Source organism: Scardinius erythrophthalmus, assembly GCF_964197995.2.
Source record: "Scardinius erythrophthalmus genome assembly, chromosome: 12".
Lineage (NCBI taxonomy): Eukaryota > Metazoa > Chordata > Actinopteri > Cypriniformes > Leuciscidae > Scardinius > Scardinius erythrophthalmus.
In genome coordinates this window covers 23,573,262-23,644,823 of record NC_138232.1, presented here as the reverse complement: position 1 = coordinate 23,644,823, position 71,562 = coordinate 23,573,262, and the positions used below count along the sequence as shown (strand labels likewise).

Below are 71,562 nucleotides of genomic sequence, written 5' to 3'. Positions count from 1 at the left end.
ACTCCCCCCAAAAGCTGCAAATAAATGCCGGACAGCCACCAGAATGATGTTGATGTTGATGACCCCCCAAAAAACTTGCAGAGTGCAAAGCTTAAGGTATCAGAAGTGGGAAAGGGTTAGTCGCTGGAAGGCTTCTTGTAACATCGGATGGGAGTTGGTTGTCATGACGTTGGATGGTTGTGCCTCTCCGGTAGTAGGCTAGGGATGGTACGTAACGTACTTTTGCAGAAGAGAATGGTATAACCGCTGCAGTGTGATGAAGCAAGTGTGATGAGAATTAGTTCCTGCAGGAGCGGAGGAGATGACACTGCTGCGGCAGTGGATCAAACTTGATTTCGACTTGCTTTCCAATTATCTGATGCAGAAGGATGGAGAATTGAGTACTTGTGGGAACGGAAACACTGCTGCGGCAGTGAAAGCGAGTTGGATGGAGAAACGGAGCTCCTGCGGGAGCTGAAGAAGTTTAACCAGAGGAACAACGAAGCACGGATGCTTCGTTGTTGCAGTGTACTATAATGCTGTTAAAGGACCATTCTTTACCCCACAGGAAAGCTGCTTCCACTAAAGGATACAACTCGAACAGCGCTGAGGATGTTAATGACTGCGGTGAGTCTAACAGCTGGGCGGGCCATGTAAACTTGAACCAACGGCCTTGGTAGAATCCCCCGAAACCGATAAAGGGAGCTGCGTCGGTGAACAGTTGGATATCCACAGAGAGAGAAATCAGATTTTTTATAGAAAAAGGACAGGCCATTCAATTATTTAAGGAAGGTTAGACAGAAACTAAGCTCCTGCGGGAGCCAATGGTCACATCACTGCTGCGGCAGTGGAGAACATTAGCTAGAGAAACTGAGCTCCTGCAGGAGCGTGAGGAGACATCACTGCTGCGGCAGTGAAGTCAATGTTAGCCAGAGAAACTGGACTCCAGTGGGAGCAGAATGGACTGCTGTGACAGTGAAGAAGTTTAACCAGAGGAACAGCAGAGACGGAGCTGCTGTGGGAGCGGAGGAGATTACACTGCTGCGGCAATCTACCAAACTTTCTTTTCAACTTGCTTTTAAATAACGAAAACAATTTGGACATAGAACTGAGCTCCTGCGGGAGTGGAGTAGATGACACTGCTGCGGCAGTGGAGCAAGTTTGGACGGAGTAACGGAACTCCTGCAGGTGCGGAGTGGATGACACTGCAGCGGCAGTGGACCAAACTTGCTTTCAATTTGCTGTTAAATATCCAAACTATTTTGGACAGAGTAAAGGAGGTCCTGCGGGAGCGGAGTAGATGAAGACTTCTGCGGCAGTGGACAAGTATGGATGGAGTAACGGAGCTCCTGAGGGAGTGGAGTAGCTGACACTGCTACAGCAGTTGACCAAACTTGCTTTCAATTTGCTTTTAAATATCCAAACTATTTTGGACGGAGTAACGGAGGTCCTGCGGGAGCGGGGTAGATGATACTGCTGCAGCAGTGGACAAGTTTGGATGGAGTAACGGAGCTCCTGCGGGAGCGGAGTGGATGACACTACTGCAGCAGTGGACAAGTTTGGACAGAGTAACGGAGCTCCTGCGGGAACGGAGGAGATGACACTGCTGCGGCAGTGGCCAAGTTTGGACGGAGTAACAGAGCTCCTGCGGGAGCAGAGTAGAAGACACTGCTGCGGCAGTGGACCAAACTTGCTTTTCAACTTGCTTTTAAATATCCAAAACAATTTGGACATAGAACTGAGCTCCTGCGGGAGTGGAGTAGATGACGCTGCTGCGGCAGTGGAGCAAGTTTGGACGGAGTAACAGAGCTACTGCGGGAGCGGAGTAGATGACACTGCTGCGGCAGTGGACCAAACTTGCTTTCAACTTGCTTTTAAATATCCAAAACAATTTTGGACATAGAACTGAGCTCCTGCGGGAGCGGAGTAGATGACACTGCTGCGGCAGTGGAGCAAGTTTGGATGGAGTAACGGAGCTCCTGCGGGAGCGGAGTAGCTGACACTGCTGTGGCAGTGGACCAAAGCTTGCTTTTAAATATCCAAAACAATTTTGGATATAGAACTGAGCTCCTGCGGGAGCGGAGTAGATGACACTGCTGCGGCAGTGGAGCAAGTTTGGATGGAGTAACGGAGCTCCTGCGGGAGCGGAGTAGCTGACACTGCTGCGGCAGTGGACCAAAGCTTGCTTTTAAATATCCAAAACAATTTTGGATATAGAACTGAGCTCCTGCGGGAGCGGAGTAGATGACACTGCTGTGGCAGTGGAGCAAGTTTGGATGGAGTAACGGAGCTCCTGCGGGAGCGGAGTAGCTGACACTGCTGTGGCAGTGGACCAAAGCTTGCTTTTAAATATCCAAAACAATTTTGGATATAGAACTGAGCTCCTGCGGGAGCGGAGTAGATGACACTGCTGCAGCAGTGGAGCAAGTTTGGACGGAGTAACGAAGCTCCAGAGGGAGCGGAGTAGCTGACACTGCTGCGGCAGTGGACCAAACTTGCTTTCTTAAATATCCAAACTATTTTGGACGGAGTAACGGAGCTGGCTGCGGGAGCAGAGTAGATGACACTGCTGCGGCAGTGGACCAAACTTGCTTTCTTAAATATCCAAACTATTTTGGACGGAGTAACGGAGCTGCCTGTGGGAGCGGAGTAGAAGACACTGCTGCGGAAGTGGAATAAGTTTGGACGGAGTGACGGAACTTCTGCGGGACTGGAGTAGGTTATCTGTAGTAGACTTGGTTGACTTGCTTTTAACTGTCTGATGAGCCAGTTGGGTGGAGAATGGGCTCCTGTTGGAAGAAGAGATGATGCTGCTGTTGTGGTGTTGGAAACAACAGGGAACGTGGCTCCTGCAGGAGTGGTGGTCTGTAGGGTTGGGTGTATGAGAAGTTGTCAAAAGAATTGATGAGGGTTCGTTGGGCTTCTTTCATATGGAAGCGATTTGAGCGGATGTAACTCGAAAGCCTCCGCTGACCAGCGGCCAAGTGCTTGGATCTGCTGCTGAGAGAGGCCTTTTTTGGGCAGCTGTTGCTGCGCCTATGCAAAATGAATGGCTGGAAAAGTGGTCTGCTGGGATGCCTGAATGGAGCAAAATTTGATCTGACTTACTTTGCTTTATGAAGTAGGAGATGGTTTCATTGTCTAGCACTGATAGATCTGTGATTGTGGGGTGGACTTTGGGTTAAAGCTGGAAGTGATGGTGAGTTCTGAGCATCTGAGGAAACTGAAAAAAGCCACTATGAACATTGCGTCCAGTGTGCGGGCAGTGTTGGTGGAGTGGTAGCCTTGGCGGAGGGTGGAGATGCATATAGTAAGTATGTCTAACGTTATTGGTTGTCTGGCATCTGGGCGAGTAGGTTGGATTATGAGGTTAATTGCTCATGGAAAAGATGGGTTTTCATTTGTCTTTGAATGTTGCCAGGGATTCTGCATTCCGGATGAGGGTGGGGAGAGCATCCCTCGTTGATCGACCGTAGGCTTCTGGTAGGGATGTAGGCTTGTAGGAGTGAGTAAAAGTAGGAGGGAGCTGAGCCTGTGATAGATCTGTGAGCAAGCGTCAATGCCTTGAACTTGATGCGAGAGGTAGCCAGTGCAGAGAGATGAACAGAGGAGTGACGTGGGCCCTTTGGGCTCGTTGAAGACAAGACGAGCTGCAGCGTTCTGAATCCTTTGTAGATGTTTAGTTGCACATGATGGAGGTCCAGCTAGAAGAGCATTGCAGTTCTTGATGCTGTTGAGATAGGATATGAATGAAGTGATGGCGAGCAGAGAAATTGGGAAAAGGCAGGTTGTATGGGAAGTGGAAAGACTTATAAAGCTTCCATGCGGTTAAGTAGGATTGTAGGGTGCTGGGTGAAACGGCTTGAAGAATGGAATTAAGAGAGGCGTCAAGAAGTGGTTTCAATGGGTGGTTAATGTGGATATCAGCTCTGAAGTGAGGTACTGAGGTTGGGAATGGGTCCGTGTCTGGTGCCAGCAACCTGAATTTCTGGAAAGCAAAACGTGACCCGGGAACATGTTTTGCAGTTATGATGAACTGATCGCAGGCTGCAATCCAAATGAGGCATCTTAGGAGCGGCCTTGTTGATGCAATGCACGGATGCTTCGTTGTTGCAGTGTACTATAATGCTGTTAAAGGACCATTCTTTACCCCACAGGAAAGCTGCTTCCACTAAAGGATACAACTCGAACAGCGCTGAGGATGTTAATGACTGCGGTGAGTCTAACAGCTGGGCGGGCCATGTAAACTTGAACCAACGGCCTTGGTAGAATCCCCCGAAACCGATAAAGGGAGCTGCGTCGGTGAACAGTTGGATATCCACAGAGAGAGAAATCAGATTTTTTATAGAAAAAGGACAGGCCATTCAATTATTTAAGGAAGGTTAGACAGAAACTAAGCTCCTGCGGGAGCCAATGGTCACATCACTGCTGCGGCAGTGGAGAACATTAGCTAGAGAAACTGAGCTCCTGCAGGAGCGTGAGGAGACATCACTGCTGCGGCAGTGAAGTCAATGTTAGCCAGAGAAACTGGACTCCAGTGGGAGCAGAATGGACTGCTGTGACAGTGAAGAAGTTTAACCAGAGGAACAGCAGAGACGGAGCTGCTGTGGGAGCGGAGGAGATGACACTGCTGTGGCAATGTGAGAAGCAAATGGGATCCTACGGGAACGGTGGGGAAAGGTGGATATGGTGAGCTTGTAGGTTTAGAGTTTTAGGGGGTTTAGAGGTTTAGGGCAGCCTTGCAGGATTATGCACGTCTGAAGTTTAAGTGGCCGAGCGAAGATAGTAATTCGCGTTTAGGACAGTCTAAAATGTCTGAGAAGGTGGATGAAACCAGAAATATCCTTTGCAGTGCAATGCAGCCTGGAAATTAACTGTGTCCAAGTTAATGCCCAGAATTCAATGGATGTGGCTAGACCCATGGTTTATCCTGGGTGACTGGAATCCAAAGCTCACCAGAACCGTGTGGGGCTGAGTGATCGATTGCTAAATTATTTTTATTTTATTTATTTTGAATGAATACATTAGAAGCCTAAATGGTTTATAACCTGATTTGATAACGCATCGATTTGATACTGTAGTTGTTGTTTGATCATCAAACAGCATAGTACAATCTGATTTAGATGATCGTTTGTTCCTTTATCTGTTGCTGGTTCATTTATTTAGTCAAGTTCAAAATAGACTCACTTACGGTAAAAGAAAGAGCTTTCATAGAATTTTGCGCCTTGAATTTATCCAATTGTGTTTTAAAATCACTAAGGACTTCAAACTTTGCAGTGGAAACACACTGCTTGTGTGTATTTTATCTAAAAATTTCTCTTCATTTCTATGGGTCACATTACCTGCCGATTTTGTTCGTTCTGAATCAGATTTTTTCAATGGTGAAGCTGTGGTTTTAAATTACTTTAAATAAAAATACAGCTGTGTTATAACGAAGTTTCGAAGCGATTTCGTAGATAAATTGCAAAACAACGTTAACGATAGGTTCTTAATGATTTTGTGTGCGTCCAATCCAATGGGCGAGCTACTGTTTGTATGTGAGAGTTTAAAGGGGACATATCATGCTAAATGCACTTTTTTAGCCCTTAAATGCAATTTGTTGTATATTTGGAGTGTTTAGAAGTACAGAAAAGATGAAATTATTCTCTTCAGGTGCTTCGTTGATATCTTTATATTCTGTTTTGGTCATATTTTTCAACCTGTTCCGATTTTTCTGTTATCTATGACGTTTCGTGAACTAATACGTCACAGTATTTGCAGCGGAACTGCCAAATAAGGACATTGACTTCCAGCCCAATACTTCGAGCAATCCGCCATTATTATTTCTCGCTGCAATTTTGTAGTCCAAGCTAAAGGATGCAGAAGTTACGAGAGGGTAAGTTAAAATGATCGGTTGTTGGATGTAGTAACCCACACGCTTCATTACACCGTCTAATGTAGATGAACTGCCGCGCTTGTGGCGCATGTTTAACTGAAAGAACGAGCAGAGAGAGAGAGATAGAGACCCGGTCTCGCGCGCGCTCGCACTCTCTCTCGGAGCCCGGCGAAAGTGTAAACAAGACGCTGTCTTGCTCTCTCTCCCTCGCACATATTAATCAAAATAAATCGACACGGTGGTAAAAGGTCGGAAGACCAAAGTTTCATGTATAAATACAGTAACACACCATTGCGATACATCCATATGAAGATGTTGTTCTGCAGGTTCGTCGTCTTCATTTTCATTTCGCTCCGGCTCCAACTCTGGCTCGAACATGTAAGGCTGGCTGGACAAGTCTTCCGTTGTTGACTTTTTGTTAATAACGTGTGAATAAAAAGTTTCTGTGCCGCTAGATAATCCTATCTCTGCTATCAGACTACAAAAATGGCCGAACGGGGTGGAGTTGAACCTCTGCAACCTGGAGAGGGGGCGGGGTATGAAGTGTCTCAATTGTATTTAAAGAGACCGCACCAAAACGAGTTGATCTCAGAAGCACCTAAGAAAAGGGGTAAAAAAGGGGCCCGTGGAGCTATAATAATGAGGAATTCAGACCCAAGCATTGCAGTTCCGTTTTATATAGACCACAAATGTATGATTTATATGTAAAAAGGAACAATTTAAAAGCATGATATGTCTCCTTTAAGCCACAAGGAAGCAGCGCGTTAATGACGTCAAATAATTTAAACAGAAACCGTTTAAAACGTGTATTCCCCCGATCAAAATTAATATCCAGATGGCATAACTGTGCTTGAGACTCGACTGAAGCGATGCGAAATTTAACCAGGGACAAAAATGAGAAGGTTTGAGCTGAGCACTCACGGAGTCAGCCTGCGGGTCTAGAGTGTGAGCTGGCCGGCCGGGACTGAATCTGCGGCGCGGCTTACTGAGGGCCTGCTGCGGCGGCCTGGTCTTGGAGGAAGACCCGTTTGTTCGTGTGAAGAGGGCGGCATTGCCCGAGACGCGAGCGTGGTGCTCGGCGGGCCTTATAGTCCATTTCTCTATTGCAGGAATTATTGAATGGTCCGGTTTAGAGCAATGCGCGGAAGGAGATCGCGGATGTTTCGCCCGTGGTGGTGAGGACCCGTTTGTTTGGCCTGACGCCCGCGAGATAACACCAGAGATTTGCGGCAAAAGATTCCTGAAGGACGAAAGATTCATTGGACGGGAGAGCTCATTTCGGAAATGATAGGAAGGTAGGGCGAGCCCAAATGCTGAAAACTGTCAAGGAAGTTAGGTGAGTTGACAGAGTGAATATATGCTTCCTCTCATGCTGATAGGGTAGACATGGTAATTGTTTGATAAGTTGATTGATTGATTGCTTGCTTGATTATTTGAACGTGCTCCTCCCGAACTTTGTTAATAAAACATCATTTGATGTTTTATTAATGAAGGTTGTCATTTATACCTGTCTATTGTGACACCCCTACTTTAATGTGGTACACGAGTTGCATGGAGTACTTTTGTGGTGCTTGTATAGTGCTTGTTGAATCCTTTCTGAAGCTTGATCTACTGAAAAAAAATGTGCATGATTCACTCAGAAGTTCACAAATAATTGTGTAATAATAATAAATATGAAATTTAAAGTAGAAATACTGAAATAGTATTCTCATGTAAAATGTGCTCCAGTAATTTTTGTTTTATTGTTTAATTGTTTAACTGTTAATCTCCCAAAAAAATAAATAATAATAACAGCAAATGGATTTGGAAAAACATGAGATTTTACATTTTTGAGTAAACTGCATCAGTTTGTTTCTTTTTCTCAGAGAAATACAGAGCATACAATTAATGTCACATAACTAAACACACGCATATTTATGATGTAGGTCTTTGGTTTGCACCTCTGGAATCTTTTTGTATAGAGCCATATGGGGAGCAGCTCTACACCGTTAAGACGGTCGGAAACCAACAACGGACACTTTAGAGTCATTGACTGATTTAATGATGTTTTGAGTCCTGTGATCTGGATGGTAGCGATTGTTCATGTCTTTGTTTGAGATGGGGGTGGGTTATTTATAGAGTCTCAACCAAGTGTGTGGGAGTGTGTGTGAGAGAGGGCAGGGTCATATAGTCCAGGAACACATTAGGACCTCTCCTTCTCTCTCTTTCTGAATTACAGTTAACATCACAGGGGAAATTCTGATATTTATCCCCTCTGGAATAAATAAAGTGTACCTTTCCATTCTGCTGAACACATTTTTGGCAAAATCACTGAAGTTGGAACAGTTCCCTGTCTAAGGTTTGGTGAAATTTAACCCCCCAGGTGGTGAACATTTAGCCATTCAGCAAAATCTGGATGTGTGCTGGATCTTTGTTGATTCAGCACTAGTTGTCCATATCAGATTAGTTTCATTCATAAATAATCATTTGCATTAAAAAATTCACAGTGCCATTTAACACAAATGAAATTTATTATGAATGAAAAACTGGATTCATTGTAAAGAGTGAAAATATGCAGTCATTACCCAAAGTCATTACCTGACCTGACCCAAAGTTAGTTTTGTTGGTGTAACCTAATACAGTCAGGTTGATATATTGATATTTAATCTTTTTTTTAACTTCCAGTTACTGGAGATAGAGAAACAGTTTGGTTCTGATCATTTGGTTTTGTTAAAAATACCTTTCTCATTAATCATGACATTACTCTGTAACCATGTTTTGTTTTTCAAGTACCCAAAAGCAACCACTGTGCATTTCATGTTTAGTCATTTTCCTGAAATATGATAATCCAGCATGTAATTGATAGGAAAATTGCTCGTCTCCAGTCAAGACTTTGCTGATGGATCATTATTTGTGGCAGGCTGCTGATGAGTTTTGACTGAAAGTAAATCTGTTCCTCTTTCTCTCTATCCGGCTCAACTACATTAACATGCAAACAGGCAAATTAGCCTCCCCACAGGAAGTCTTTGAGGGCAGGCGAGAGAGAGCGGGCAGGCCCAAGTTAGGTACTCCAATCAATGGCCTTGTTCCACAGGCAAGAGAGGGAAACAAGGATTTGCATGACAGAGGTGGTGGGCACTGGTGCACGAAGAGGATTACAGTGTGTTAAGATGGAATTGTTCCAAAGACATGAAGTCATATGGCAGGTTCTAAGGTTTACAGTAATATTTTCTTATTTGCTTATGCTGCAGTGACATGTTTGAAATTTAATTTGAAAACCTTTATGTTCTGTCCTTTAAATACACTTTAAACAGTGGTAACATGCAAAGAACAATTTCTATACCTGATCTAACCCTTAAACTTTTTTTTTGTTAGTCTAACCTAATGTATTTAGCTTAATTCAGAAACGTTCAATTATATTCCTCATTTTCAGTTCATTTAGACCGTATTTTTACTTTAGCATTTTTTTTCAGTGTATACGTGACTAAACTGATTCTCACAGACGAAACAACGTGAGTCAGGCTTGAGGGGACTTCAAATCAATGAAATATAATTTCTTCAGGGATTTTCACAGTGTATATTTCATGTAGAATTCTATCACACTAAAAAAACGTTAATGGAATGTCATATCCTGATGCTGATGTACACATGATGTGTTTGATGAAACAGAGACTGCATGTGCATTTGAATGATAAAAAAATAAAAATCACTTTGATGGTGATCCAGATTTGCCTTTTCATTGACTCTAAACAGATTTAAAGTATAGTGCGCAGCCTGAAATATTTGTGGAATACACCATACAATTGACTTAAATCGTGCCATTGTTCTTTTGTTTGAGGGTTACCTGCAGATTATGGGTTGTGCACGACCCCACACACTCTGATGCACACACTTCGCTTCAGAGCTCATTTTGCTCACTTTCTTTCCTCCTGCCTGCAAAGTGCTCAATACAGTATTGACTTGTTCTCCACGGCAACCTGCAAAATTCCACCGACTCCCCTCCACGAGCCTGGCGGTCTGTCTCTCCACCCCTCCCTCTATCGTTCGCTCTGTCTCCATCACTTCTCCCATCCCCCCATCTCCAGCTCCAGGGATGTGGTGACACTCAGTGTGTGTGAGGCTGAAAGAGGGAGTGTGTGTGTGTGTGTGTGTGTGTGTGTGTGTGTGTGTGTGTGTGTGTGTGTGTGTGTGTGTGTGTGTGTGTGTGTGTGTGTGTGTGTGTGTGTGTGTGTGTGTGTGTGTGTGTGTGTGTGTGTGTGTGTGTGCGTGCGTGTGTGCATCATGCATGTGTGTGTTGTGGGGGTGGCTCATTGCATGGGGCTGCAGGCAGTGTGGTTTAAAGAGCCAGTCACTCTAGCAGTCATGATAACAATGACTTCGGCACAGCCATTTCAGTGCGCTGATCCAAAAAGAACACACAACCATCCGAATCTGTCAATCTATTTTTCTCTCGATAAAATAGCTTCAGAAAATCTATAAGAATGCATGTTGTGTGTGGTGCACATAATTGCTTTCAAACATGCACATCATATAGAATTTGCTATCCTGTATTTGACTGCTGTGCAGATATCAACTGGATTTGATCTCAGTAGCATGAGTCTGCCAGAAGAACACAGAGGGGCTGCCTAAGGGATGTGGTAGTGTGAAATGAGTATGTCATTATAAAAGGCTTGTTATGGAGGCGGATGCTGATCACGCTGCTCCGTGTTAATGTGGAAATGTGAGGGTGAGAGTGTCTGAAGCTAATCACCCCCCACTGATGTCTGACTGCCACGCTCGAGGCCACTCCAAACCTTTCTCTCAGTTTCCACCGTAAATTATTATTAATATAAAGCTGCTTTAATCAAATGTACATGTAGAGCAATCAAAAGCAATGTGAATTGAGCTTGTAAATCTGGCTTCTAATTTACAAATTCTAATTATTTAAATATTAGGGGTGTAACAATATATCGTGTCACAATATATGCAATACAAAAATGCAACAATATATATCATGGATAGTGACCATGTTGGTATTGTTTATAGTTCATCCAAAATAAAAAGTACTGTATGAGAGTTTTAGTGTCAGAACTATAATGTAGTAGACTACTATAGTACACTACTATATATAATGTTGAATATAATGTTGAATAATGCAATGGTGGAATGGGTCCTGATAATGCCAAATGTCTTATGTTACCAGTAAAAAATGGCCTACATTATTTTAAATATATCAAGTCAGTGACAGAGTGCAAGCATATTCGTCTAAAATAATTCTGTATTTCAGCTTCAGAATCATGAATATTTTTATTCTCTTGTCACTATTGTCCAGTGCAGCAGCAGAACCAAGTCCAAGCCTAGTCATTTACACCCACAAGGTAATACCAAATTTAGCATTTTAATCAACAGTACATTTTTTGTTAACCTTTTACCATATGTCTTGGACTATCGCAATAATACCGTATCGTGAGTTCAGTATCATGTATCGAATCGTGACGTGGGTATCGTTACACCCCTATTAAATATAGTTAACTACAGTTATGACATGCACTTTCCATACCATTCAGAAATATTAAGGAATATTACTAATGGCAAGCTAATGGGTGTGATTCAGCTATACACAGACTAAATACACTCTCAGGAAAAAGGTGTAACTGGGGATTATTTATCCCTTAAAATAATAATGTACCGTTTATGGAATTAATATGTGCCTTTAAGTTATGAATATGCACAAATTGGGGGCACAAAGCTGTAACTTTTGAAAGGATACCATCCCAGTGTTTTTGTACCTTTTTTCTGAGAGTGTATTAGGCCCACATTAACCTTTACCACCATAGAGTAAGTGTGTCAGAGAGCCACAAGAGAAAAAGAGTATGAGAGAAAGAGTGGAAGAGACAGGAAGCGATTGTATGTGTGCACATAGAATAATTGAGTGTTCCACAGTGAGTCATTCTGGCTGGTCGTCATTGTTCAATAATCATGAACATTACCTTACTATTTATATACTGCTCTCTCAGGACTCTGAGCCAGTCAGTGCCTAACTCATAGGGCTTTGTGAGTCACTGTGACGATGGTCTGTTTTCCCACTCTCATCTGAAAAATGGCAATAAGGCACTTAAGTTATAACCGTAACAGCTGTTGACACTGTGTGTGTTTATGTTTGCAGGTGTGTATTCAATAGAAGAATGTATATTCATTTTTCACTTTAAGGTTGTGGCACAAACAATTTTCATTATAGTATTTTTTTATCGTTTCATTTTTTATTTTATTTTAGATGGGTTACAATCCCAAACCATCCCACATGTATGGGACAAATAGAACAGTAAGAATAAAATCATATTACCAATGTCAAATTGTCAATGTCAACATACAATGTACAGTATATTGTACCATAATACAAGCATCTTATTATATTCCAATATTATTCCAGTAATAGGCAAATGCATAAAATAAACAGGTGGTACAAAAAAGCTGTCACTGGGGTGATACCCTTACAAACGGTACTGATTTGTCATTTAGGTATATGCACACTATAGGTAATACTATGTACATTTAAGGTACTAGTATGCAATCTTTAAGTGTAAATAAGGTACAAAAGTGTACCTTTAAAAACGGCACATTTTCTGAGAATGACATTTTAGTCCTGGTATTCATTCCAGTACAAAGTTTTTTACATTATCTATATTTCTACTACTGCAGAGCCCTTAATGCAATCCAGTTGATCCTTACAGAAGATACAACATGAAAAGGGATGTCTAACAAGCATTGCAAAAAATTATAACTCATGAACCTTACACATGCTTTTTGACAATGGTTAAAGTCATCATTCAGAAGGATGCAATGCAGGATGCAATGCAAGTCCCTGTACAAGTCAAGGTATAAGTCCCTCATCAACTTATTACTCAAAAGGTGCATAGTTACCCAGGGGTCGGCACTAAAGAGGAAAAAGGTGGGACTGAGTTACTAAGTCCTTGGCCCAGAGCCATGGGGAACCACAAAGATCCTCCCGAGGGCAGGACACTGATATTAGCTGAGGGGGCCCCAAAGCAATACACACAGTACAAGGGGCCCAGAAACAAAGGCCCTTCCCAAAATTTGTTGAAAATTTTGAATGAAACTTGCAACACAAAATTATGTAAATGAACTGAAGCTTATAGGATTATGTTTCCCAGATCCCCTCTGTATATTCTTGCTCCAGTCTTCCTGGATATTAACTGAAATGTGTTGTTGACTATTTATTAAATATAAAAGGCACAAACACTTCTAAAACATATAGGTCCTGTACAACAAAGTTTTCATTTGTTTAGTATTAGCTGAGAGATAGATAATGATATATGACTCATGTTAACTTGGAGTTTTTTTAATAGATATGTGTGATTACATATGCATTATCAAATGTTTAAAGTTGTTAATACAAACTGTTTGGATTGGTTATGATGGTACAGTATGAATAATTGTTCAACTTTAATTGTACTAATGAATGTTCAATGATTATTCATGAATTAAACATTGGTTGACAGACTGATGGTGATATCAAATGAATTCTAAAAATTTTCTAAAATGTAATTTTCCCACAGCTTTGATTGTGTTCAACCTGCATGGCTGATTGTTAAACCAAAGTACTATGCATTTTTACCCAAAAAAGTACCTGTAAGGAGGCCAAATGAGTTCCGAACAAATGTTTTAGAGGTTCATCTTACGCGTCTGCTCACTACACTTCTGCTACCCCATCTCTATCTTTAGTTTTTTTCATCAACATTCAAGTCATCAACATTCCATTTGCATTGTTGTGACAGATATTAATAGTCATCCAAGCTGGATGAAACTGTTCAAGTTCAATGCACATACTCCGCTCAGTGCTGAACTTCATAGTCACTGAGGTGTAATATAATTAGTTTTGACAGATGAGTTACAACCAAGGAAATAATTTCAAACTAAGTCTGATGGAGGCTGTTTATTACATGCTCTACTTTTATTTCTTTTTTAAAGATATTTTTGTTGGTTGTACTGTTCTTAAGGAGCAAATAACTGCAAAATCATCTTCTTGTTTCCCCTTGCTTAATGAAGCATGCTAGTGAATATTACTGGGTGTTGAAAATAGGTATAGCTAAGCAGGTATAAGTCCCTCTGACAACTGTGGTCATGTTCTGAGAAGAGAAATTTCCTGACACCCATAACATAGAATTGTAATGGTCAATTAATTCTGAGTGACAGTAAGACAGTAATTTAGTTCAAACCACCAGATTAGATTAGGCATTATTGCCATGAGATATCAGTAAATAAAAAATACCCACTGCGCAATGTGACGTCGTAGTGACGTCATTTTCATGTAATTTTTGGACGTCCAAATTTGGTCCATTGAAGGGGTTGTTTTGTAACGCCAGGCGACGTCTTTTTTCGACGTCTTCCGCACGTCATTTTTCGACGTCTTCCGCACGTCATTTTTCGACGTCTTCCGCACGTCATTTTTCGACGTCCATCCACAAAAGTTTGTTTACAATAAATCGCGCTCAGTGCTCTCAAACAAAACAGCGGTTTCACACACACACACACACACACACACACACACACACACACACACACACACACACACACACACACACACACACACACACACACACACACACACACACACACACACACACACACACACACACACACACACACACACACACACACACACACACACACACACACACACACACACACCTTGCTTTACCTGGGACTCGAACTCGTGATCATCTGCTCCACGTGCCAACGCTCTACTGTTTGAGCTACAGAGAGAGTGATATAATTTATGATTATCGCGTTTAGGCTAAAAATAGGTTCGGCGCTTGGATCACGAGCATCTTGCAGTACATTTAAAATATTTTAAATATAATATTTTAAATATTTTAAAAATTTATTACATTTTAAATATAGCGATTTGGAAACGTGGATGGAGCAGTGAATAGGTTCATTACACAGCAAAATGACACGACAAACTCGCGTTTTGGAAAAGAGCTCTTCATTTGTAAATTAAAAAAATTATAATAATCATGTAAATTTCCTGCACCTGTCATAGACGTCCAAAAAATTACCCAGTTCAGGTCCAATGTTGAACGTAAAAATGACGTCCAAGTTGGGTCATGGTTGGACGTCCAAATAGTGGACCTAGTTTGGACGTCGAAAAAAATCACCCAGTTCAAAGGTCCAATGTTGAACGTCAATATGACGTCCAAGTTGGGTCATGGTTGGACGTCCAAATAGTGGACCTAGTTTGGACGTCGAAAAAAATTACCCAGTTCAAAGGTCCAATGTTGAACGTCAATATGACGTCCAAGTTGGGTCATGGTTGGACGTCCAAATAGTGGACCTAGTTTGGACGTCAAAAAAAATTACCCAGTTCAAAGGTCCAATGTTGAACGTCTATATGACGTCCAAGTTGGGTCATGGTTGGACGTCCAAATAGTGGACCTAGTTTGGACGTCGAAAAAAATTACCCAGTTCAAAGGTCCAATGTTGAACGTCTATATGACGTCCAAGTTGGGTCATGGTTGGACGTCCAAATAGTGGACCTAGTTTGGACGTCGAAAAAAATTACCCAGTTCAAAGGTCCAATGTTGAACGTCTATATGACGTCCAAGTTGGGTCATGGTTGGACGTCCAAATAGTGGACCTAGTTTGGACGTCGAATAGATGTCCAGAATTGGTCATGGACCGACGGACCCAATATAGACATGATCTGCACGTCTATCCGACGTCCAATGTTTAACATAAATAAAGAAACAGGAAAATGCAGGACATAATGCTAAACATGTCCCCCAATTTGGGTCTTTTCGCGTTGTCTAGAATATTTGTTCAGCAGGGCAGTATGTAAAAAAAAAAAAAAAAAAAAAAAAAAAAAATCATGAAAAAGTCGTGGTATGTTTTGATGTTATGAGGCTGCAAGAGCATCAACTCTTTGTTCCAACACCAGCATCAAGGAGACAACGATGGATGCACCCGAAGCTCAGCTTTACCCGCAAACGAAATTGCACCCCTGGGTGCCAGAGAACATTTTCGAGAACATAAGACGGAAATTTTAAATTGGCTTTCAAATACGATGATGACTTTATTAACATGTTTCAAATGGCCAAACACCGGCAATTTTTTTAAAGAGTTTGCATGATATTTTAATGACGAGTTGATGACGAAGACTGCGGTGTCCAGTTATGCATCTCATAAAACCACAGAACAACCAGCCAAACTCGAGTTCAAAACTGTCAGGCTCTAATGTTACCTTTAGGCTTCAACCTTTTTAGTAACTGCGACAAGTAGGTTTCGCATATTCAACGTTATACATTCGAAGGCTAGCAGAAACTTCGTATAGTCATGGATTTAAGATCTATGTGACAATGAATTCTTGAAAACATCCCTTTGATCAAACCCTTGAACCTAGAGAGCTTCTGCTTCTTTTTGCAAGGTCTTTAAGCAATGTTTAATGTTCTCATTTTAAGCGTGACGGACATCTAAACTGTGCGCTGACAGCAGAATAGAACGAAATATTTCGTTGCAATCAAAGTTTCATGCGCACCAGCATTGAAGGATAATCAGAGAGGTAGCCTAATTCTATTGTATAACGATCTTTTCTCCTTTCAGTAGTTACACAGATTCTTACGTAGTTTTTTACAGATTATTCACAGTATTTTTTGTATACAGTAGCTTAGTCAGAAGAGAGAGCATGTGTCAGTTGTTCAGAAATTTAATCTGAAGCCACAGTTGTGTTCTTCTTGGTTTGCGGTGATGTTACTTACAACACTTGTATTTTATTTTGTTAAGTGCAGCCCATCCTAAACTATGTTAGTACTTGAGGCACAGTAGGTTAAAGACTTGAGCCAACTCTTTATTTAACATGATTTAAATTAGCCTAGTAACATGAACATCTCCCATATGAGCACCAGAGATCAGCAGGTTTAAAATGTTAAAATATTGTTCTTTAATGAAACAAGTAGGCTAACTCAAGACTGTCTATTGCTAAAATTAGCTATTGCATTGGTTAAACTTCATTTTACTCTACAGAATCTCCCGTAAAATGACACAAATGGGTTCGTGCGATTAAACTATGTTTGCAATGCTACAATTCCTCTCCTGCACAAGATTCTTTAGAAGATACACTTTTTATCTATCTGAGAAGTCAATTTTAACTGCATAATGTGAGTGAATACATAGGCTACTAATGTTTCATTTAATAGCATATATTCAAGTATTTTCGCTGCTGTTCAGCAGTCATTGCCTTATAAGGAAAGGCAGTCGTGCCTCTCTGCAATAGGCTGAGAATTGCCGCCTGCAGTTAACCCTTATCATGCTGAATTTTTCTGAAGATTTGTACCGTTTTGTGGCCGCAAAGTCACATTATTATGTTTGTATGATTGTGCATATTATTAAGAAAAGAAATGTGTGCAAGTGTATCAGTGCATATTTTGAGTATGGGTGCACATTATTAAGTGAGTATTTCTTAAGTGTGTGTGTGTGTGTGTGTGTGTGTGTGTGTGTGTGTGAGAGAGAGAGAGAGAGAGAGAGAGAGAGAGAGAGAGAGAGAGAGAGAGAGAGAGAGAGAGAGATTTCCCACTTAAGATAGTACGCACAGCCTTTGTGGCACATGCAGTGAATGAGTAGTCATTGCCCAGGGTTTTCACACATTCGTTTGCCACTGCAGTTTTTTTTTCACAGGTCCTACAGCAGCCGTTGGCCGTCAGAAGGCAGATGTCAGATGAAAATGCCTATCAGCTAGTTGAGTGCTAGAGGCTTTGAAGACCAACCACAGTGACCTACATATTGTAGCCTATATTTGCAGTAAACTCTAACGTGCGTTGAATGAGTCTAAACAACTACATTTTGTTGATAATGTAGGCGATTTGTATCCAAACAACTAAATAATTTGTAACCTCTCTTAATGCAATTTTCCCAAACGAAGACAGATCTCGGAACATGAAAATAAACTGTAGGACGAGCCTATAGGCGTGCGCTATACCTATCACGTTTTAAACATGCACCAAATCTAATATCCAAATTAAATTCAGTCAAGTCTTCGTCCTGGTCAAACCAAGACTTGGACACCAAAAAAAATATTATGTTATAATCTAATTTATTATGGTCATGGAAGGTAGGCTATAGGTTTTAGTGTAACATCGGTGATTTTTAGGTGTTTGTTCAACATAACCAAACAAGCAACTCTTCACTTTAGTAGGCTATAGACCTATCTATCATAGAGCAGCTATTCATTTATAATATTATCTTCAAAGTTGTCCCTGCACTGATATAAACTTAAAATGGAGGGTAAATCGCACATAAAAAAAAAAACAAAACAAAAAAAAAAAAAAACATTTCAGATGCTGATAATGATTTAGCCTGTCAGTCACCCGAAACTGCTAAATGACAAATAATGAAGCAATCAAACTTGATTTAAAAAATGGTTTAATTGCCACGATTGTTTCCTACTTTACGTCATGAAGGAAGAATTCTCGCCCCGGACCTGAAGGGCTGCTAACGACTCATTCGTTCGCTAAACCCGCGGCACAGGGCTGACCAGCCTCTACACCGCCCCTCCTGTGTGACGTCAAGCCCATAGCTATTTGCATGAAGTACGTTGTACAGCTCATCTGAGTTAAAACTGAGTCTCACTTGAGAAGCGATCGCGCGCGCACTGAGAAGTATTACAGCGCGCGCTGAAAATGGAGCTGCCCGCCGCGGGTGAGCACGTCTTCGCGGTGGAAAGCATCGAAAAGAAACGCATCAGAAAGGTTTACGGTTTTCTTTTAACACATTCTTTACATTGTTCATGTTGTAAGCGTATTAAACGTGCAAGTAATGTATAGCGAGACTTGTATTTTAAAAGCGAGATCACAAGAGTATGGATTTGTTTCTGAAACTCGGAATAATAGTAATGTTTTATTTATTTATTATATTTACAGCAATTTCCAATAGTAATTGGCTTTGTTTTTGTGATATTTGCAGGGAAGGTTTGAGTACCTAGTCAAGTGGAGAGGCTGGTCTCCCAAGTAAGTTTCCTTTCAAGATGTCACTTGCTTGCTGTGCTATTTCAATGTGTGTGTATGTGTGTGTGTGTGTGTGTGAGAGAGAGAGAGAGAGAGAGAGAGAGAGAGAGAGAGAGCGTGCGTGCGTGCGTGCGTGCGTGTGTGTAACAGAGAGAGGGGTGGGTGTAAATAATAAATAATGTATTTTATGGTAAATAATATTGTTTCATATTTAAGCTTAATGCTGTAGAAATGGGGTTCTGTAATGCAAAATAATCGTATATTTTAAAACGATATTATACTAACAGTAGGCTACCAAACAGTTATCTATTTTTTACTTAATATTTTTTTAATCGGATCGTTCAACAGGACCTTGTTAGTGCCTCCTGTTAGTTAGTCGTTCAGATGACAGCCACCACGTTAGATAGTTCGGTTGAGAGAGCTGGTGATATTTATGCTTCTCTGCTCTCCCCCTCTTCCCTCGCTCTCCACCTCCTTTCTTCTTTCTATAGATATAACACGTGGGAGCCAGAGGAAAATATTCTGGACCCGAGACTTCTCGTCGCTTTCCAAAACCGGTGAGACATGCAGCCTTGGCTTGACGCTCTGACCTTGTACAGCCGAAAGGGGAAAAGGAGGGAAGATGCTTTCACTACCGCTGCGCTCGTGCTCATTCTTTTTCGCCTTCTCTCTCTGTGACAGAAGGGGGAGCACACAAGAGCGGGAGAGAACTTGTGCGCAGGCGCGCCATTATATAGGCTATGACTGAATTGTGTGAATTGCCACGGTCAGAGCACAGCCATTAAAGGATGTTTACATATAGACGTGGCCAGAAAATGTGATCCTTTGAGACGCCTTGCAATCCTTGTGGAACCATTCATCATAAACAAACGTACCGCTGTTTCAATATTGTAGGCTATTATTATTTATTTCGTCTGGGGCTGACATTTTTCGCTTTTAGACATCTCCAAATGCCCTAAACCAAAAAGCTTACAGCAGAGGTGTATACACACTCTAATTTACTGTATTTTGCATTACAAATGGGCAGTTTTTCGTGGCTACATGTGCATTCCGCACACATTTTTTGTCGGGTATTCATCCTCTTTGACTGGCATCTGCGTGCACCATTAGCGGTCTCCCTCGTGACAAGGAATTCTGTTTGGAGTAATTGCACGCGCCCCTTGAGTATGAAATGGTTCTAGGTCGTCTAATTAGGTTTTTGCAATATTGTTTTATAGAAGGTCGATGGGAAAATAGCTAATGGCCCATTTCTTTACAGCTCATGGACGTAGTTTGAGATAAAAATAAATAAATAATATAAGCCAGAAAAGCCTGTCAAATAACCCGTCAAATAGCAGTATTATTAATATAATAATTTATTCATGAGTTTTGTCATCTTTCTGGTTTTCTTTTTTGTTTACCCTTTCTTTCTAACTGGGATTGTCCACCAAATTAGTAAACAAGGTGTGTGTGCTGTCTGACACAACACAGAATGTTCTTCATTTTATGTAATCAAATTTTATATAATGCCACTGGTGGGCAAATTAAGTGCATATTTAAATAATACACAAAACAGTAATAATGGGACAATGGTCTGAATAAATCAAAAGTTAAATATATTTGTGTCATGTGTTTCTTTCTATCATGACTTTGTATAATCTAAAACTCTTTTCTATTCAGGGAAAGACAAGAGCAGCTAATGGGTTATCGCAAACGAGGGCCAAAACCAAAACATCTTCTCCTGCAGGTAATATTACTTACAATCATGTCACGAACACAATGTACCCAATTAACTTCTGTGAAAGTCACACCTGTTTATACTGTAAAGCTCATTGTTAATTTGTCTAATTTCCAAGGTACCATCATTTGCCCGAAGATCCAGTGTTCTTACAGACCTTCAGGGTGTGTCTCAGGATGAAGATAACCAACCCAAAGCAACTTCAGACCTGGTTCAAAGCCAGCAATACCAGCTTAACAGTAAGAAGCACCATCCCTACCAGCCCAACCCAAAAGACAAGCAGGGAAATGCACGAACAAATGGGAAAAAGAAGCACTACTACCAGCTCAACAGCAAGAAACACCACCACTATCAACCAAACCCTAAAATGTATGACTCCCTGTATCAGAGGCTCAGAGAGACCAAAGTTCCTGAGTTGACTGACAAGGAATGGAATTTATCTCCAGCTCTACAGCAGAAATGGGTTCAAGATAAGGATTCTGGGTGCCTCAGTAAGGTGAGGAATATTACAATGGAGTTGAAAAACCTTTCTAAACTAAACAGTAGAGATTACTTAAACGTGACTGCAAACAATGCAAAGGAGGACACAGCACCTGCCAATGGAATAAGCAGCAAACTGAAGATTGTGAAGAACAAGAATAAAAACGGGCGCATTGTCATTGTCATGAGCAAGTACATGGAAAATGGCACACAGACAGCTAAAATTAAGAAGGGAATGGCTGATGCTGAGAAAAAAAGGCAAGCACAGGACTGTAAGTCCTGTGGAACAGATGAGTGTACAGAGAAGATAAAGCACACAAAGAAGCAAAGTCTTGTAAAAGTGATAAAAAAGGACAGTAAAGCTGAGTCTGCCTGTTTGAGGTTTTCCAATGGACTATCATCTTGTAGAGAGGACAATCCTGAAAAAGCATGCTCCATTGTGTTTGAACCAAACAACTCAAAGAAGCCTGGCAGGACCAGAGAGCATGCATCTGATGAACAACCCTTGAAACTGACAACCAAAACCAGTCTGACTCCATTGCCTTTTGAGATGAATGATCAAAGAGGCACCCAATCTACCCAATATGGTCACCCAACCTTCCCTCAAAAGCGTTGCTGCTCTGAGGCAGACAGTGGTAGCGGGGAGGCTAAGAGGTTCTTAAGCTCTCAGAGTATAAGTGCTCCAAATACTGACTTATCTCACTCTTGCAATGGCACCACAGACTTCAATGACCATAAGCACTCTGGTGTACATGACTTTGAAATCCTGGACTTCAACCAAGATGAACCCATAGACCTCAGCTGTGTAAGGTCGAGAGAAGAGAGAAACATTTCTACACATTCTCAGATTGGAAACTATATTGCAACTGGGAAAGAAGTGGTGTCCACACCAGGACAAGTAGAGATAGAAATGAAAAAATCTGTTCCAAGTTTTACACCTTTTCTGGGGAATATAATAATCACTGATGTCACAGCGAACTGCCTCACAGTGACATTCAAGGAGTATGTTAAGTTTAGGAATATATGATGGATAGAAAGTCTATAAAGACTACTGACTATTTACTGTGAATTTGTAAAAAAAAAAAAAAAAAATGTAAAGCATGTTTAATCATCAAGTCCTCAAACTTGCCTGAATATTTTGAAACAATCTAGTGTAAAGTTTTGATAGTTTCAGACTGCATTCAAAAAAATGAATTAATTTTCAAATTCACACATTTAACTATTCCATGTTAGGGATAGAAAAAATAAACTAAACAGGTTTTTCTGTTAATAGCTTGTTTCATATTAGCTCAAAGCTATTTGAAGTGCCATTATTTCAGAAGGCTTAAATATAAGGAGGAGCACTGGCTACACATGTAATACTGAGAAATGTTTTCTACTGATCTGTATTTTATAGTCCTTGTTTTAAAAAATGTCAATTAAAATGTGTTATTAAGGTTTGTCTAAGCAAATTAAAAGTTTTATTTTATGTTTTTGAGTAAGATCTCAATCTTTGTTTGTACTGCAAGCAGGTATGTGATGAATAGAGAAGTTCAATTTGCACTGATGTGAGACGAGCTAACAGATAGGCCATGTGAGAGATAGCAAAGCATCATAACTATCATGTAAATGCACAAGATATCAATATCAGAATGAACTTTGCACAACTCCTGAACAGCACAGATGAGCAGGGAGGTGAATGAAACTTAAGACTTCTGTCATGTTTTGGAGTAACTCAGGTTTTAAGTGTAACTCATGTTTATTATTATAATTATTATTATTATTAGCTGACGGGGTTCGCCTAGTGTCACATTTAATTGATTCAATAAAAAGAAATAGTCTGGCTAACGTCAGACCAAGTCTCATTTGAGTGTGAATAAAATCGCGCTGCGAGCAAGGCAGAATGGGGAAACCCAGGCTAAAAAAGAAACATGTCAATTCCGCATACAGTTAGTAGCCTACAGAGCGTAATATATCATCCGCTGAAAATTAGGCACGTCTTTTGGAGTGCTGGCAGCAGTTTTGTCTCGCTTGTAGACAAGGCCTAACTTAAAACCTAAAAAAAGTACAGTATGACTTTATAGTGTATTATTAAGCGTTAAGCTTATCTACTGTAGGCTATTCCCTTAGCCTACATTTGGACATTATCGAGATCAGGTAAATCATCCAATTTAAAACATTAGGGCTGTCAAGAATTTTGTCGCTGGATTCATTTTTGTTTAAGAGATGTCATATGGTTTAACTTGCTACAAGAAACATAGCTAAACAGGAATAGGCTATCTAAGAAAACTGAAATCTGTTTTCATGATGGATATTGCCTCTAAACAACCATACAAAGAAATTCCTTGAGCTATCAGGCACTAAAATCAGACCAGGGAAAGCAAGAGGGAAACTTTCATCGCGCCTTCGAATGCCTTTCCATTTTTTATCAGATAAGGTTTACGGTTGAGCCCAGTGAATGATTAGCCTACACAGCATTTTACTCAAGCCATGTGGCGAGAACCTCAGGTTGTCAAAATAATGATAATAAAATAATAAAACACCTCTTACAATCAGATCGGATACTGTTGCTTAAAATCTAATTCCCTGAACTCGGTAAGGAGTAATAGCATATTTGCTCCTGTCTTTTCAGCACACATTTTGAGGTCAGTGGTAAGACAGACAACGCAAAAAGGATTATAATAAATGGGTTTATCGCGGCTCTCAGAAAAAGTAGTTAAAACAGCGCTGACATTTCAACAATTAACATTTAACAGGCATTTAGGCAGTAGGCTAGTCTTTAGCCTATATGTAACCCCCATAAAGCATTCCAGAATGTGAATGAATGTCGCTTTTACAGATAGAATAGGCTATAGGCTAGACTTTATATTTGATGTCCTCCAAATAGAATAATATGCCAGCCTTATTTCTTTATAAACTTTATTTATGCGCAAGACGCTCCACACAACCCCGACAAGCCTACTATGCATTGTCAAAGGTTTATCGGTAAAACACACCGTAGGCTAGAATATTAGAATATTAATTATGATAGGCTTCGTGGTAGCTTTCGCTTGCTATCATGGAGCTTGTAAAGCTTTGAACAGCCTGATGTATAAAACCAGACTCTTTTTTTGTGTGTGTCAGCGCTAACATGGCGGACAGCAAACGTCTCTTTCTCACGGCAAGACTGCTTGGATGGGCTCGTGGATGAGCTATTTGTCCATCCAAAAATGAGGCAGGGGTTGGTTAACCGTGACATTTGTCAAAGATGGGCTTCAGAAAAGCTAAGAAACGGAATCAACCATTTCCTCATGCTGCACCGTCTGAGATAAAGCTGCTTTCGCTGCGGTTATAAAATGGCTTCCTTTGGTCCATCCACTTTATTTGCGATCAGCTTATGAATTCAGCTTTACAGTACATTTTGTCGATTGTTAATTTCGCAAGGTTATCTAAAATATGCTTTGAACATATTATTTTTAAATAATAAAATAATACAAATTATTTGAGTTAAACATTAGGCTATTTATTGGCACATTAAATAAAATAAAGCGTTGGATAATGAGAGGGGACACAGAAATGTTCTGAAAGCTGTGGTTGAAATTGCCACAGATCGCTTTATCAAAATAAAGTGATTTGATCATGAGAAAAGAAGCGTTCTAAAGCTGTGGTTGAGATATGGACCCTTTAACTGCTTGTGGTGATAGGAAGGCTATTTTAAACCTAAGCCAATCTTTATGTTAATCACTTTTTTAAAATAATATGATCTAATCTTATAGGTTACAAATCGTCTTTAGGACGCTTGTAAACATAAAATAATCTGCAGAATAAAGCTATAACTGCAGTTGGACTACATACTTTCTTCTTCTTCTTCTTCTTCTTCTTCTTCTTCTTCTTCTTCTTCTTCTTTATTTACCTAAAATAAATAAATAGCCTAAATAAATATTTCTAATACAAGTTTATCCCACATGTTTACTGGCGAGGCTTAGATTAACTTTATTTGGCACATATGTTGTAAACCGTAGCTAATGCACGACTTCAATTTTAATATCAATTTTATAATTATGTATATATATATATATATATATATATATATATATATATATATACATATATATATATACATATATATATATATATATATATACATACATATATATATATATATATACATATATATATATATATACATATATATACATATATACATATATACATATATACATACACATATATATATATATATATATATATATATATATATATATATATATATATATATATATATATATATATATATAGCCTATATATATATGCCATTGAGATGACTGGGAAAAAGTGTCCCAATCAACCTGAATTTACCCTATATACAGGTAAACTAATATGAAAGCTCTCGATTTAAAATCCCAAATTGGCCTATAACTATGGGCCCATTAAATATCTAAGAAAAGTCTTAGTGTATCCTAAATAATCCAACGGGAATAGGGAAACAATGTAATGATTTAAAAATATATATTTATTTTATTTTTTTTACATCGAATAGGCCTACTGTTTTTTAATGTTTTTATTTATTTTTACTTTATCGAAAATGTTCTTAAAAAGTCTGCAGAAAAAAAAATAGTAGTAGGTAATTGCTATTTCCTTTGTAAATTGTGCACAATTTCTCATGCTGGTTGCCCAGAAACGAGCGAACCAATAATATTCTTCCAGCTCGATCGAGATCGCGAATACGGATATAACCACTGCACTGCAGTCAAGCCACCAATCATCTTCCACAAAAAAAAAAAAAAAAAAAAAAAAAAAAACCCTTGATTTTAGTTTTGAAAATTTTAGAAAATTATTTTACAATCGTCAAAATAGGTCTATCTTGTTCAAACTGTTCATTGTTTTGCAGCGGATATAGCCTAGGCCTATACATCATTTTCACTCACCGAATGAACCACTGTATATATCAACGCTTAATTTTGCAGGGCACCAAGTTATCAATCAATATGATCTTTATTGATTAAGATAAGCCTATCTTTGCCCAAATTCTATTTCTAAATAATACATTTAAACGCTTGCTTACAGTGTGAAAGTGTATGTAATTCAGCCAGGAAATTAGCCTATTTGTTAATAACGTAATTTAGCTATAGCATCAGATTGGTAAACATTTTCGGAAAATGTTCGATAACATAGCCTAGTTCCCTTTTTTATGGTCACGAGTGGGTAATAAAAAATAATGACTGTTTTTCCTTCACATGTCTAGCTGTATAGGCTATGATATTTCAAAGATTATAGGTAGGCTAATATTTATTATATATAGCCTATACATCTTTTTTCCGTTAAACCAACATAATTATGTGAGATTGTTTAATTGAACTATATGGAACACCCAATTACAAAAAGTAGCCTTCATATTTTTATATTTATTTTATGCAGGCCTATAGGCTACATCATTTATATAATATAGCCTAGCCTATAGCCTAATATTATATTATCTACATATTTTTCTCTAAAATTAAAATCTGTTTTCAATTAAAAAACATAAATGAAATCTTATTTTTCTTAAAACATTATTGCTGTTGTTTCGAGATCGTTTGAGCTAAAAATAAAGTAAATATAATATAATGTAATCGATATAAGGGAAACTAGGCTATATACAGAGGTTACTTTTAGAAGTGCATAGTAACTCTTATAGGCCTACTAATAAAGATATAATAATTATGAAATGTTTCGTTGTTTAGTTGTCTTTACCAGAAGTTACTGTTAATTGTTGTCATCTTATGAGCTATTAATTATTATCATTAGCATACATTATTACACCATTATTGTTTTTTTTTTTGTTTTTTTTATAAATAAATCGGGGTATTTTATAGGCGAAATATAGCCTAAAATAGAAGTATATGAATTAGTTTAGTAGTATAACCTTTTTTCTTCTAAAGGTTATGTCATTTATTTATTAAAATTGTTTTTGAACATCTTTTTTGTTGAAATATATATAGCCTACTGTGTATAATATTCACTTTTAAGTAGGCTAACTGGGTTTGCACTCAAGCAGTTTAGTAGTTGGCATGCTGTAATCTATTTCGATCTATTTGATTTTTGATTCTCATTTGGCAGTTAAATGTCTTACACAAAAGCATCATACAATTAATTTTGTATTTATACATTTTATTTATTATTATTATAATTAGCCTATTATTATTTTCGAAAGAGCCAGTTGGAGACCAAATCTAAATATTCGAATAATTTTGAGCAGACGTGTGGCTATACGGGATAAACATGAATAGGCTATGCGGTCCGTTTTTCTTCATCAAGAATAGGCTAACACAATCTAGTAGGCTACCTCCTAGACCTAGAGCAAATAATGTGTAACGAATAGCCTCAGATCATTGTTTAGGCGATATCACAGATTCAGTTTAATTACCGACTGGCTTTTAGGCTATAGCCTAATAGCTAGGCTACATAAGAATCATTCGTTTGTACAAATCTAGGCTATTACTCTGCAGGACACATCAATAACCCAACAATGACATGACGTTTGTCATGGATGAAGACTTTTTAGCGGAATTATTATTAAGATTTTAGCGGAATTAGTCAAACAGGTTTGTGAATAGCAGAATATTTGGTAAAAAATAAGATGCCATACATTTTCCTATCATAACATATTATATTAGCCTATTATTTACAGTTATTTACAGAAAAATCTTATGAATTATGCTTGTTTCAGAAAATACAAATTAGTTCATACAGCCTACATATCCTGTATCAGTTGACGTTTCATTGATGACGATTTCCTGTATTCTAGTCTTGACGATTAAACTTTAACGTGTATGTGTTCAGGGCAGGCTCAGCCGAGGAGGTCTTATCATATTTTTGTCAAGAATGCATGTATGTCACTAAGAAGCTAGTCGCGGCCACTTAGCAACAGCGGAGCCAATGAACGGCCTCAAAATGTTTCCACCTACAAGCGGTGCTAAGGCAACATGCTAAAGAACGTGATGACGTCTGGCTGTGCACGAGAGTATTATGGGCTGTATGGAATTCTGAAGCTAGAGCAGGCGGACTGGACTCGAGCTCGCAGTCAGCTAGCTTCGCTGCAAGCTAACGGTAGACGAAGGTAAACATGGAGCTATCGGCTGTCGGGGAGAGGGTGTTCGCGGCCGAGTCGATCATCAAGAGACGAATACGACGGGTATGTTTTTAGTCAGAGTGATATCGACATTTTTCTGCATATGTGCTCATGTCTTCGGCTCACGCTAACGATTTTTTTTTTTTTTATGTGTATGTGTCTGATGGCACGCACAGGGTCGAATGGAATATCTCGTTAAATGGAAGGGCTGGTCACCCAAGTGAGTAATGCATGCATGCCCATCCTGTCTATCGTGCCTGTCTATCGTTTTAGTGACAGCGATGGCTGTCAAAATATCGCGAAGGCCATACGTCAGCTGGCAGGTTAACATGCTGATTATTACTGCAGACTGGTTTTGGCAAATGGCATACTGCAACATTAGCTGGCCCTGCTGCTAGTGGCCGATAAAGCAGTGGTTTAAATGCAGCTAGAGATTGACAGTCATCACGTGAAACTTTTTTTGTTCTCACAGGTACAGTACTTGGGAACCAGAGGAAAATATCCTAGACTCGCGCCTTTTCGTTGCCTTTGAAGAGCGGTAAAATAAATAAATAAAGATTAATAATAATAATTATATTATTAGGCGGTCAAAAATACAGACATTTTCACTATGCTTTTGTATTTTCATTCAGGGAACGTGAGAGAGAAATATTTGGACCCAAGAAAAGAGGACCTAAGCTGAAGACTTTTCTTCTAAAGGTTAATGTCATTTATTTATTAAAATTGTTTTTGAACATCTTTTTTTTTGTTGAAATATATATATATTGTGTATAATATTCACTTTTATGTAACTGGGTTTGCACTCAAGCCCTTGATAGTAGCCTATACATGAATAAATTACACTTAAAAAAAAGGGCATACTTTTGTTTTTTGCATTTATTTTTTAAAATCATATATTTTTGCAGGCCCAAGCTAAAGAAAAGGCAAAGTGTTATGAATTTAGGAATGAATCATCCAGGGGCATTCATGTTGCATATCCCAGTCCAGAGCCTGTGATAACCCCTAGATCGAGAGAGGGACTGCGTGCTGTGGTTCCCACCATTTTCCCTCCCAGCACAGTCAACCGAGGGGAGAGCGTAAGGCATTCACCTCCAGAACCAAGGGAGCATCGTTCTCCATCCTCACCAAGACCCAGCACTGATGCATTTACCCTTGCCCCAAAAAAGAGAGGACGGAAGCCCAAATTGCGGTTCACAGATGGCTACACAAGCTCCTTGCATCCAGGGCATGCAAAAAGAGCTGCAGATGAAACCATGGCAAGCATTCCTTCCAAAATGGCAAAGTTGGGTTTGGGTGAAGACGAAGAGAGATGCTCTGAAATGATTGGGAGAATTAAAATATCTCACAAGCACATGGATGCTACCTATTCACACAAACAAAACAGAGTTGTTCCAAGCAGGAGTACCCAGCACATTTCTCCAGAGTGGAATTTGCATTCCAGCAGGACTAATCCACAAACAAGCCTCTTTCACCACAAACACCTGAAGCATCATTCAAAACGAAGGACATTTGAACATGGTGATTCCACCAGCAGACAGCCTTCACTTATCGCCAAAATCCCAGTGTCACGCATTTTTGGAGAGCCTGAGGAGGGAGATCCTTGGAGACCCTCCTTCAGCAATGTGGAGAAAGTTTTAGTTACCGATGTGACGACAAACTTACTGACTGTAACGATCAAAGAGAGTAGCACAGATAAAGGCTTCTTCAAAGACAAAAGATGATTTTGCCCTTCTTCAGAGGTCTTTTTATTATCAAAAATATTCTGTATCGTGTATTGTATAAAAACAATCTTATTCCGTTTTCTGTCCCACTGAAATCTGTATTTATTGTGAAATTGCTGCTTTAAGAGATTTGCATGCTAGACATGTTAAACAATGCTAGAACTGCGTCCGAATGCATACAAGAGTTCTTCGATCATTTGCTGTAAATACATTTTAATTACAAATTGTTAACAATAAATATATATGTATATATATGTCTATTAGTTCTCCCACACGAACTCAAACATTTATGTACAGCCTTAAAGTTGACATATTGCACATTTAGCGTCATATTATTGCGTCTTGTCATTACGTTTTGAAATCTTGTAATTTACGTTGACCTTTTGTTTTTTGCAAGTTTATATTGTCAGTTACCTTGTAAACTTGTGTCACGGTACAACCATATCAATTTACTGATATAAAAGTGTAAAATAAAAATCTGTTTTTCATCTCAAACTCAAAAGTAAAATAATAATGAACATGTTTCTTTTGTTTCTTTTTGCTTCAGCTCAAATTAGTATTCAGAAATATTTAGTAATGAATTAAATTAACTTTTATTTATTCTACATATTTTGTTGGGCGATTTTGTAAGTATTAAAGATCTGTAAAAAGTGCGAATAAAAAGTTATTTAATGGCATCTTAAATAAGAATAAAGCTTAAAAGCGCACGTCCAATGCCCATACTCAACGAGTCATACTGAATCGTATGTACAAATATATAGAGGATAATATAAAAATATATAAAAAATATATAGGCTATTATCCCTACATTATTATTATTTTTTTTAACCTGATGCCTAAATGTTTATTTGCAGAGTAGCCTACCATTAAATGCAATATTCGAAAAATTCCCAAACCTTTAATTTTGTTCTAAAATTACTTACTGGTTTTTTTCTATATTTATTTATTTATTTGGCCTTTATGGTTTTATGAGTGACGCTTGACAAAAGTTTAAACTTTTAGGTTTATATAACATTTAATGTGCTTTCAAACAGTCACTGTTGGGCCTTCAGATATTGCAGTGTAAAGGTCAAACTCTTGTCAATGTTTATAGACACCATGCATCTTCTAAATTATCTTTTTAGTTTCGATTTAACTCGGTTGTTTAGGTTCCAATCATAATACAACTAAAATACTCCAGACGCAAAATGATAAACCACAGTCACAATCAACATTTGAAGCAAATCATTTTTATTTTGATTATTGGTTTCTTATTCAAAATGCAATTTTGCAATTCGTTTATAAAACACCGATTCTAAGATTTTCCATCTAAATCAGACATCTATGCTCCTATAGCCTACTATCGATGCTAAACCACGTGTCTTCGTGGTTTTTGTGTCCTTGGCCTCCTCAGCATTTCTGGATCTTTTCTTTTAGATTGCGATCCATTTCGTTGTCTTTATATCAGCATTGTCGTCACCGGAATTCTTGTCTTCAGCCTGGAAAAAAAATCACTTTGCATTGATTTTGCACTCAACTAAGTTAACAAGTTTTTAGTAGCCTAAATGATAAACCCTTTCCTTGATAAAAGCAATGAGGTCGCAGTTACATTTAATTGTACGCCTTCTTTATAATCCGTGGCAAAACAGCGCAACAAAAGTCCAAAGGAAACGTATGATTTAACCATGGTAAGTATAGCCTACTCTATTCCTTTACCCGCCACACACAAAAATAAATAATCATTATAATAATTTAAACCCTAAATAAAGATGAAGTATTTATCCTGTTTTTGTTGTTTCAGCTCCATTGTTTAAAAAAATGATGTGAAGTGTGTAAAACATTATTGTTGCCTTTAACCAAATTGTTGTTGTCTGGACACATTTGAGTTGCAAACCTGACTTTCTTCACCTAATTCTCTATTTATTTAGAAAGAAAAGACTGAATAAGGCACAATTTACATAATGAAACCATGTTAGTAAGCTCAGACATTGCAGTCTTCACTCTTCAGTGAGAGATATAAAGCTTAAGATGAGAAGGACCTATGGATCACTGCGGGCCAGTTACACAGGGTAGCCATAGTTGCGGTCACAACGAGGGAAGCAGTGAGGGTTCAGCCAGTGCTCCATATTGGTCTCTCGAGCCCTTTGCTCCAGCCTCTGCATATGTAGAATGTGTTCCTGAAATACACACAATGGACTCTGAATTCTATTGACATGGAGCTGAGTTCACGTATTGATTTAGGAATTTTGTTCTTAAAACCAGCAATGTGACCACAGATCAGATGCATATTCACAAAAACAAAGAATTGCAGGCTTTCATGCATGATGTTTGCATAAGCTTTGTTATTAAATATGTGAATAAAAGGAGTGGAGAGGTGGATCCCCACCCTCATAGGTTCGTCGGGGTGTCCAGGCTTCTGTCTCTTAGTGCGGAGTAGCTGCTTTGCAAAGCTCTCCTTAATGATTGGGTTTGCATCTAGAAAAATGACATAACTGCATCAAGGTCACCTTTTCATACTGTAATTTCATGGTAATGACAGCATAATTTATTTATGTGACTAAATTTAACAAATAGATAGAAACTGGTTCACAATTTAGGGGCTACATATGCTGTAAAAAAATGTCATGCATATTTTTATGCAAACAAATAAGAATCCTTCAAAAAAAATCTTTTTATTAGCTACATGCTAATTTTCTTTTCTCTATTCTTCCTCAGGCGGCCATTCTGTCTTCTGAACCTTTATTCTTTCAGATTTCCTCGAGTCCTTTGGGGGTCTAATTTGTATGAATTTTGGTCTTTCCCTTTCCCTCTTTCTTCATCTATCTCCCTCTTTTCCCTCCCTTTCACACGGACACGCACGCACGCATACACATAGGCTACACTTCACTCACTTTCTCTCCTCCCTCCCCATTTCAACCCCTCACTCCCTTTCCCAGCAGTGTTTCTCTATGGAAGAACACAAAGTACCCATTCATGATCGCGTCTCCCCGGGGAGCGCGCCCTAGCACGCGCGTGACCCGGAGCTCTGACCCGCGAGGGGTATGAAAATGAGCCCGTTACGGTAAACACCAACGTGGCAGATAAAAAGCCGAACAGCATTTAATACGTTTTTGCCATGTTAGTCTATAATAAGATTATTTAATTATTAGAGGGCCGGAAAGTGCATGTAAAATTATTACATAATTTCAAAGACGAGTGTGTTCAGGTAAAAATTTAAGCAGCTAAAGGCCTTGCAAAGCCTACATATAATGAACAATGACAATAGTTAGGCCTATAGGCTAAGAATGAAAATAATCTCACAGAACTTCATATAAAATTATTTCAGTCGTAGCTAGGAAGAAAAGAAAAAAGAAAAGAAAAAAAGAAGCTATTTAGACAACTTTCAAAGGCCTTGTATAGAAATATTATAATTTTTTTTTTAAAGTTCTTATTTAGCATGAAAATAAAACTCGGTAAAACAGGTATACCTGCATACAAAAGTCACAAGCCATAGTAAAAAAAAAAGCTAAATAAAAAAACACAAACACAGTGATATGCAAATAGAACCCATGTTATAAGATACACAGGAAAAACATACCAGTGGAGAAGGCCAATAAGACAACGCAAAAAAAGCATGCCAACAGCTTCATTTTCACTTCTGTCCGTCCTCGGCTCGGAATAACTGCACTTGAGTTTTTACCAAACTTATGAGGAGGAGAAATACATGGCAACGTCATTTAGAAGTTGCCCCCACCACAGCACCTCTGCTCACAGGCCACTGGATACAGATCCCATAGATAGACGACTCCTGCCTGCACATCTGGATGAAGTAACAGACATGTTCCACAAGATGTCGCCTTCACTTAAACTATAACGTCTGACTCTTAATTACGTCCTGGGTTAAAACACTTACGGTTAAAAAAGTGAAATGTATATAAAAATATGATGACAATGTTTCAGACATTATGGTGTATTTCAACCTGCCCGAACTATCTGCTTCGCACCCGACAAGCATCCAGGTGGAAAACGATTAAATAAAAAAGGGTAGTAGGCCTATTTCTATATATATAAAAAAAAATTAGCCTATTATTATTATTATTATTTATTATTATAAACAGGAATTGACAGTGCACCGAAACCCAGACAAAACACCCTAGACTCACCCTAGAAACACCTTCAGAATAACACAAGACAGACACAAAAAAATAAGCCTACCTAACAACATAAAAAAACAACATTAACAACACAATAAGATACATGACTAATTAAATAAAATATGATCAAATGTAATGCGTCACACAGTGACTTCTGCGAACTTATTTTTTCACGTAAATTATGAAGGGCTCACTTTGCTGTAAAAGTAGGCTACATATAGGCTACTTGTTATTAAATATAGGCATATATATTTTCATCATAAATTACAAGATAGGCTAAGTGTAATAAATAAATAGGCTAAATAAATAATAACATGCTAAAATGTTTACTTTTTTAAAAACACATTTCTACAGTGAATTTCCTTGAATATTGCCGCGAAGAATCAAATATAGACCTAATTATAATAGGCTAATAATATAATTAACAGTTTTGTTGTTGTTGTTGTTTTGTTTTGTTTTTCATATTGTTTCTGGTAAAATTACTAACATGTTTACAGTAGACTTATATCTAGTTCATTAATTATAGCCTATTCATAAAAAAGGAAGGAGAAGCAGAAGAAAGAAAGAAAGAAAGAAAGAAATATGTCTGGTTTTCACTATTAGGCCTATCCTTAGCATTCTTAATGTAACGCTTATAATTCTTAACTTTTTCACCAATATCATTATGTCACCTCATTTATTATTTTTCTTTCTTCCAATACCTAACCGTCGTGATCCTGGGACGCAGACAGTTTCGGACTGTTACAATTCGCTTTTTGTCTCACGTATTGTGTTTCTATTGGTCACTGAAAATGATCCGTCATAGACCTACGTCATCATTTCCGTTTCCGTATATTAAACTAGATGAATCTAGTAAGGATTTTTATCCGCTGTTTGTATTCTTCCACTGGTTTCAGTGCAGTTGCGTGGGTAACAAAGATGACAACGGGATCTCCCCCTTGAAAATAAAACGTAGAATAAACGTGGATGTAATTTATCTGCTTACGGTTTGTTTTGCTGTACCAAGTGTTTGACAGCAAGGATGTTTACGATGGCTGGTCTGTAACATCAGTGGGAATCAGGTTTGTTGCATTGCCTGTCGATGTGATGATGTGCTGCTCGGATGGGGTTATAAATTGAAGATAATTGTGGGATCTCATAGCTTCGGTACAATGACTGATGGATGACGATCGCTGGGATTTACTGATCATTCTCAGCTGGTCTGACTTGTGCGTGACGAAGGTCCTGTAAAATTAGAATTGTGGCTATGGAGGATAGCACTGATGAGCTACGGGAGGAGTGGACTTTGCTCCTCTGGACCGTGGTTGCTGTTCTGGTCCCAGTGTTCATCACACTGTGGTGCAGCTTCCAGCGTCCCAAACGCAAAGTTCAGCTGAAAGATCTGTTCCGAAAGGGCAAACACGGCTGGCACTACACGGACCTCTTCAACAAACCCACCTACTGTTGCGTGTGCTCTCAGCCCATCCTGCAGGGGGCGTTCTGTGACTGCTGCGGCATATGTGCGGATGAGCAGTGCATACACAGAGCAGATCGCAGCCTCTCATGTAAGGAGATCATGACCCAGAGTAAGACAGATGAGAGGTTCTGCCACCAGTGGGTCAGAGGAAATGTGCCCCTCGCCAGCTACTGTGCCGAGTGCAAACAGCAGTGCGGGACTCAACCTAAACTCTGCGACTATAGGTAGCCTACTTCGTATAATCCTGAGTATTATGATTGAAATCACAGAAAAGCACACATTACACACATAACCGTGTTTTTGGAGAATTTTCATGGGAGATAAATGAGTAAAATAAAATGTGGCTCATATTGAATCAACATAGACCTGGAAGAAAAGTTCTTAAATTTACACTAGTCTAGTATAGTGAAAGAGTAAATATTTTCAGGGGTTCCCTTTTTCTGTCATGGCACTTTCAGATGGTCAGCAACTTTCCAAGGATTAATAAATCAGTTTTGTAAAAAAAGAAAGAAACGGGAAGCAACTCAATTCTTGAGGAAGAGCAAGGGCAAAATGGCAAACAATACAATGCTTTCTAACAGGGGTTTGAACGTTTTAACTAAAAAATTCTCTCACCATAAACAGAAAAACTATTTTGTTTAGAACTAACGCCCACCTTCCTGCAGCATCCATAGTTTTATCAATATTTACAAAATCTTAAAGGAAAGAAAAGTGTTTGCTACTTAACATAGCAAGAAGGATGGCAATAACCTGAAGAGCAATAGCAAATGAGAGCACACAGAAATCTATTTTTGTTAAAGCACCTGAAAATGCATCACTGACTTTTGTCAGAACAAACTGGAAGCCTGTCTTTCTCTATGTGTTTAATCTTTCCAAAGCGCGATTTGATTAAAAAGTCAGTAATGCCAGTAATCCAACTATAATGTGCGATCCAGGACCAGTTTCTTTCACCTTAATCCTCAGTGTCAAAGGTAGCACTAAACTGGTGTCAGATTAGCTTTTGTGAATTTAAAATCACTTTGAAATCATTTGTGCCATTGTTTTATGATTTATTAAGGTTGTATCTTGTTGAAGATAAGAAATCTTACTATGAGATTTCTACAGAGGGTTTGCAGTCAATAAAGTATCCATTTCAGTGTTTTATAACAAGCTACAAGTGCCCTCACTCACATTTGCTGCTTTTATTCGGGAATAGGTGTGTATGGTGTCAGACAACAGTGCATGATGACTGCCTTTCCAGTCTGAGTGATGATCTTTGTGATCTTGGAGAGTTTCGCTCTGTTATCATACCTCCATATTACCTCTATCAAGTCAACAAGCTCCGCCGAAGGCACCCTGATGAGTACAGCAAGGTGAGGATCTATTCACAAACAAAAACATCTGTCATACAGAGACGTTTTTCTTTTCTTTTTCGAAAGTTTTAGCTGTGCACAGAGGCTGATTTGTCTGTCAATCAATAGTTTAGTGTGTATTTAAAGGGGTCATCAAATTTCCCTTGATCTTTTGACATACAAGACATTGTGCTATAAAAACATACTGTAAGTTTCAGAACTCAACTTCCTTGTTAGTCTGTTCTGTCTTCCGGTTTGTATTTCCACAGCATAAAGGTAAGATCTTACGAATTTATGAATGAACCGCTCGTTTTAAAATCTTCCTGTTCTACTGACATTTATTATGACATCCACTTCAAACATTACAATGCTCATGATAATGTTTGCTAACTCTATAATAAGTAAATCCACTTCACCTGCTCTTCGGCAGCGATACCTTATAAATATACAGAGTTCATAGACAAAATTCTAAAGACGGCTGTGTGCTTGTTTCCATAGCACATAAGGTCAATAAGTGGACCTCAGGAAATGTCATAAAATAATAATAAAAATGTAGTTTCATTTAAGATTTGGACAATTTTATTTGCATAACAGATTTTCTCTCATTTTTACACTCTGAATAATCCTGATTCAGTGGTACCAGAGTGGTACTTTTTTTAATTTATACAGTCTTTTTTAATAATCTCTGGTACTATTTTACATGTAGTGGTAAAAAAATTCCTAAAAATTTTAGAGAATGTCCTAAAAATCCTAAGAATGCCATTCTTTCAAAATCTGCCATTGTGCCTGGAATAATATCATGTGTAATCAAGGTGTAATTAATTAAAATATAAGAATCAGATCATTATGAAATATTCAGCTAATTCTGAGAGTAGAACACATTAGATGTGTCCCATGTTACATACTTATGAACTTGTTCTACTCCATAGTGTAGTATAAGTTGTGGTAGTAGTGTTTTAACAGAGAATTTAAAAAATGTACCGGTATATTGCAGTATAAATTTCTGGCTGATGTACTTTTCAATGTAAGAATGTTTTAGATTGACATCTTTGACTGTTTCACACAGTCTTGTTGCTTTTTCAGCTTATTGTGTATAATCGCTGCATCAAGTTTAAATGAAGTTCTTTGAAAAAAATGCATCACAAGACCCTGCATTCCCTCCCTTTAATTTCAGTGCAGCGTCTCGTTTGTAAAAAGCCACAAAAGCTTCTACTTGACGTGAAAAGAATTTCTTATATGAAACACTTATTATATGCCAAATTAAAATATGCATAAACTTTTTAAAAACTACACTTTTGATTCGATTACAAACTGAGTACTAAGTCTTTTAAAAAGTTACAATTTGTAGAAAAGAGAACCAAAACAAGAAAAATTGTCCCTCAGTTCCTCAGCATCAGTGATGAAATGATCAATTCATGCACTGTCCACTGGATGAATGTAATTAAATGAACCTAATTGACTGTTTAATTGTTTATTTGTATGCTCGTAGCTTGCTGCATTGTGCGGGTGTGGCTGGACTCCGGTATTGATCTTGGCAAACACAAGAAGTGGCAACAACATGGGGGAGGTTCTGCTGGGAGAATTTCGTACCCTTCTGAACCCTGTACAGGTAGAAGTTGACTCTGCTTACATTCACACACTTGGCCAGTGTTTTTCTGTTTCTATGTATTTAGTCTCTTTTTATGTATATATTTTTTGAAGGATAATTAAATTTTTTTTTGTTTCTCCCAGGTGTTTGATCTGTCTGAGCTGCCCCCCTCTAAAGCCCTGCAGTTGTGTACTCTTTTGCCCCCAGGCAGCGTGCGTGTTCTGGTGTGTGGGGGAGACGGCACAGTGGGGTGGGTTCTGGATGCCATTGATACCATGAAGCTGAAGGTGAGTGCTGTACAATAAGCTAAATAGTTGAGTGGATACATTAGATACATTAGATTCAGGTCAGATGTGAATGTTAACCAAGCTTTTTTTTTTTTCATGTGTTTAAGTGTCGTAATATATAGACTGTACATTCATGTGGCCTGGCTAGTAGGATGTGTAATGTCATTATGCAATGCATTATTTTCACATTTGTGGTGTTATTTCAAAGAAAAACAAGTAATTTTTTGTTTTTTTGGGTTATAAAATATTGTTTGTTGGTCTCTTATTCTAAATAGGGTCAAGATCAGTTTATCCCTTTTGTGACCATCCTGCCATTGGGCACAGGCAATGATTTATCAAACTCTTTGGGATGGGGAGCAGGATACGCTGGTGAGATCTCAGTAGAACAGGTGCTCAGAAATGTTCTAGAGGCTGAAGTAGTCAAGATGGACAGGTGAGACCCTGGCTGTGCTGTAAAGTCTTGTATTATGGGGGTTGGATTTTGTTATTCTTCAATTTATTTTGAATTCCTGCTTTGAATGTTTCAGGTGGAAAGTTCAAGTTGCCTCCAAAGGAAACTATTTTCGTAAGCCAAAGGTCAGTATACACTATACAGTATGTGAACAACCAGCAGGAAAATTATAGTACTTCAGAGTGCACAAGAAATTATATGTTAAAGTCATTTAAAAGGGCATAAAACAATTTTATTAGCATAAATTCCATGAAATAACTATGTATTAATTTAGTTATATTTATTAAATCAATCATAGTGCTTTTGATTCATTAAGTGGTGAAGAATTGAGATTGTGATTTTAGCTAAAAGCTGTTTTCTCGGCAGGTGTTGGCCATGAATAATTATTTCTCAGTGGGTCCTGATGCTCTCATGGCACTGAACTTTCATGCGCACAGAGAGAAAACACCCTCCTTTTTCTCCAGCCGAATCATCAATAAGGTCTGGTGCATTACCTGTCCATCTCTTCATTTCACAGGAAAATGAAATCCAAAAAGCTTATAAGAGTATTTCTACATATGTTTATTAAGATAAACTAAAAAAACAAACAGCAATAATTATTGGCAGATGGCAGTCTATGACGTTTACATGTCATCAACTCTTCATCAACTTTTGTCTGAGGTAGACATGCAGGCATGCCCTGAAGCATGGAAACAATACACAGCATCTCATTCCCCTTCTCAGGGAACCTGGGATGCATTCGCAACCTGAGATGTTCCCTTTTAAAGTGGGACTTCAATAGTGCGTCTTGGTGTTGGCGCTATGGGGAATGCAATACCTGCTACTCCATGCAGAAGAATGCCTGCCTCACTGTGAGTATGCACAAACAGAGTGAGCATAGCACTTAAGTAACTCTAAGGATCTAGCTGGAGTCAGAAGAATGCGTCAACAACCAAGGGCACGTCTTATGTGACTTGTGCAAGAGACACATGGTGGCTCTAGGGAATGACCCCTAAAACTTCTGACTTTACAACCCTTTACAATGTTAGTAAATCTTCACTCTGGACGACTAAATAATATCTATCATTAGCCATTGGCTAATAAATTATTAGATTTTACTCACCAGTGTGTGTTAGAGGCTAAGTACTGTATAAGTTTAGCATAGATATATTTTCACTCGCTGAACACTGACTGAGCGCTTGAGAGTTTCGTTCTCCGTCAAGCAATCTGTACTATTTCAGTTTAGCTCAATGGATGCGCAGCGTACCTGTATTTGAGGTACCGTAAACTCTAGTTTGAAGGCGCATGACTCGCAGAGGCTTTGCTGAGAGCACTGTGTTTCTCACACACACGCAGATAGAGAGAGCGAGAGTCTTACATACCTCGCAGAATTGACGCGCTACATGTAAACGATATTCTTTGTTGTATTTACCTGTCAACAAGCAGAAGATATGCCGGTTTCTTCAGTATGAGCGGAACTAATGCGCAAACGGCAATCTCATTGGCTGGCGTTGAGATTTCAGCAAATCAGTTTGAGCTAACGCTTACAACGTGATTAATATTCATGAACCCAGCAGTTCATCAATCCTTAGTGCATTGTATATTGTTAGTAGTAGAATTAGTAGTACTATTAGTATCTTTTGAGAATAATTACTATTATCTATAATTTTTTTTTCTTTCTTTTTTACTGAAACACTGAATGACCAACAATATCTTAAGCACCACCACTGGGAAGCCTGATGTCGGCACTTTAAAGGGTCATGAGCCCCCTATTATAGCAGCAGTCAGTTCTCACCTCAGTTTTGAAAAATGCTACAAAAGTGGCCGTGGTGAACTGCGGAGTGGAGGGGAAGACTGACAACATAGCAACGGCTTCTGATTCACTCTCATTAAAAGTATCAAAGTTTCCCACTAATGCACACTGCAAGTAACATTACAATCAACACAATATACACATGGCTTTGTAAGCTCACTGTAAATTACACAAATACATACAGTGTGCATATCCTGTGACAGCTGTAATTTACAGTAATACACAAATAAATGCACAGCCATTCACATTTGTTCTCTGCATTTGAAAATATATATGAACATGCGGTTGCATCGTTGATAACTTTTTAGGCTTATTTTGCTGTGTTTTTATAAACCATTTGATCGGTTACAAAGCAAAAGCAAACACTCGTTTTTGATCCATTAATGCATATCTCACTTACTGTTTGCGATCTCACTGTTTGAAGCAACTGTAATAGGAAATCAATGTGTGCTGTCATGAATAATTAAGCAAGGCGTCTTCTCATAGGATAAGGACATGCAGTCTCATGAATAATTATGAAACACAGATGAGTTATCGATGTATTATAGTTCAAGAAAACATAACATCCTGTGACGTTGAATTTAAAACCGTGGTGTGCCACCAGCCTGACTCGCTGCCGCATATGCTTTGCCTACAAGCCTTAAGGTGGTCTGGCACAGATTTGATAGTAAAGCTGGAGCCTTTACTGAAGATAAAGGAAGCCTTTACTGAAGCCCTGTAAAAGATAGCTAGCTAGCGTCTCCTCAACAGAGGGCATCTTCACATACCCACATTCACATAATCCCTCCATATTTAAATAATTTGAATGCTGAAAGGAAAAAATGCAGGCTCAGTATGGGTTCTTACATGATTTTCCCAACTCAGTTTGTAGATAAGGAAGAAATGGAAGGCTCACAGGGCAGGGACGATCATGGCCCACAAGGAAATGTGGGAGAAAAACCACGGACGACTTCCTTTTTTTTCGAACGGGAAGCAGCAGCAGCAGGGCTATCCACGGGGCACAGGCACTTGAAAAAAAGACAAGCATGAGTAGAGCTTCCTTAACATAAACTTGTCTCAGTGAGGGCATCCATCAAGGGCTGAACACATGTGCTCCGCTCCAAGTCAGATGACGCAGAGCTCATGTAAGTCCTCAGGTGTAGGAAAACGCTTACACGGAGGAACACACTGTCTCGCTGCTCTCTATTGTTTACTTCACACGCTTGCAAACTAACGGCCCTTGAAAACAAAAAAGCTTGTAACCCAGGCACCCTTTTATACTCTCTGGCTTTCCACATGTGACATCATAGACTGCCATCTGCCAAAAAATTTTGATGTTTGTTTACACATGCTCAGACACCGGTCACGCTGATGGCATTCCCCATAGCATCAACACCAAGACACAGCTTCGAAGTTCCACTTCGAAAGAAAACTGATTTTTTTTTTATGATTCTGTTGCTGGATTATACATCCACAGTTATATAAAAAATGATTTTATATAATAATTTATATTAACCATTTTTAACTATTATGTACTAACATTTAAATATTTTTTTGATAGGCTACAATGCACTTATTGTGTACACACATGGTATTTGTAATTACTCTGTAGTTACATCTATAACTACAATGTAAACCCTTCCCCTACCCTTTAGCCCAGACTTAAACAAAACCATACTCCCTAACATCAACCATATCTCACCTCAATAGCAGCAAAGGTGTTTTGCAATATAACATGAAAACAGTAAGTGCATTATACCAAACATTTGTGATGTTTTAACACCAGTACATAGTAGTTAAATAAACCTAATATAAAGTGGGGCTGAAAAAAAACATATTAGTTAATACTAATATGTCTTATTAGTAGGCCTACTACACAACGTATCCTGTATTAATGCACTGCTATGTTCTCCTTTTTCATTAAAACAGAAGTGTTTTGTAAATTAATAGTACTACCAATTGTCTTTTCCCATAGGCAGTGTACTTCCTCTATGGTACCAAAGATTGTTTAGTGCAAGAATGTAAAGATCTGGATAAGAAGATTGAGGTAAACATTTTAACTTGCTCCCTGAGAAAAGTTTTTTAGGCAAAGTGTTCTCTGATGGTTGCCTTTGTTATTGTCATCATATGATTAGCATTTTCTCTGGAAGTCTGTAGCCTTGACATTGACTTCCTACTACCTTACTGGCCCTGTCCCAAATGGCACACTTCATATGCACTTAAGGGTCTTGTGGACTTACAATGGCTGCTGTGTGCGCGTGTCTGTTAAGTCCACAAGACCATAGGCTGTCTCATTTGTCATTGTAGGTTTCAGAAGGGTGCTCATGAGCAGCCCCTTTGCAGCTGATATGCGCCCTCAATGCGCACTTTTGCCAAAGCAGCGTTACGTCACAAAAGTGCGGACTCATAGGAAGGCTGCAAGTTTTTAGGGTATCATTTAGGACTGGGCCACTGTTGTGTCTTAAATAATACTGTAATGATGAATAACCGTTTCAAACTCGATGAAAACTGATGATAAAAAGTCATTGAAATGTGATAATAGTCTAGCATAATTATTAGACTTTACAAATACTAAGAATCTATTTCGAACAAACATTATCTAGCTCTATATTGTTAATGTTTGTTACTGATTCCTGGTGCTTATTTGAGAACAGAATTTTCTTTAAAGCTGCAGCTTATTTCTGTGCCACAGCAGAACCAAATGGGATTGTAAACATAATGACTTTCTAAACAGGTTTCCCAAACATTCCCCTATTGTTCATTGTTCATACAAAAAAGTTAAGATCCAACCTGAATGCCGTTCCCCTATTTTTCATTGTTCATACAAAAAAGTTAAGATCCAACCTAAATGCTGTTAAACAGAAATTGACACGAGTGGACTAAACAGTTTTGAAAGCATCAGTGTTTACACTCTTCTTATATACGAACGGCTTACTTGTAGCCACATCTGCTCCGCACATTAATCAGAAATAGGAGAAATTGTTTAATAATGAAAAAACTACATGCTTCAACTGTAATATTATCCATAGTGGGTGGTTTGTCAACTATGAAGGTGAAAACAAAATGCAATTGTTGAGAATATGTGAATACAGCATTAATGTGCTGCAACCACTAGATCACATCTCAGACCAAAAGTGCATTTTTAAAGTTGCAATGAAATAGAAGTAGCGACAGATCTTTTCCTCCATATTGTGATGTACATCCAAGTGAAACAGAAAAAAATGTAGAGCTTTAACTAAATTATTGGTGAAGTCTTGCATTTACTGAACTGAATCGTGTTTCTAATAGATGTTCTAATGCTTGTTAATGCTTAATTGTGTCTTTTTAGCTGGAGCTGGATGGAGAGCAAGTGACTTTGCCCAATCTGGAGGGGATAATAGTGTGTAATATCGGCTACTGGGGTGGTGGATGTAGACTGTGGGAGGGAATGGGAGATGAGCCTTATCCTCCAACACGGTGAGAATCCAGATGTCACTGTATTGTACACTTTAGAGACTCATAGTTAGACTTTGTGAACATAGGCTAAAAATAAATCAAACTTCACAGATCTGGATCACAATAGGGTGACATTTAAAAATACATTTTTCTTTCTTCAGTGTGGATGATGGCTTATTAGAGGTGGTGGGGGTATATGGCTCATTCCACTGTGCACAGATCCAGGTGAAACTGGCCAATCCTGTGAGGCTGGGACAGGCACATACTGTACGGGTGAGACCATAAAAATTTTCTTTACTCATACAGCATTAATGTTGCTTGAGTGGGCGTGTACACTGCAACGGCAAAACTCCAGTCAGGGCCACTCAAACTGCTACAAAACCTTTATGTTTGTTTTCAGTACATGGCAAATATAATCATCATATATACACACTATTACAGTTGGAAAGATACAAGTTTTGTTTGCCGAAAAAACAAACATATGGTGTCAATTTAATAAACGTTTGTTAACAGCCAGTCTATTCACAATGAAAGCATCCAAACTTCAAAATGTATCATATACAGGGGTTGGACAATGAAAGTGAAACACTGGCCAAGATATTGTTGGAAGTTTCACGCCTATATATGCTTGGTCTGGTGGCCAAGCTTCAATGATTTTATATTCCATCAGTTAGAGCAGAGTGTGATCGAGAGCTATGGTATCCAGGGTAATGTCAGCATACATCCACTCAAGACAAACCACATCCAACAGGAGTAACTGTCGATGCAAGAGGAAGCTGTCTGAATAGGATGTCCAGGTAATAATCTGGATTTTATCGATTAAAATATAAAACCACAGCTACCCAACTGCAGAATTAACTGCGTACCTCGACTCTCCTGTTTCCACCAAAACTGTTTGTCAGGAGCTCCACAGAATCAATATCATGGTCAGGCTGCTATAGCCAAAACCTTCAGTCACTTGTGCCAATGCCAAATGTCGGTTTCATTGGTGCCAACAGTGCAAATCTTGGGACAATGTGAAACATGTATTGTTGTCTGATGAGTCCACCTTCACTCTCTTTCCCAAATCCTTGGGACGGTGTGGAGAAGCCCCAAAGAGGCTTAACACCCGCACTGTTACTGCCTAGAGTGAAGCATGGGGGTGGATCAGTGATGGTTTGGGTTGCAATATCATGGCATTCCCTACTGTGCCTTATGGGCAGCACTGCCAAGGACTACCAAACCATTCTGGAAGACCATGTGCACCTAATGGTTCAAACATTGTACCCTGAAGAGGGTGCCGTGTATCAGCATGATTATGCACCAATACACACAGCAAACCTTGTGACAGAATGGTTTGATGAACATGAATGTGCAAGCCATGGGAGATGTTCAATTGCACTGTCACCAGATTTTTTGGAGGAGCAAGTTGGAAAACGTTTTCCACCACCAGCATCACATAGTGACCTTGATACTGTTCTGGAAGAAGAATGGCTTAAACTCCCTCTGGCCACTGTGAAGGACTTGTTGTATCTGTAATTCCCAAGATGAACTGATGCTGTATTGGTCATAAAAGGAGGCCCTACACCATACTAATAAATTATTGTGGTCTAAAACCAGGTGTTTCAGTTTCATTGTCCAACTATTATGTATGTATGTAACAACTGCCAAACCAACAATAGACAAACGTAACTACCTAAACCTCACAGCTATTTGCTGCCGTCCGACATTGTCCGCTCCTCATTTGCATAAAGTTGAGCCTTTCTCAACTTTTGTTATGCTCTCGGAAGCTCTAAATGCTTTCTCTGGTCCGCTGTCAATCCCACAAGCCTCCACACAAACATGTTGCTCAACACCCATAGGAATTAATTGAAAACACCTGCTCTGCTTGCTCTGTGCCAGTGGACACAAGCACTGTTAGTAATTTTCATTCTGTGTCATATACACCTATACTGTCCAACAACAAACAGAAAGATGAAAACATGATTATCCTTTTGCTTCTTTGTGGTAGCTGGTATTGAAGAGTTCTCGGATGCCAATGCAGGTGGATGGAGAGCCGTGGGCGCAGGGTCCATGCACCATCACCATTACCCATAAGACCCAGGCTCTCATGCTGTACCACAGTGCAGAACAAACAGATGATGACGACTCCAGCACCTCAGAGACTGAAGAACCCTCAGCCGATCACAATGACACCGCTAGCAACACACGGGAAACCGTGTCAGAGTCTTAGTAAGGATATAATCGCTCTGTCTGTGCTATTTCTACCCCAGAAAGTAGCACAGCATGAACAGAAGAAACCCAGATGTGATAAGTGTCTGATGTCATAGTCGTAAACGTACATAATGTGCATGTGCTACTCTAGTAATAACATCTGCAGTGGTTATTCCTGAGAGTTTTAAAGCCTCTTTCTCTCTCAAGCATTAGGCATCCCCCTCTAAGCACAGCCCCAGTTCCAACATAACTTAAACTGCCCACAAGAGGTCTGTCTCTGTTGAAACATCTGTTTGTTGTGTGTATATTTTTTCTCACAGGGAGTGTTACCCGGAAGCTCTAAGAAGTGGCTAAGGTTTTAGCCGTTAAAAGTCCGAAATGGAATCATATTTAGCCGTAAGCAGAGCTCAGGCAATCAAAAAATTCAGTCCAATGGAGAATGTTGCAACCAAAGCTGCTTAGACATGAATGTCTTGCACTGATCGTGAGTGTCATAGGCCTGTGAATATACAACTCGCTACAGAAGTCGTGTATTTGAGTTGTATAAGTTGAGCTGTGCAATAATTTTGCTTGGGTTCTTTTTTGTTACTTCTTTTGTGAAACAAATTTGCACTGCTTTAATTGTGGAAGAATGTGCCATTGATATCTTATTTTAAGAATTCCATACGTGTTATTGGGTTTGTTTATGAAACGGCAGTAAAATGTTTCAAAGCACTGGATTAAGAAACCATTCTTTATTTTCTTTTTCCCCTCGGTGTGACTTTTCTTTTTTCTTTTTCTTTTTGCATATGCTGATTATCAGATATTTTATGTTTTATTGAACGTTCTCTCCCTTTTCTGTAGATATCTTAGTTTTTATGCATCTTTTGTTTGTGTGTGAAAAACATCACTTAATGGTGGCACATAAAGAGATTAACTGCGCCTAGAATAATATGACCATCCTAATAGGATTATTTTATTCCTCTCTTCCATGTCTTTCTCGTTTCAGTACAATAGTAGCTTCCCCTCCCTTCATGACCTGATCATCACCTGATCTTTTGCTGACTTAGGCTCAGTTTCATGACATCACGTCCCATCTGATGACTCAACAATGATTTGGACGGTTGTGACAAACAACTTTTGTGTGAGTCATGCTCAGGTGATCTCTAGTATCAGTGATATTCTTGATAAACTAAGACAGTATGGAAAAGAATAATAGCTGTAGGAGTGGCAATGACATCATGAGTTATATCTATCTCTATTTATGACTTTGATAAAGCGCATGACGTTCAGGGAAACTTTGCTGTTAACTTGATACATCTGAGGTTTTGATAATGTAATGTATTTGAATGGTTCATAATTTTACTTCATTTCATAGTTCATTTCATATTCAAAGTAATGAAAATGAAAATGGTAGCCATTTTTCGTAGATAATTGTGAAGGAGATTTTGATACTTCTTTGGAAGCTGAAATGTTTACAAGAGTGTTACCAAAAATATTATGGATACTGTATATATCCTTTTTCTGCAGTAAAGATTGATTATTTTTCCCTGTTAAATTATCTTCATTCAGCTGTGCATTGACATGTAGACTGCTGTATTAAAACATGTTCAGTAATGTCTGAAAACCCTCGGAAAGAATAAAATCTAAATTTTAATGTGTATATTTATTATTTAGTGTCAAGGAAAATTTATTTTGAAATTACATGTTGTAACTACTTTTATCCATAATGTTTATGTGTATAAATACTGAAGCAGTGGTTGAGATGAAAACCTGTAATTACACATTCTTATTGTTGTTTTGTTTCCTGAAGACATCTGTAATGTTACTAAAACTAGACACTGTTTACACATGCTCTAAATGTGTCAAAGGAGTTTTAAACAGGAATATTATTCTCAGTGGGAATATGAATGATTTATCATTTTAATCATTTGGGAGTGTTACATTTGGATTTACTGTATTGCTATATCACCCTGTAGCCCAAGACTGGTTGCCCACTGAAGCTAAGCAGGGTTAAGCCTGGTTAGTACCTGGATAGGAGACCTCCTGGGAAAACTAAGTTGCTGCTGGAAGAGGTGTTAGTAAGGCCAGCAGGGGGTGCTCACCCTGTGGTCTGTGTGGGTCCTAATGTACCAGTTTAGTGACGGGGACACTATACTGTCAAAAAGCACAGTCCTTCGAATGAGACGTTAAAGGAGGTCCTGACTCTCTGTGGTCATTAAAAATCCCTTAAAAATAAGCTGGTGTGTGGTGGGCGTTCCGGTGCAATATGGCTGCCGTCGCATCATCCAGATGGAAGCTGCACATTGGTGGTGGTTGAGGAGATTCCCCCCTTCTATGTAAAGCGCTTTGTGTGCCAACAAAAGCGCTACATAAATGTAATTCATTATTAATATTATTATTGAATATTGAAGGCTGGGATATTTTGCTCTGACTTCTATATGCTAGAAACATGACATGGTTGACACCCATGGCTTATGGCTTGTATTTGAAATGCAAATAAAGCATAGTTTTGATCTGTAGCTTCTCCTGGCAATGTGTTTAATGTGGGCTTGTTTATATATTTGTTGTGAATCAAATTACAAGTTGGTGATGATTCAGCTAAATCATTTATTTAAAGTTAATTAAAACATAACAATTTGTTTGTTTAAAGATTTATTTATTGAACATTATTGAACATTTTATTGTTCAGCACTGAAAACAAAATGAGCTGCACAAACGAACAATCACCATTTCAGAAGCAGGATCAAGTCATTCCATAACTTAATCTCACAACAAGTGGGATAAATACAACAATGAGAGAAAGAATACATCCACACAATATTAAATGTACTCTTATATGAGACATGGGTATGTTCATGCCTTTATTATCATCATTCTGATATTTTACTTTATGTATATTCTTTCCCACTTTGAAAAAGATCTAAAATATTTTCATATATTTTAGTCATTATATTTAATTATTTCACATGCCACGTTAACCACAATTTTAATATTGCATAAATCAAACAATATATGCCTAACTATAGAACTTCCTGAGCTATTCTTGTAGAAAATCATCTATAATATTTTTATAGACTGACATATTTCCTTACTGCAAAGTGAAACCAATTTTTATTGTTTGAAACACTTAAAAACAGTTCTGACTGGAGCAAACCAGGATACTTTGGTCAGGAACCAAGACAACTCTATCTGGAGCTCACTGGCAATGGACTTTGCCCATGTGATAAAACCAACAAATGTCAGGAGTAATCATGTCATGAAGTTAAACACTTCAAACATTTCGCAACTAAAATCTGCAACTTAACAGAATTCAGAGAACAATGAATGTCACATTTGATGTTTGCAAACCACATATGTACACTTAATTTACCCCTTAATGGATCAGTGACATTTGACTATTATGGCTTTTTGTAATACTCGATTCTGGTTGACACTCTGGTGAGGTTTATTTTGCAATAATGACAGTTTGATTGTATTATTTGTTGGTCAATATTAAAAGATATTAATGAACATTTATGGACTACAAAGTATGCTTTATGAAGTCTGTACAATCCCAACATAAAAAAATTAGAATTAAAAATGTAATATGACAACCCTGGCTTGATTGTCTGCCATGGTCCTTTGAAAGACACCCCATATTGTAACCATATAATAAAACACACAAAATTAATAATAATAAAAAAAAAAAAATAGAGGGGAAGTTCCCCCATAAATGAAAGTGCTGTATTCATTTAGTCACCCTTGTGATTTCCTTTCATTCAACAGAAATTAAGATTTATTTTTTACTTAAAATATACAAAATTTTTGTCCATCCATTTAAAGTCAAAGCAAGCTTTAAACACTCCATAAAGACATTGTAAATGTAATCCATATAAATCGAGCAATTTAATCCAAGTCTTCTGAAGAGAAATTATATGATGAACAGATTTAATTTAGGATTTTATTCACATTTAAACATTAACCAACAAACACATAGTATCTAAGACGGTCAACAGCAGCTCAAGCGTGCTTACTTGATGCACAAAAACAAGCCTCATTAGTTCAAACATGCTTGCTTTGAGGGTTGTGATGTGAGAACAATCCTCACTGGATGTTTTTATAAACTTGAAGCTTGAGTGGACTTTCAATGGATGGAAAAAATGAAGAGAGAATAAAAAAAAAAAGATATTCTTTGGGATGACGGAAACATCAATTAATAAAAATGTATATCAGTTCACCTCATACAGTTTCAGTTGCTGAGCTTGCACAGAGACACAGAGGAACCATTTGAGAAGATCCAGAAAGCTGGATAAACAGCCTCAGTGAAGGGGAAGACGAAGGTGTGGAAGGGGATGGCCCGGTCCTGCACATTATAGAGAGTTGCGCTTCCCTGATCGCAGTCCAGCAGGACGCCCACACGGCTTGGGTTGGGATTTGCCAACACCGTCTCGATGCTGTTGTGCCATGCGGAAAGCTTCACGTTAAACCACTCCACACACCAGGATTCTGCATTACGCCCCAGGCGGCTAGCAGGACCCTTGCGGTCAATTCTTCCGTATGCAAGGCCCAATCCACAGAAGTTGTTACTGCTCATTTTGATCTCCCAGTAATGACGGCCCTGAGAGAAACCCTTTGTGCAGAGCACCTGGGAACAGACAGAAAAGCGAAGGGGAATATCTGGATAGTGAGCAGGGTCATCCGAGACTGTCGCTTTGGTGTTGTTTTCAGACAGGGAAATCCGCTTGTGAGCTGTTCTGACATCAAAATTGAGGATAGTGCCATCTAGACAGGAGAAACACACAAGCACATAAATGTGATTATCACATAAAGTGATGAAGATGGACAAATGGATAAAATATTAAGGCCTGGTTTCACAGACATTAGGCCTTAGTAATTAGGGCATTAAAGTAGATTTTATAAACATGCCTTAGAAAAAAACAAAACATTACTGGTGTGCATCTTGAGCCAAAACAATGGCACTGATATATTTTAAGATATGTCAGTGAAAGTTGCTTTCAGTTCAAACATGCATTTTAGTCTGGGACTAAGCTTAAGTCTTGTCTGTGAAACAGGGAGGAACTATCTACTCACATTTTAGAAGTTCACTCCTTTTAACAAAGTTTTGCGCAGCTGGTGAACTAAGAGGTTGAGCTGTAAAGAGAGAAAGAAGAAATAAAAACCGTTCAGCAACAACTAAAGAATTGACTCCAAAATGAAAGGTTTGCTCACTTTATACATGCATTAGTATAACAAATCCAACCAATCAGGGGTGCATTTCCCAACAGCATTGTTAGTCAAATATGATTGTAATTTTCGTAAGGAGCCATGTTCGTTATAGAGAAATTACATTGTGAAAAAGCTGCTGATTAAATGAACTGCATAGAGAAATAAATTATTGTTCATGCAAATTAACTATATTAATTTGACTAATTGCTTTCCCAAACTGATTCATTAGCAGAAGTTAACTTAAAGGAACCGTATGTAAGATTGTGGCCAAAACTGGTACTGCAATCACTTTCAAATTACTGTAGAGCGGTGTAATGCATGTAATGCAATAATGCATTCTTAATAGTGAGTTATGTCTTTGTACAGGAAACGAACCCCTGGGAGATTCAATAAAATAATACATAGAAATTGAATAATGGTCTGATATATTTCTATTGATTAATTAATTGATTGATTGATTGATTTGATTGATTGCTTTTAGAGTAGAATCTAAAGTTTATTCCGGAATAACAATGAGGAGCACAGACTCCTTACAGAAAAGATTACATTTAGAAGGGGGAAATTTAACAAGAACTCTTCCCACATACATATGTCAAGTATGTCTACAGTTTTAGGTGTGAAGTCAAGCAAGTTCTCCATGCTTTTGGAGAAAACAGGATTTATTCCTTTAGGGGGATTCCTGGATCCTGGCAAAGAAGATATATGTAATGTTAGAAACATTTAAAATAAATACTAATTTGATTCACATTCCTTTTCAGAAAAAAAAATATGAGAATATCTCTGTGAACCATAAGATACTAACAAAGGCCCCTCCTTTTCCAGTCCAATCACTAGGAGTGAATATGTTCTACACTCATAACGCTAATCAGACGAACAGAAATAACAGTTGTAAAACAATGAACATATGGAGGTCAGAGCTTACTGTTTGACTTCTGGTCTTTACGTTCTTTGTGATCTTTGAGCTCTTTATTAGGATTCTTGTCTATTAGGAAAAAGGAACAATGAGAGAAAGGTGTGTGTATATATATAAAAATATATATACACGACTTACTTTTCTGTTTAGCTCCTTGAGCCTTGGTTTTGGGAGTGCAGGCTGGGCTGGGAGAATTCAAATTCATACGTGCTGAAATATATCAAGAGAATAATGAAAGAATATTGATGGATGTACTGAATCAGGAAAAACAGCCCATTGACTTGCAAAGGAGTAACAACTTACACATCTCTTGGCTCACAGCAAAATCTCTTGGATACTCTCTTGGATGTGGCAGGTGTGGATTTTGCAGGAGTGCAGGAATTGGGAATTGGTTTCCTAGAGAATTAGAGGACTAGTTCACAAGGATAACCTCAACGACATACAATCAGGCAACATTATAATTTGCATAAACATGTTTTTATGAGATTATGTCCCAGATTTCCACACCAATCATTTCAAAAGACAATCTCACCTGAACCAAGAACAGATTTTTCTGATTTTTCTGTAAAAACATGTATGTCAGAACTCTAAGCATGCACTATGATGTTGCTGTATTCTTGAACTTACTGCAAACATTAAAACAATCTGCACATTTTATACAAGCTCCCACACTAACACACCTGGTTTAAGTACAAAGATTCTGTTCTCTGCTGGCTTCTCCATTAATTTGGTGATCCATTCCTTCAGTGCAACTGCAGCGGAATGGTAAGCTATCACCTCTTTACCTTCCACAGTCATGCGAGGGTTATAGGGCTCAAAATTAACCACTAAGGGCAAATCCACAGAGGCCTGTGACAGAGAATGGGAAATTCAAAAATCCAAATAAACAAGCGCCATCGAACAACATTCAGGTTAGGTATAGAACTGATCAAGTGTGAGAGCTCATGTTGAATTTTCTTGAATTGACAAGCAGGCTCTTACACTGGGCTTCACACATATGCCCCACCCCACAAAATTTTATTATATACAGTTGTAATTGAAATGATTCAATCCCCATTGCAAATCAGGTTTATTGGCAAAATTTTGACTTAAGCTGTTTGCGATGAACAAATCACACAAAAATAATTGAAATAGCTCAACACAACAAACGTTTCAAGTGGTTTCCCCAAATTCAACTGAAAATGCAACTTTTAATGACTTCTGCAGTCTCAAAATTATTCAACCCTCTGAACTGAATCCATCACAACAACACAAATCTGCAAAACAGGGGTTGTCTCAAGCACAGCTGATGCAACTAATCAAGGGCTTCAATAGCAATTGGCTTCAATTGCACCAGCTGTGCTTGAGCTACAACACATTAAATATCTGAACTGACTAAAGCCTGGTTTTTAAAATTGTCGGCCGATTTTCCAAACCTGAGAGACCCCACACACGGCGATAAAAAATCACGGGTCTAACAGTTTTGGTCGTACAGTGTGTGGTGCGCAGCCACACGGCAAAATCAACACATCACACACGAACCGATATGACTTCCCATGTCAGACGGAAATCTCGCAAAATCCCTCGAGATCAAACGTAATTTAATACTGTGCTTACGAGGATACTTGACAAAGTGAACATTTTGGCATACTTTTGTGTGTTTTTGTCCGTTCAAGCGTGAAAGAGAACTCAATGCGGCAGCGCGCTGTCTGAAGCGGCATTCTGTGCGCATGAGTTCTGTGTGTGTGTGTGTGTGTGTGTGAGAGGAGATTTACAGACAGGGCGCCGCTAGTACAGATTTAAGTTCTTTTTTGCGTTTTATCGCGCTTGAATTGTTTTTTATTAGCACTTGAATGAATGATAGCGTGATAAAATACTATAGAGCAGCCAATGGATGAAAGAAAAATCTACACGCCACAGTCCACGTGCTCGTTTGTCCCCGGGGGAGACCACACACGAGGAGAAATCGGGCCAAAACAATTCAACATGTTGGATATCCCCGATTTGAGATCGGAGCAGTCCCGAAGTCCTTCCGAGCAGACGAGAGCAGTCTTAACACACCACACACGGCAGGAATATCAGATCAGATTATTTTACGATATCGGAGCATCCTTAAGATTGTCGGAAGGGGTGAATCGGGACTAAAATCAGCCTAATTATCCTGCCGTGTGAACCAGGCTTTAGTTTGTTGAGTGTCACGTTTGACTGCATGTTAGAAATATGGCCAATATAAGTCAAAAGAATGGTCCAAAAAGTTGGAAGCATAGTTTGCGAGTTCAAAGTTACAAGGAACAGTGGTTACACTACCTGGACGGGGCAGAAAAAGGAGGCCATCAACTGCTGCAACCCGATTTCTGAGAAGGCATTTTCAGAAAAACCCTCAAGTGACTGCAAATTACCTGCTGCAAGACTTAGTTGCAACAGGCACTTAGGTTTCAGCTTGCACAGTAAGGCGTGTACTAAACACATGCGGTTTCCATTCCAGAACTCCAAGACGTACACCAAAAGCACAAGAAAAGTCGGCTCTAACTTTCTCAAAATCATATAAATAAGCCATAGAAATTTTGAGATTCTTTTCTGTGGAGCAATGAAACAAAACTGGAACTTTTCAGCCCTATGGATCAGTGGTATGTCTGGAAGAAGAAGAATGAAGCATATGCCGAAAAGAGCACTCTGCCTACAGTTAAGCATAGTGATGGCTTTGTGATGCTCTGGAGCTGCTTTGCATTATCTGACACTGGAAACCTGCAGCGTGTGGAAGGCAAGATGGATTCATTGAAGAATAAGGAAATCCTAGGAGAAAACGCCATGCTGTCAGTGAGGAAGCTGAAGCCTTGGTTGCAGAAGAAGTCCCGGAAGATTCTACAGTGGCCATCACAGTCACCTGACTTGAACCCCATATAAAATCTCTGGTGGGATTTGAAGGCTGCGGTTGTAGCACGCAAACCCAAGAATATTACTGAACTGGAGGCCATTGCTCATGAGGAATAGGCTAAGATTCCTCAAAAATGCTGCCATAAGCTGGTGTCAGCAAATAATAACAGCAAAAGGGTGTTCTAGTACTAAATATGCTTGCCATGAAGAGGTTGAATAATTTTGAGACTGCTGATGTCATTAAAAGTTGCATTTTCAGTTGAATTTGGGAAAACCACTTGAAGCATTTGTTGTGTTGAGCTATTTCAATTACTTTTGTTTGATTTGTTCATTGCAAACAGCTGAAAGTCTACATTTTTGCCAATAAAACTGATTTGCAGTGGTTGAATCATTTCAATTACAACTGTATATCTAAGGTACAAATAAAGCAGAAAAGTTTTAATTTAAAATCATACTGTGCATCACCTTTAAGAATGTGAGGGATTGCGACTGGTCCAGCAGTATGTTGATCTCAGATTTGGTCCTATTCATCTTCTCGATGTTCTCATTAAATTTCTTCATCAAGGAGACCAGTTTGCTCTGACCTTTCTCCTGTTCCTTATCAATAGCAAACATTGCCTCTTTCTCATCACGGTCGATCGCTTCTCTGATCTGCCTGTATTCTACCTCAAGAAAACGTTTGCGGGTTGTAGCTAATTCCTGGGAAAGCAACACCAAAGAAAATGTAAGCTTAGTCTAAAACTCTAAAACTCCATCTTATGGAGCTCCTGATGTTTGAGGTGCATGGATGGAGTGTAATTCATGATGGTAGGTAAAGGGAGGGACATGCACATCTTGAATCCTATCATCTTACATCAGAATCAGTCTGATTCTGCTAATACCCAAATAAAAATGAACATTTACTAACTTTTAATTTGGTTTGTTGCTCCTTCATCTGTGTGATAACCTGCTGATTCTTGTCAGTTTTGTCTTCAAGGATGTTGAGCTTGTCAGTCAGGTCAGTCTAAAATATTTTCAAGAATAAAAGGATACAAAGTATTTTAGAGAATATCTTCATTGCTGAATGATTCAGACCACACAATCCAATGTTTACATGTCAAAAAAAAAAAAAAAAAATAGATTATTGGACACTATGCTTGAGCTGTAATGAGAGGAAAAAAAGAAGAAATAAAAAGCATTCAGCAACAACTAACCTTACAAATCAACTCCAAGGGGAATTAAAGGTTTTGCTCATTTTATTCTTGCATTAACGTAACAAATCCAACCAATCGGTAATGCATTTCCCAACAACATTATTAGCTAAATATGATTGCAATTTTCCCCTGTAGGTTTTCAACAAACAATGTGTGGCAAACTTGTGTGGTTGAAACTATAGCTCCCGACCTGTGATCGGCTAGTGAACTAGTCCTAAAAAGCCATGTTTATTACAGAGAAATTACATTGTGAAAAAAGCTGCAGACTAAATTAACTACATATACAGGTGTAAAGTGTAGACCAGTTACATACTTCATAAGATGATAAAAAATGTCTTTCTGTTGTTTGTGCAAATGAACTAGCTTATATTAATTTGACATTAATTGCTTTCTTGAACTGATTAATTAGCAGACGTTATTACACCACCTAGGGCTGGGCGATATGGCTGAAAACTGTATCACGATATAAGTGTTTCATATCGGTCGATATCGATAATTATTGATTTTTTTTATAACATATTTAAAATAAGGACCAGTCCAGGAGACAAATATATTACATTTAAAGTTTTTTTATTTTAAACTTAACCTACCTTTGATTATAATCCCATCAGTTATAAAGGCAGAAATGTCAACACGACCATGGAAAACTCAAAAGTCTAAAATCACAATGAACACTTAACAATTATCTCTTAACATTAAGGTGCAAAATTAAAGAATACGTAAGAAATGCTTTATAAAGGGGTGGGCGATATGGCAATAATATAATATTATGATTTCTTTCTATAAATTCTATAAATCTATTTCTTTCTATTTTCTATAAATTATACATTGATACTTATTAAAGCTATTAATAAAGTTATTAGTCAAGAGCTGTGAGTGATTTTCTCTTTACATTTTGTTGTTTTATTAACATTAAAGGGATAGTTCTCCTTAAAATTCTAATTTTCATAATTTACTCTCTCACATTGTTTTAAACTCGAATAAGTTTCTTTCTTCTGTTGAAAATAAAAGTTATTTGGAAGAATGACCAACAGTTTATGTACCCCAGTGACTTCCATAGTATATTTTTCTCCTATGGAAGTCAATGGGGACCAGCTACTGTTTGGATACCCACATTCTTCAAAATATTAATATTAGAAAATATTAGAAGGCAATTAATATAGGGTTGGAACAACATTAGAGTGCGTAAATAATGAGATAATTTTTATTTTTGGGTGAACTATCCCTTTAAGGACAAGCGGCAACGTGTTTACTATTACTGTCTCTTTAAGAGCTGCGCGCGACGCGTCTATTATACACGCATTTGACAAGCAGATTTTCTCTCAATTTTCTCAAGTTTGCTTTTACTTTAGACATATCCGACTAGTTTATGTAAACCTTGTGTGTATATAATAGTATTAGCAAAATAAGACTCGAAAGATAACTTAGTATTCAGGCGCTGGTAGACAGGCTTTTAGTGCATGTGAGCTTCACATGTATGCGCTGAGAAACGCACATGCTAGAACAGCGCATCAGCACGCGAATAACAGAGAAACTGACGACGGTCTTGCATTATCTGCAGACGACATTGGTCTGACTACGGTCAGACTTTAAGTCAGGCGAGCTGACTTTTTCTGTTTTATCTAGTTACTAGAGAGTGAGTGCCTTTGTTCATGCAATCAAACTTGCTTTGCTGGTTTCTTCCAACGAAAAAAATAAATAAATTATCGAACGTTTTATCGAACGCATTTTTTATTGATATTGATTAAGTGTCTATCGCGATACATATCGTTATCGTTTTATCGCCCAGCCCTAACACCACCTGCGTTTGACGTCACAAAACATTTGTGCTTAGGGTCAATTTATTATATTACTACGATAAAAAAAAAAAAACACAGTCAAAATCAGTTATTGTGAAGTGTACATAAAAAGCTATACAAAAGTTTATTTTGGTCGTCAATTTAAATTGCCTGAGCAGCATTCCAAGAGTCCTAATACTTAGTAACCTATAACAGCGCTGCAATGACATATATTGTTTTACAGCGCTGCAATTACTGACATACATGATTAGCGACATGACTTAGAAATGAAGTTACAGAATTCATATTGAAATGCTTATGTCAGTGTACGCAGGTGCGCCAGCTGTGCTTACATGGACCCTAATAATCCAATTATAATCCGACTACTAGCACAGTCGGAATAAAAAAAAGTAACCATGTCAATGGGAATGAACTGGCCAAAAGCTATGTTTACATGGACACTTTTTGTTTCAATCGCAATGAAATCATTCCTATTGATCAATCCGAATGTAGTGTTTACATGAATGTCAAATAAAGTTATCAGGTTGATGTCAAGTCAAGTCACCTTTATTTATATAGTGCTTTTTAGAATACAGATTGTTTCAAAGCAGCTTTAAAGTGATGAAGGGGGTGGATTGGAATTAACTGCTGCTTCAATGTAAATGTAATGAGTGATTATAATCAAGGTATTAATCAATATTTTTCCTTCTAAATATCAAATGAGTTGAATGACTTCTCTGGAGATTTTACTTTGTATAGAAGTTACCAGTGTGATTACTGAAATGTTCCTTTCATGTATTCTTTAATGTCTGTATTTGATATCTGAATGTAGTAACAGTGCTTGCTTATTTATCCCGGCTTCCAGAAATGAAATAGGGACTTGTTTTGTGTTTGAGAAAGGTCTTCAACGTGTTAAAACATATAGGGGTCATTGAAGCCAATAGTTTAAGGGACCATTTCTTTGTTAGAGCCTTACTTTCCAGTTAGACTAAAGTGTCCTCTCCTTGAGAGAAAAAACACATTATCTTGATGTTTTGAGAGGACTCTCCTGTTTATAGTTAGAGCCTAGCCAAATCCAACCTTGGAAAAGCTGTGTGTCGGTGTGTGTGTTAGTCAATCTCCAATAATGCCAGTGGTTCCTTAACCTGTAACCAAGAAGACTGAGTTGTTGTTCTGGAAATGCTGGCACCCAGCAACCCAAATCTGCGACCTGGAAGGTCACGACGCCTAACTTCAGGGTCCGAGTGTCAGCTGCATCATCGATGGAGATATGCTTCTGTTTATCTGTATATGTGTGGAAAATTACTATGTTTATCTATTTCTTAGCCAATCAGAAACTGCAACCTGAAGCAAGGACGTAGCTTAGACCCTGGTGTAGGGTATAACTGCTGTGATCTTTGTAACTGTAAGGGGGGTGGCTTATGAACTCCTGTGTGAGTCTTGAAGCTGACTTCTGCTGATGAAACTGTAAACTATCTTAGTCCTAGACTGTAAAACCCCTTACAGTAATAACAGGAAATTAATGTAAAAAAGATTGTTTTGTCTGTACAGCAGATCTAGAAGCAAGTCATTGTCCAGTTTAATCAAGTTCAGCATTGATTCATTTCTGATGTAAAAATTATTCATTATTAATTTAATTTAGGTGCTGTTTACACAACACCATTTTCAACTGAAAACAGAAAACTTTTTATGCGTACTGGCCGTTCATTTACACAACAACAGTGTTTTGGTGGCCTGAGAACACAAATTTTGAAATAAGTTTTAGGAATGCTTTTCAAATATGAAAATTTAATAGCCGATAAATCTAAATCCAAATTTTGATATACTTTGAGAGCCTGATTACAAAATCAAAAGGGTCACCATTAAAAGCCATGTCCCAAACAAACATTTTACATTTTACAATAAGGTTTCATTTTGTTAGCATTAGGTAACATGAATTAACAATGAATGAACAATAATTTCTACAGGATTTTTTAATCTTAGTTAACTTAATCCTTATCATCACCAGTAAGTTCCTGTGTTTTCAGTGTTCTTTGTCCGGTCTTGTTAATGCCTGAGTTGTATTTGTTTGCTTGCCTGTATTTGAGTTGACTCGTGTGGATCATTAATGCCATTCTAAATGTATTGTTCTTATTCATCATCTGTTCCAACCGAGCGTGACAGGTTCATAATAAATATTCATATTTATCTACTGTTATTTTGCTTGTCTTTTTAATTTTAAGCTAAAACTGCTTGTACTCTGATTTTGCTGTAAATGTATCCAGCAAATTGCTTTGTCAGAATGAGGGCATTTTACCCCTAACACCCCCTTGGTACAAATCTTTTTATTTATTTATCTAATAACATGAAAACTCTGGACATTTTTCATACTTCATACTATTCTAGACACATTTAACTTTCGTTTCACAAAAAAATAAAAATAATTACACAGTCCTTAAGGGGGCGTTTTCCCCCACTCAACCCTATGCATGTACAATGTGCATGCCGTCAACGTTTTCACAGATTCACGTTTTTTAAGTTTACACGGAGATGATAACTGTATGAAAAACTTGCACTTTGAAACCTAATATTAGGAATGCACGATATGTCGGCCACCATATCGGTATCGGCCGATAAATGCTATTTTTTAATAATGTTATCGTTATCGGTCCAATAAAAAAATTAGGCCGATATTAATTAAAGCCAATAGATAATGGATTATTTCCTTCAGCTAAAACACTTCAGATGCGTGCTGCCATGATGGTTTCTCATTGCTTGATATGATTGGAATCACTTCAAAAAGGAATACAGTTGAGTGCAACATCTGCAGCGCCAATCTGTCATATAGGCTAGGCTACATAGAATTATAATTAAAACTCGACTGTAAAAGAATAATGTGAGTTCTTTGTAGGCCCGAATTTCAGCACGTTGTTGCTGAAAGAGCGCGTCCACTGAGTTAAGCCTTCATGACAAGCAAAGTCAAGTTTTCTTGTGTATTCGCAGCCTTTTGTGCCATTGTAAGTTGTAATATTATGTTTATTTTGTGTATATCTGATTTATCTCATATAGGATGTGTTTAGTTGAGTTAATTATCAATGCAGTGAAGCGCTTTGTACCAGTGATCATCTTTAGCTTCAGCGTGCGCAGTTCAAACAGCAATGCACAACATTAATAACTACTGGGACTGTCATATACATAACATTATATTGAACACTATTGTAATAAAACGTTGTGAATTCTCTGGGTTTTGTTGTCGTGTTTCAGCGCGTTGTTGCAGGTACAGCGCATCCACAACAGGAGTTACACATGCTGACCATGCAGCACAGCCAAGTTCGCTTGTGCATTCGCATAATTTTGTGCAGATATAGTCATAATAATAAGTTTATGTAGTATAAATATCTGATTAATCTCATTTAGGATGATTTGGTTGAGGTAAATAACGTTGCAGTTAAACAGTTCATTGTATCTGTGATCGCTTCAGCTTGCACGCCGTAGCAATGCAAAACATTAATAACTATGATTGGGACTGTCATATACATAACATTATAAGTGTCCATGGTAACTGATGAATGGCGGGAACAAAGGAACACATCTGACTAACGAAAACAAACAGAACATAATGGTGACATGATTGACATGGCAATAATCCTATCACATAATTTGGCAGTTAAAGTTTTGGGCGGGTGTTTCTTTGAGTGGGCGTGTTTTGGTGAGCTATTGGGCTGGAAATCGTCGACCAAAGACAAGGTAACCAGTCTGCTCTTTAAAACAAAGAAAAGAAGCAATTTAGGAGAATACTATGCACAAACAGCGGTAAACTATATTTACGGGGAATATATGCTATATTCGTGTACTGTGCGCATGTCAAAAAATAAATTCCAATTTGAAGCTTGTCATATAGGCTATACCGCACATCAACTCGAAAAATGTATTTAGCGTTCATGTAAACACTACATTCAGTGAGGGGAGGAGTGAAAAAAGTGCAGGCAAGACGGACAGTTCACTGAACTTCTCTCTTCTCGCAGTGGATCAGACACCTGCGAGATCAAAGGCGGATTTTGCGGGATTCACGGGATTCACGCTTGTGCACAGTGTTGCTAATAAACTGGATGTAATTTAAGTTCTGTTGCTTTTATATGAAAATAAATATATTGAACAAGACCCCCAAAGTACTTTTTATTTAATTACATACCAAAGATCTGGACCAGAAATAGATCTATTAACTCTGCTAATAATAGATTTAATATATAAATATTTAGGAGATATATCCGAAAAGAGCAGGGGCCTTTGTATATTCAAATATTATGTATTATATACAGTGCAATGCATAAGTGAATACACCCATGCTAAAGTTGACTAAAAAGAGGAATAAAAAATCATCTTTTGGAAACTGAACTTAATGCCTTAATTTAAAAAAATAGGAAAAATCCAACCTTTAAGGACACCAATTTTCTTTGTGAATGAATAATGTATTGTAAATAAATAAATGTTCTTCCTTAAAATACATGGTGCATAAGTGAGTACACCCCTATGTTAAATTCCCATAGAGGCAGGCAGATTTTTATTTTTAAGTATTTATTTTTTTTTTTTTTTTTTTTTAGGATACTATGCATCCTGATAAAGTTCCCTTGGCCTTTGGAATTAAAATAGCCCCACATCATCACATAGCCTTCACCATACCTAGAGATTGGCATGGGGTACTTTCCATAAGATCATCTCTCAATGCAAATCAAACTAGCTTTTAGGCTAACTGAAATAAAACCATGCCAATCTCTAGGTATGGTGAAGACTATGTGATGATGTGGGGCTATTTTAATTCCAAAGGCCAAGGGAACTTTATCAGGATGCATAGTATCCTAAAAAAAATAAAATAAAAATACTATATATATATATATATATTATATATATTGTATGTAAAAAAATAAACAATTCCGATTTTTAGCTTGTGACAAACACTATCGGATTCATCGATCGGAATGATTTCATTCCAAATGAAACCGAAGGTATCATGTAAACGTATAGCTACATCACTAACATTACTTTAATAGATTACGCTGACTATTAAATTACTAGTCATTAATAGATTAATGACTAGTAATTTCCTGCTACTTAATTCTGAAAAAACAGAATTTCAAATTATCGGGCAAAAAACTACTGCACGTATTAACCCAGAATACTGTCTAACACTTGATGGCTGCTCTGTCAAGTCTTCGTCGTTGGTTAGGAGCCTGGGTGTGCTCTTTGATACCAATCTTTCATTTGAAAGTCACGTGTCTAGCATCTGTAAAACCATATTTTTCCATCTTAAAAATATATCTAAATTACGACATATGCTTTCAATGAAAAATGCGGAACAGTTAGTTCATGCGTTCATGACCTCAATGCTAGATTATTGTAATGCTCTACTGGCTGGTTGCCCTACACGCTTAATAAACAAAGTCCAGTTGGTCCAAAACGCAGCAGCTAGAGTTCTTAGAACCAGGAAGTATGACCATATTATAGCCCCGTTCTATCAACACTGCATTGGCTCCCTATTAAACATCGTATACATTTTATAATATTGCTGACTACTTACAAAGCACTAAATGGTTTAGCTCCTCAGTACTTGAGCGAGCTCTTAACGCATTATGGTCCTTCATGTCTACTGCGATCTCAAAATTCCGGCCAGTTGATAATACCTAGAATATCAAAATCAACTACAGGCGGTAGATCCTTCTCCTATTAAGCACCTAAACTTTGGAACAGTCTTCCTAACATAGTCCGGGAAGCAGACACACTCTGTCAGTTTCAATCTAGACTAAAAACGCATTTCTTTAACCTGGCATTCATATAGAACATTATACATTTCTATTATTCAAATCAGTTAAATGATTATTAGGCATAGAATAGGTCAGCCGGAACCGGGGACACTTCTTATAACACCTGATGTGAAGAATGGCATCTACGCTAATGTTAGTCTTTCTGTTTATTCCAAGGTTTACTGAAGTCAGCCGGATCCGGGCCGTAACCAGATCAGATGGTGGACCTGCACCTGGACCCATCCACAACGCATCCCTTAAGTGCCTGCCTCATCAGCCCTATGAAGGCCTCATCGACACGACAGCCGGCACTCATCCTCAATAAACTTGTCTCTGTATTGGCGTGATGACTCCGACTTCCAACCAGATGGAACTGAATAAATATTCTGAATGTTCTGATCCAATCTGACTTCTGACCTGTAATGCTGCCAAAATCATAATCATACACTGTTCGTTCGTTGGCCAGAGGAGAACTGGCCCCCGACCAAGCCTGGTTTCTCCCAAGGTTTTTTTCTCCATTCTGCCACCTGATGGAGTTTTGGTTACTTGCCATTTGGTTCCTTGCCACTGTTGCCTTGGCTTTTGGCTTGCTTAGTTGGGGTGGGGACATTTAATATTCAACAATATTATTGATCTGCCTTACTTGGAAGGTGGACGATGACGCAATTTTCTTCTAGAAACAAACTTTGTTGAATTATTTTCATGTTATACATGTGATACAATCTGTATTGTAAAAAGCGCTATATAAATAAAGGTGACCTGACTGTAAAGTCAATTTTCATGTTTATCTATCGTAAAATAAAAAAATTAAAAATCACATTTACTTTCCAAATAAATTTAAAGATAGGCCCAACCTTTTGTTTAAAGCGCCGGTCATCTGCGGTGATGAACTCACAGCCTTTATGAACGCCCTGCAGACAGTTGCTGCAGATGCAGCTCTGGTGCTGAATGCAGTAGAACTCCATCAGTTTGCCATGATCGGAACAGAGACGCTCCATTAGATCTGGCAGCGGGTCAGAGAGCTGATGCGCCCGGAAAATGGCATTCTCCCGGTGAGGCCTGACATGATCCTCACAATAAGACGCCATACAAGTTAGACAAGTTTTGACCGCTTTGGCTTCCATGCAGCTGTCACATTTTATTTCATCTGGATCTTTCTTTTTCACCTCAAATGATTCCTTAACGGGTTCAGGGACACCCGCTTTTATTCTATAGGCATCCAGCACCGCGCTGAGGACGGTGTTCTTCTTGAGTTCTGGTTTACTGCTGAAAGCCATTCGGCATTGAGGGCAAGACAATGATGATGTTCTGTCTTTCCATGTCGCTTCGAGACAGCTGGCGCAGAAACTGTGTCCACAGATTAAACTCACCGGGTTCTCGAAAAGACATAAACAAATGCTGCATGTCAACTCGTCTTCGAGCCCAAGTAGAGACATATTTTCCGCCATTGTGAGACGTCGAGGAAGCAGCAATCACTGACGACAAACAACTGCCTCAGTGGGCGGCGGCAGCGGAGAAACGAAACTTATGTGCCTTGTTGTGAAGGTCCACAGAGCAAAGCCTAAACACGCATGCTCAGTATCAACAGTTCGTGCTTATCAGTTCTCTCAGCACAACATCTCTCAGTTCAGTGTAATGTTGGAGTAACATATACTCCGAGATATTGATTTAGTTCGAGTTGGACCTATAGGCTACTCTACTGTCGGGCAAGTGCGAAAGTGAGAAACTTGACTTGAGGATAAGCGATTCAGATTCGGTGAATTGTTTCGACCAGTTCACTAAAAAGAACCGGTTCAACGATTCGTTCAAGAAGCGGACATCACGATAAATGATGCCATTACCAGACTACATTCAGATTTGATTTGGGGATAGAATTAAAAAAAATTTGAATGCTGTCTCTGTGTAGAATGTTTATTTATTATTAATAAATATGTCCAACTGGACTTTGTTTATTAAGCGTGTAGGGCAACCAGCCAGTAGAGCATTACAATAATCTAGCATTGAGGTCATGAACGCATGAACTAACTGTTCCGCATTTTTCATTGAAAGCATATGTCGTAATTTAGATATATTTTTAAGATGGAAAAATATGGTTTTACAGATGCTAGACACGTGACTTTCAAATGCGTGAAGGCACAACTATCATGTTCTTCAAATGTACACAAGAGGACACTGTTTGCCAGTAAAATCGATGTTTTTATACTTATTAAAGAATCATTTTATCATTACTGTTATTTAAATAAACCAGGGGTCGGCAACCTTTCTGTCATGAAGTGCCTTTTTTTTTTTAAGTCCAGTCCCCTTCAGCAAATTGCAGTAATGGAAAAAATACAACTTTTTCTGAATCTTTGATTATGGAAGTAAAATAATGTCAAATGTTTTTGAAACAAAAAGCCTGTTGAATTGCACTACTTGAAAAAAAAAGGCATTGCATTAACCATACTTGCATTTTAATTAGAGGTGGGCATAGATTAATTTTTTTAATCTAGATTTATCTAGATTAATTTTGAAATTAATCTAGATTAATCTAGATTAAAATGGCTCATTTGAATTCTGCCGAAGGCATTCAGAATATGTGTGCTACCCAAATAATGACTATAAAAGTAAGTCTTTGAGAACGGGTTTCTCAAGCCAGGTGGCGCATTAGACCAGGGGCTCATCTCCTGTTTCCAAAATGCATCACAAACTGCTTGAGAAAGCTGTTCTACTCATAGACTGTAAAAGGTTACTACTGTACTGTTACCGTCCATAGGCAACATTAGGTAGGCCTATGTTATTATCAACTACTATAGGCTATCAATTAGGGATGGGCGATATGGCCTAAAATCTATATTGTGATATACATTGCAGCCTCTTGCGATAACGATATACAGTATATTATAATAAAACCATTTCAGAACAGGTTACAACACAGACCCTGCTAAACAACTGCTAAATGTATTTTTTTAAAGGGTATATGTAGTTTTGAGAACATATATTGTGCAAAACTGTGAGTATACAACATAATTTTGCAGATAAATAAAATTTAAGTACACTAGCTGCAGAGACTTAAGTAGGTCTAATGTTTATTATAGCTTTGAGCTTATGAAACCCCAAATTTAAAGTGATAATATTGTCTAACTGATGTCTTTTCAGTTAAAAAGAAACACAACAACGATTCTTAAAATCGGGCGTAGACAGAGATTATGTGTTGTTAACGTTACACCACTAAGATTTATTGGAATGAGAATAATACGCGCGCGCTGGTATTCAGTGATATCATGTTTCGTTTTGAATTTGAGGTGGTAGAACGGATTAGTCGTGTGTTAACTTACCGAACCGTTACCCCACACACTCTGTCTATAGTTTGCTGCTGTTTGTCGGACGGCTTAAATCCGAACCAAGTCCAAATAATGGATGTTGCAGCTTTCACTTTCAGCCGTGTTTACTTAAGATGACGACGAATATGCGTTGCAGCCGGTGTTACAATATATTCGGTTTCTGAAATATTTGGTTCCAATGGGTGGAGCTACCATGAATATTCACGAGACCATAGCGTTGGCTACATGGGCGGGGCGACAAATACAAGCGAGTGGAACAGAAATTATTAGCATGAGCGCCTCAGATCGCGTTTTGTCTGAAACTACTCATAACTGTTCGTTTCTCACGAATGACTGAGATTAAGCTTTTTAAATGTCTATTATTGCATGTTTAAATAAATATTTACATATATTCTTGTGTTTTGATTCTGTCTCCCAAAGTGGTCTGTAGGCTATTATTGAAATAGCTTTTATATTATAGCCTAGGATGATAGATCAAGACAACATTGGCTACTTGGAGTTGCATGTTTTTGCATGCTTTGAATGTTGCTTTACACTCAACTGAAAATCTTTTTGATACACAACTGCCAAAGGTTATCATAAATGTTAAGCTTCAGTTGCTTTAAAAGTTGTTTTCTCTAGCAATGCTTTAGAACGTTGGTCAAATTAAGTGATAATTATTTCAATTGTATTGATGAATTCAAGGTCCAACTAAAGTAATTTTATACTCAGTTTGTGCAATTTGTAGTTTTGAATGTACCATTCCAAAGGTAAGTGCACTTAATTTTAATAAAACAGAGACAAAACTTTAACAAATTGATTCATTTAATTATTATTATTTTTTTTTTTTGGCAATGCCAAATTTCAAATTTTCTTTCATTGATATCATGCATGGGTGTTTATAAAATTACAAAATTAAGGGTGTTTGCATCTATGGCAAATAAAAACCGCACTGTATAATATAGTATAAGACCTCATCTAAAAGTAGTATGTTTTGATCATGAAGAGACAGATAAATCACTAAATGTTGGACTTAACTCGCCTCTCATTGTGAAGTTCTGTGCCCTTCTAAGGACATATTTTTATTTATTTCTAGAAACACCATGAGGAACCTTTCCAGATTTTAACAATTCATACAAGGTTTTAAACATTTCCTTATCTATATTGACAACCAAAATGACAAATTCAACAAAGATGGGTAGGTTTATTTATATGAATTGTGGTTGAGACTCGTTATTATTTTAAAACATCACCATAGCTAATTGGATGTTGAATGCTTCACAAACTATATGTACTGAAACAATTATGTATTGGCCAAAGCTGTGTACAATAGTAAATTGCACAGAAATAGAGGTCAGAAAAGACGTTTCTCATGTGTGGTGGGATATGGACATATATTTAAAGTATTCTCATTTAAATAATATAATACACTTTTTATAATATAAAACAATATGCATAAAGTTATCTACCTATCCTAAATATGATCTAGACTGTTTAAATTGATAAACAAAAACATCAGTTTTTTTAAAGCATTCATTCATTAACTCAAAATTATAGTAAGATTTAGTGTCTTAAAATTACATATTTTATTCATATTCATCTGTAAAAACGAGAATGTTAGACAAAACATATAAGGGCAAAATTAATACAGAAGGACTAATAAAATATTGACTATTCAAATATAAATATACCTTTCCTTAATATTTTGGTATACCCATGCCTTCTACACCAGTGTGTTTTTGTGTTTACTTGTTTACAAAAAGATTACATAAGAATGATAACATTACTAAACTGATAAGATGTAGGCCTAATTTTTGATTAATGGTTAGTCATTATTATCAATTAATTTGACCACTGTTCTAAAGCATTGCTAGAGAAAACAAGCTTTGTAGCATATGTTTCAGTACTCTGAGTTTACCTGAACTGAACTGATTCTGTTGGAAGCATTGCAAGACCTACAATAAAGGCATATTTCTCCAAATTTTCCAAGATTAGTTGTCGCCGACATTCTATGGTATAAAACTGTTCGTTTCTCATGAGTGACTGAGATTAGGATTTTTAAAGGTGTGTGATTGGTGTTTAAATAAATATTTACAAATATATTCTTGTCTTTATTCTGTCTCCCAAAGTTGTCTGCATATTATTAAAATAGCCTTTAAATTATAGGCTGATTGTTTAAGACAACATAAGAACTTGGAGTTGCATGTTGCATGCTTTGGATGTTGCTTTATACTGACTCAACTGAAAATCTTTTTGATACACAACCTTTACTTTATCAAAGGTTATCATACATGTTAAGCTTCAGATGCATTAACAGTTGTTTTCTCTAGCAATGCTTTAGAACAGTGGTCAAATTAATTGATAATAATGACTAACCATTAATCAAAAATTAGGCCTACATCTTATCAGTTTAGTAATGTTATCATTCTTATGTAATCTTTTTGTAAACAAGTAAACACAAAAACACACTGGTGTAGAAGGCATGGGTATACCAAAATATTAAGGAAAGGTATATTTATATTTGAATAGTCAATATTTTATTAGTCCTTCTGTATTAATTTTGCCCTTATATGTTTTGTCTAACATTCTCGTTTTTACAGATGAATATGAATAAAATATGTAATTTTAAGACACTGAATCTTACTATAATTTTGAGTTAATGAATGAATGCTTTAAAAAAACTGATGTTTTTGTTTATCAATTTAAACAGTCTAGATCATATTTAGGATAGGTAGATAACTTTATGCATATTGTTTTATATTATAAAAAGTGTATTATATTATTTAAATGAGAATACTTTAAATATATGTCCATATCCCACCACACATGAGAAACGTCTTTTCTGACCTCTATTTCTGTGCAATTTACTATTGTACACAGCTTTGGCCAATAAATAATTGTTTCAGTACATATAGTTTGTGAAGCATTCAACATCCAATTAGCTATGGTGATGTTTTAAAATAATAACGAGTCTCAACCACAATTCATATAAATAAACCTACCCATCTTTGTTGAATTTGTCATTTTGGTTGTCAATATAGATAAGGAAATGTTTAAAACCTTGTATGAATTGTTAAAATCTGGAAAGGTTCCTCATGGTGTTTCTAGAAATAAATAAAAATATGTCCTTAGAAGGGCACAGAACTTCACAATGAGAGGCGAGTTAAGTCCAACATTTAGTGATTTATCTGTCTCTTCATGATCAAAACATACTACTTTTAGATGAGGTCTTATACTATATTATACAGTGAGGTTTTTATTTGCCATAGATGCAAACACCCTTAATTTTGTAATTTTATAAACACCCATGCATGATATCAATGAAAGAAAATTTGAAATTTGGCATTGCCAAATAATAATAAAAAAAAAAATTAAATGAATCAATTTGTTAGAGTTTTGTCTCTGTTTTATTAAAATTAAGTGCACTTACCTTTGGAATGGTACATTCAAAACTACAAATTGCACAAACTGAGTATAAAATTACTTTAGTTGGACCTTGAATTCATCAATACAATTGAAATAATTATCACTTAATTTGACCAACGTTCTAAAGCATTGCTAGAGAAAACAACTTTTAAAGCAACTGAAGCTTAACATTTATGATAACCTTTGGCAGTTGTGTATCAAAAAGATTTTCAGTTGAGTGTAAAGCAACATTCAAAGCATGCAAAAACATGCAACTCCAAGTAGCCAATGTTGTCTTGATCTATCATCCTAGGCTATAATATAAAAGCTATTTCAATTATAGCCTACAGACCACTTTGGGAGACAGAATCAAAACACAAGAATATATGTAAATATTTATTTAAACATGCAATAATAGACATTTAAAAAGCTTAATCTCAGTCATTCGTGAGAAACGAACAGTTATGAGTAGTTTCAGACAAAACGCGATCTGAGGCGCTCATGCTAATTTCTGTTCCACTCGCTTGTATTTGTCGCCCCGCCCATGTAGCCAACGCAATGGTCTCGTGAATATTCATGGTAGCTCCACCCATTGGAACCAAATATTTCAGAAACCAAATATATTGTAACACCGGTGCTGCGTTCCAGTCCACTTTTAGACACGCACTTGCGAACTTCCCTAAGCACTTCCCCTTGGGGGAATCCCTGCCGCCATTTT

General features: G+C 37.9%; 5 protein-coding genes across 13 annotated transcripts; 3 read left to right on the top strand and 2 right to left on the bottom strand.

The window, feature by feature from the left end:
* Positions 1-18,381: 18,381 nt before the first annotated feature.
* LOC308699387 (E3 SUMO-protein ligase CBX4-like) lies at positions 18,382-22,489 on the top strand. 2 transcript variants are annotated; one of them, XM_081380160.1, is made up of 5 exons: positions 18,382-18,573; positions 18,788-18,831; positions 19,320-19,385; positions 20,488-20,554; positions 20,664-22,489. In XM_081380160.1, exons 1-5 carry the CDS (start codon positions 18,505-18,507, stop codon positions 22,050-22,052), a joined length of 1,635 nt encoding a protein of 544 aa, XP_081236286.1. In that variant the 5' UTR covers positions 18,382-18,504; the 3' UTR covers positions 22,053-22,489. The 2 variants fall into 2 exon arrangements, with proteins under 2 accessions (XP_081236286.1, XP_081236287.1); XM_081380161.1 differs by lacking the exon at positions 18,788-18,831 and having other exon boundaries at positions 18,448-18,573.
* Positions 22,490-27,617: 5,128 nt separating this feature from the next.
* cbx8b (chromobox homolog 8b) lies at positions 27,618-30,337 on the top strand. Its single transcript, XM_081380628.1, has 5 exons — positions 27,618-28,157; positions 28,271-28,314; positions 28,567-28,632; positions 28,727-28,793; positions 29,000-30,337. Exons 1-5 carry the CDS (start codon positions 28,089-28,091, stop codon positions 29,813-29,815), a joined length of 1,062 nt encoding a protein of 353 aa, XP_081236754.1. The 5' UTR covers positions 27,618-28,088; the 3' UTR covers positions 29,816-30,337.
* An 818-nt stretch (positions 30,338-31,155) lies between these two features.
* On the bottom strand, positions 31,156-33,466 carry cUnh17orf67 (chromosome Un C17orf67 homolog). The gene is made up of 4 exons (XM_081380873.1): positions 33,372-33,466; positions 32,181-32,269; positions 31,834-31,971; positions 31,156-31,293 (listed from the first exon to the last, which is right to left on the bottom strand). The coding sequence occupies exons 1-3, from the start codon at positions 33,421-33,423 to the stop codon at positions 31,855-31,857; spliced, it is 258 nt and encodes an 85-aa protein (XP_081236999.1). The 5' UTR covers positions 33,424-33,466; the 3' UTR covers positions 31,156-31,293; positions 31,834-31,854.
* A 1,290-nt stretch (positions 33,467-34,756) lies between these two features.
* Positions 34,757-48,075, top strand: dgke (diacylglycerol kinase, epsilon). The gene is made up of 12 exons (XM_081380872.1): positions 34,757-35,607; positions 36,579-36,735; positions 38,204-38,323; positions 38,446-38,589; positions 38,865-39,022; positions 39,117-39,165; positions 39,407-39,520; positions 42,787-42,858; positions 44,140-44,267; positions 44,408-44,519; positions 46,237-46,457; positions 46,760-48,075. Coding segments are annotated over exons 1-12 (1,710 nt in total). The 5' UTR covers positions 34,757-35,173; the 3' UTR covers positions 46,761-48,075.
* Positions 48,076-49,067: 992 nt separating this feature from the next.
* On the bottom strand, positions 49,068-65,920 carry trim25 (tripartite motif containing 25). Of its 8 annotated transcripts, XM_081381112.1 has the most exons (11): positions 64,995-65,920; positions 56,300-56,395; positions 55,858-56,091; positions 53,220-53,388; positions 53,072-53,101; positions 52,843-52,935; positions 52,678-52,749; positions 52,549-52,608; positions 52,214-52,312; positions 51,492-51,551; positions 49,068-51,182 (listed from the first exon to the last, which is right to left on the bottom strand). In XM_081381112.1, the coding sequence occupies exons 1-11, from the start codon at positions 65,586-65,588 to the stop codon at positions 50,650-50,652; spliced, it is 2,040 nt and encodes a 679-aa protein (XP_081237238.1). In that variant the 5' UTR covers positions 65,589-65,920; the 3' UTR covers positions 49,068-50,649. The 8 variants fall into 8 exon arrangements, with proteins under 8 accessions (XP_081237238.1, XP_081237236.1, XP_081237240.1 ...); XM_081381110.1 differs by having other exon boundaries at positions 52,549-52,749; XM_081381114.1 differs by lacking the exon at positions 52,549-52,608.
* Positions 65,921-71,562: the final 5,642 nt, after the last annotated feature.

Bases quoted from the DNA above. Each gene is read 5' to 3' on its own strand.
- LOC308699387 (XM_081380160.1), top strand. From the start codon at position 18,505: ATGGAGCTGCCCGCCGCGGGTGAGCACGTCTTCGCGGTGGAAAGCATC. The intron at 18,574-18,787 runs GTTTACGGTTTT...TGATATTTGCAG, and splicing joins AAAAGAAACGCATCAGAAAG to GGAAGGTTTGAGTACCTAGT. The intron at 20,555-20,663 runs GTAATATTACTT...CTAATTTCCAAG, and splicing joins CAAAACATCTTCTCCTGCAG to GTACCATCATTTGCCCGAAG.
- cbx8b (XM_081380628.1), top strand. From the start codon at position 28,089: ATGGAGCTATCGGCTGTCGGGGAGAGGGTGTTCGCGGCCGAGTCGATC. The intron at 28,158-28,270 runs GTATGTTTTTAG...TGGCACGCACAG, and splicing joins TCAAGAGACGAATACGACGG to GGTCGAATGGAATATCTCGT. The intron at 28,315-28,566 runs GTGAGTAATGCA...TTGTTCTCACAG, and splicing joins TGGAAGGGCTGGTCACCCAA to GTACAGTACTTGGGAACCAG.
- cUnh17orf67 (XM_081380873.1), bottom strand. From the start codon at position 33,423: ATGAAGCTGTTGGCATGCTTTTTTTGCGTTGTCTTATTGGCCTTCTCC. The intron at 32,270-33,371 runs GTATGTTTTTCC...TCATTTTTCTAG, and splicing joins CTTATTGGCCTTCTCCACTG to ATGCAAACCCAATCATTAAG. The intron at 31,972-32,180 runs GTGGGGATCCAC...TGTGTATTTCAG, and splicing joins ACCCCGACGAACCTATGAGG to GAACACATTCTACATATGCA.
- dgke (XM_081380872.1), top strand. From the start codon at position 35,174: ATGGAGGATAGCACTGATGAGCTACGGGAGGAGTGGACTTTGCTCCTC. The intron at 38,590-38,864 runs GTGAGTGCTGTA...TATTCTAAATAG, and splicing joins TTGATACCATGAAGCTGAAG to GGTCAAGATCAGTTTATCCC. The intron at 39,521-42,786 runs GTCTGGTGCATT...CTTTTCCCATAG, and splicing joins CCAGCCGAATCATCAATAAG to GCAGTGTACTTCCTCTATGG.
- trim25 (XM_081381110.1), bottom strand. From the start codon at position 65,588: ATGGCGGAAAATATGTCTCTACTTGGGCTCGAAGACGAGTTGACATGC. The intron at 53,389-55,857 runs GTGATGCACAGT...TCTCTGTCACAG, and splicing joins AATCCCTCACATTCTTAAAG to GCCTCTGTGGATTTGCCCTT. The intron at 53,102-53,219 runs GTGTGTTAGTGT...ATGTTTTTACAG, and splicing joins AATCTTTGTACTTAAACCAG to AAAAATCAGAAAAATCTGTT.